Below are 72,089 nucleotides of genomic sequence, written 5' to 3'. Positions count from 1 at the left end.
AGAAAAGGATCCAAATGAAATCAACATCTAGACTTAGGGTTTTATCTGACAGAATTCCACGAGTTTTGGTGTTTGTCTATTTCTGTAGGGGGTTATCAGGAAATACGGAAGAAAGGCCCACACGTCGGGATTACATAGAGATATTAACGTGCCGCGCAATTATCTTACATCTAGAAGACTCCAGAAGCCACGAGACCGAAGCGCAGGCGAAACGGGGCCAGACCCTGGGCGCCCGCCCAGTTGGTCAGGGCGCCCGCCCTGCCTCTGAGTCCAATCAGGACTCTGCTTTGCGGGAGATTTCCACCGACCTAAAGGATGAATCTAAACCATACAATCTATGTCGGTTTGATCCAACGGCCCATATTCACTTGAAGGGACTATAAAACCAGACCCCCTGGCCCCTAGAGGAGAGAGCCTCTCAACCCTAATTCATTGTTCCATCAAGGGAGAAGAAGCCTCTGATCAAGATTAGAGCCACCACATCAATTAGATATCTAGATTAGCATAGCTACATAGGATTAGAACTAGAAGGAGTCAATCTTCGATTGGTTTCCGGATCTGTCAGGAGGATTCTTGGTAATTCTCTAATTGTGCTTCTAATTACTTTCTAATTATCTTTGTTCTTCAATATTATGAATATGACTTTGTTCTACTTCAATATATTGCTTATGACTTTGCTCTACTTGCTTATATTCAAGATTATATTGTTCTTAGTTTATCATAGTTATGTACTTGGCTTAGTTAGATTCGATCTATATACATGCTTAGGATCGTATAGCGTTTATCCATCGGATCCATGGGTAAATGATAGATATTGTGTAGGCGTGGTGTTTATACCGTATTTATCTACGATTGTACCCAATATGCCAGATCGTGGGGTGGTTCGTGATAGTGACAGCTTCATTGATTCTTATATAGTCCCCCTCTCGTGTATTGGGCTAGCAGAGCAACATTATTACAGGGGAGTGATTGCTATGTTTCTCATATTCCTTGCTAATATCACTATGCATGGGCGTAGTCTTGTCTCACAATGATTGCTAAGTATGCTTGCACTAACTATGATAATGCTAGACTATATGGTTGAGAATAACTTAGGGAATATTCTTGTAGTTCGTTCTAATACCATGCTAATGACTTTCTAGAGTATCTAATTGAGGTGCTTATCATATTTAATATGTGGCTAGATCAGATTAGTTATCCTTGTCACTATTATTATTTCATATATCTTTTATGTGACACTTATCCCTGTATGAAGACTTAGATATAATGTTCTCAATTATATATGCAATGATAGATGCTCAATCTCATATTCTATTCTGTAATCAATAGTGATGATTGTTAATCCCTTTCCAGTGGTAAAAATATAAATAACGATACCTGGAATACTTCCCGGTTAAAATGCTGCATCGGTATTAATCTGTGCGCTTGCAGATCCCATTTATTATTTATTTAGAAGAGCAATTGCATATTTCAATACCGCGTCTCTTATATCATGCTGGGGATGACAACTTGGCTTAAGTGGTGTGAGGGATAGGTTTGGCATTTTTGGCACCGTTACTAGATTTAGAGAACTTAGTCTACTTTTGGTAATGATGTTAAGAATACCCAACAGAGGTGTAGATTGGAGGAAGCCCGGCCTGTCGGTGTCTACTCCAAGCTTGTACCTGCGGGATCAAGTTCTCCTAACCCGAAGCTTGCTCCTAGGATTCTTCAGTATTTCGACTTCTAAATTCTAGTAAGTTCTTGTTTTATTGTTCTTATGGTTTATGAGTTTACTTTAATCTCTTCGCGTAGAGTTTAGAGTAATCATTGCTGGCGTAAACGTGGTGTTTAGGCTGGGGTACTCATAGATATTTCCTGACTAGCTGGACCGTGGTAGTAGTGAGGAACGTGACAATTCCGAGTTACCTTTGCAGATCACATCTCGTTAGCAGGAAGGATAGGGTTTATAGGTGCGGGTCGAACATCCTTTGTGTTGTCTAGATTCCGTTAGCCTCCCCATTAGAACAGTAGATCATCCTTACCAAGGTTAGAAGGAGACTACGGTTGCAGTCTTCTCTATTTATCACTCACATCGAAAGACATTCTTTGTGCCTAAAGGGATAGTAGCACTAGATTTGGTTAGTCAGATGCACCCTTTATCCCAGTGGTAAAAATATAAATACGATAACTCTGGATATCCTTCTGGGTGAAATGTTCACCGATATCCGTGCGCTTGCGGATCGTTTCCTTATTGCGTTACCAAATATCAACAAGCATTTCTGGCGCCGTTGCCGGGGAGAAAGACGGTTGCTGAGATAACCTGAGTCTTACTATTAGCTTGTATCTATACTTTTATCTTTTCTTATCTTTTATATTCTTTATTTATTTACTCTTACCTTATGGAAAACAAAAATTCTAAATCGATCCATGAGTCTGCAATCCCTTTAGCAACTGACCTTTTACCATGGGAGTCATCACAGCCTATCCAAACATCCCAGTATAAGTTAAGTTCTAGGTTGATTGCCATGATTCAAAACCTATCTTTTTCGGGAAAGGAAGACGAAAACCCTTACCTTCATATTAGAGATTTTGAGCAAACATGTGATTGTCTTCGCATTGAAGGCATTTCTGATAAAACTTTACGTTGGAAGCTTTTTCCTTTTTCCTTAAGGGGAGAAGCTAGACAATGGTACAGCCAGAAGGTAAGTCAACAACAAGGTGAATGGGGAGTTTTACGAGCTAACTTCTGTCTAGATTTCTATTCCCTTGACCGTATAGCCGACCTTAGACTCGAAGTCCTATCTTTTAAACAAAAAGATAATGAAACTTTGGGAAAATCCTGGAAACGTTTTTCTGATCTTTTAGAATCTGGTCCAAACCTTAATCTTGAAGACCCTGTTCTTTTATTTCACTTTTTTCGAGGTCTTCATAAAAATCACAAACAAATGCTTCACACAATGTCTAGAGGTTCTTTCTTTCGCATCCCTGCTGATGAAGCTAGAGTGATCCTAGATAGAATCCTAGAAGCTGAGATGGATAATACCCTTCATGATGAAACCTACGAAGCCAAAGTAGACACTCTGCCAAATTCTTCATCTACTTTAGCTATCCCAAGTTCTGAGCCACAAGAGGAAGAAATTCCACCACCGGACTTCATGCAGGATATAGAATCCGATCTTTTTGCCGATTTTGGAAATATTTCAAACTACCATTCTATTGACAAACCCCAAAACGGCCAGTTTAGCATTTATTTGCCAAGTGAATATCAATTGAGAGAGCTTATCTCAGTAATGAGTAGCGAATGGTTGGAGGAATTAGAACTTTCCTCTGATGTGATCCGTTTGGACACACCCTCTATAACTATACGCTGTGCTTATAATTCTGATCGATTTAATGCTCTCTATAATCCTGTTGTGGGGATCAACATCATGTCTGAATCTTTTGCACTTAAACTATTTAAAAATCTTGTCTTAACCCCCACAACAAAGGTCATAAAGGAATCTTCAGGACGATTAGTCCCCAGTCTTGGAATTATTAATGTCCTACCTCTTACGGTAGAAGGCTCCATGGTTCATTTGAACTTCTATATCTTTGATACATGGGACTTCGACCTGTTAATAGGACAACCTTTTAGAAGACTCCTTTATGAAGGTCATACTGGAAAGCTACACATTTCTTTTGGAAAAACTTTTAAATTCCCAATAATAATTTCACACTCCTTAAACAATAAGAAGACGAAACTCCTTTCTTCACAGAAGAAGACGAACCTAGACCCCCTATAAAGCTTAAAACTTTACCACCCGGTCTTACCTATGCTTTCCTAAACAATAATCCAGAGTTCCCTTTGCAGATCACATCTCGGTAGCAGGAAGGATAGGGTTTATAGGTGCGGGTCGAACATCCTTTGTGTTGTCTAGATTCCGTTAGCCTCCCCATTAGAACAGTAGATCATCCTTACCAAGGTTAGAAGGAGACTACGGTTGCAGTCTTCTCTATTTATCACTCACATCGAAAGACATTCTTTGTGCCTAAAGGGATAGTAGCACTAGATTTGGTTAGTCAGATGCACCCTTTCTCCTAGTGGTAAAAATATAAATACGATAACTCTGGATAACCTCCCGGGTGAAATGCTCACCGATATCTGTGCGCTTGCGGATCGTTTCCTTATTGTGTTACCAAATATCAACAGGGACTAGCTGTGGGGTATAAACCCCTATACCCTTATGGCTAGACTTGGGTCAGGAGGCTTGGCCCATCACGAGAACAGTTCGAAGCTTGATCCAACTGCTAGAGTTTTGCACAAGGAAATAGGACGTGGAGATCAAGCTGGATTCTAGTCAGTTAGAATAGGAATTGATATCATGCTATCTATGGCAATTGTAACCGACTAGGATTAGTTTCCAGATCTGTAACCCTGCCCTCCGGACTATATAATGAGAGGCAAGGGACCCCCCTTAGGACACATTATTCTCTCAACACAAATCAATACAATAAGACGCAGGACATAGGTATTACGCCCACACTGCGGCCGAACCTGGTTAAAAAGCTTGTCCCTGTCTTGCGTCACCATCGAGTTTGTAGCTTGCGCACCGTCTACCGATAAACTACCACTGTGGGTATACCCCAAGGTAGACTGCCGACCAGCTTTCGTCGACAAATAGGTAGACAACAATAAAATTGTTGTCTATCTAGACTACGCATGATGCCCGAATACAACTCAAAGACTAGGAGCTACCTAAGAAAACACTAAATTTATGCACTATTAAGCAAACATGCAGTGCAAAAGATAAAAAGAAAAGAAAGGTAAAAGAAGGATAACTCGGATGACTTGGTTCTAAGTTAGATCAGCTACCATTCCCCGGCAATAGCACCAGAAAGCTTGTTGGCATTTCATAGCATCATCACAAAAGATAGACTAAAAGTCCATCCCTGCAATAGCGCCAGAAAGCCTGTTGACTCCAAAAGTGGCAAACAGAAATACCACAAGCATACGGTAGTCAATATAGCTTTCACCGGGAGTATTCCACGTATCATATTTTCCATGGGGAATGTGAAGTGAACTAACTAGGCTCAAGGTCATCTAAAGGGTCAAGGATAGGTAAGGATAGGTAAGTGATCTCACACAGATCCTAATCTAAAGATAAATGGTAGAGAGCTAGCTAAGTGGGAGGACAACGAGTGAGAAAAGACTCATATGACTCTAACTTTACTCCTGTGAACCAATCTAATCTAGTAGCGGACACACACTAACGTCACTAAACTTAACTGCTTGTTTGTTGGAAGTCGACTGCAATAGGAGGATGAAACTCCTATCCAAGCGGACTCGTTTCTTATGGGTGCCTACAGACCGTACCCGTCGTGAATACAACCTACTGGGAAGTAGAGGCCTGTCACGCTTCGCCGCCGCCCGCTATCACGTTTGATATTGTGGTATTCAAGGGTAGGCTTTAGTCTAACCACCACGCTTATGCTAAGACCTACTACTCAGACTAAGTAAACGACCTAGTCCAAGCACCGTGTTACCGGCAGAGAAAACAACCCAAGCACTTAAGACTAACTTAGCTAGTATATAACCACTATAAGATAGACTAGCACACTACAATAGAATATTGCACTAAGTAAATACTAAAAGTAAATACTTAGAAAAGTAAAGGAAATGTAAACATATTAAATAGTCAAAGTCTTACAAGAGAAATGGTAAAGAGGAATACCAGACTCTCCACAAGACGACTCCGGAGACTTCGAGCTTCGCTCAACTCAACTCTAACTCCCACACTAGACTAACACTACTACCCTACATTATAACAAGTGGATCTTGAAGTGTGAGATATCATATGAGATGAAGGCCTACAGGGGGTATTTATAGTAGGAGGTGGAGTAGGGGCTACTCCACTACCATATCAGCAATCCGCGTGACCTCCAGCATGCACCATTGGATAATCCGACCTTCCCACTGCCATAGATCAAGGGTGGAGGTATTTCCACACATGTTTGCCATGTGTAAGGTCGGCAGAGGTAAACCGACCTTGGGGGCCCACATGTCAGGGTCGACCGACCGACCTATTGCTTCCATGTGGGCCCCACCAAGCTTCTAGAAGGTGCTGAGGTTGGTGGGAGTGTGGGCCAGGTGGGACCACACCAAAGGTGGGTCGGCCGACCTACCCTTTGGGGGTTGGCCCACAACCTTGCTCCACATGTTGTCCCCACTTGTCGTTTTCAATCTTTTGTTGATCTGCGGTGGTTTTGGTTCCTGATCATCTTTGCTTCATTTGAGCTTGATCAGGCTTGATTAGTGGTTGTTTGCACCTGCATCCAAATAATGACATGTACATGTGGAACCAAGTGAATTGTACCTATGTTACTACTTAGTTGCATGGTGTTATCCCCAAAACTTAACCATTGTTGATGGTTTTAGTGGTCGAAAATCATAGTGAAAATATCGTCAACACTTCCCCAAGGTCAAAAACTGTCTCCTAATCCTCAAGGCATGCGCAGCTTGCCTCACCGCAAGTCAAAGGAAGCGCGAGATCTGAGAGGTCTACGCGGTTAACACAGTCGTGCCATCTTACCTCAAGTGGTCAGAGAACACCATCACCTTCGATCAACGAGACCACCCACACCGGATCCTGAACCCCGGGAGCTATCCGCTCATCGTCGACCCGTGGCCTCAACATTCTTTATGCCAAGACCCTGGCCCTCATGGGGATCAATAAGTCTCGGCTAAGGAACAATGCAGCACCATTCCATGGAGTGGTGCCCGAGCACCGAGCCCACCCCCTTAGGCAGATGGACTTGCCCGTCTACTTCGGGACCCCAATAACTTCATTCGAGAGATCCTCACCTTCGACGTGGTTGGGTTCCCTGGGACCTACCACGCGATTCTGGGAAGGCCATGTTATGCCAAGTTCATGGCCATCCCCAACTACACCTACCTCAAGCTCAAGATGCTGGGACCAAATAGCGTCATCACCGTTAGCACGACAAGCCAGCACACCTATCAATGCGACATCGAGTGCACCGAGTAGGCCGACGCTATAGTCGAGATGGTGTCCCTCATCACCAACCTCAGCGGTGTCGACCAGGACGTCCCTGACTCCAAGCGTCATGCCGGGAGCTTTGAACCAGCGGAGGAGACCAAGGTCATCTTCCTCAACCCCGAGGCCTCCGAGGGCAAGGCGTTGAGGATCAATTCGAGCCTCGACCCCAAATAGGAAGCAGTGCTCATCGACTTTCTCTACGTAAACGCCGATATATTTGCGTGGAGTCCTTCAGACATGCCGGGCATACCGAGGGAAGTCGCCGAGCACTCCTTGGACATCCGAGCCGGCTCCAAGCTTGTGAAGCAGTGCCTGCACCAATTCGATGAAGAGAAGCGATGGGCCATCGGGAAGGAGATCCAGATGATACTGGTGGCTGGATTCATCAAGGAGGTATTCTATCCTGAGTGGTTAGCTAACCCTATATTAGTCAAGAAGAAAAATGGGAAATGGAGGATGTGTGTAGATTATACTAGTTTAAATAAAGCATGTCCTAAGAATCCTTTTCCATTACATCGTATCAATGAGATAGTTGACTCTACCGCGGGATGCGAAACCTTATCATTTCTTGATGCATACTCCGGTTACCATCAAATCAAAATGAAAGAGTCTGACCAGCTCATGACTTCTTTCATTACACCTTTCAAAATGTTTTGCTGTGTAACCATGCCGTTCGGCATGAAAAACGCAGGGGCTACATACCAGCAATGTATGCTCCAGGTCTTTGGGGACCTCATAGGTAGAACGGTAGAGGCATACATAGACAACATCGTAGTCAAGTCTAGAAAGGCTAGTGGCCTTGTAGCCGACCTAGACGAAACCTTCTGAATCCTCAGAGGCAAAGGAATCAGGCTGAAGCCCGAGAAATGTGTTTTCGGGGTTATCTGAGGCATGCTCCTCGGATTCATAGTCTTTGAGTGGGGGATCGAGGCCAACCCAGAGAAGGTCTTGGTCATCACTGTTGGTGCAAAACTGATCTGCAAACACAAAGGGCTAATACCCGATTCAAACATTAAGGCGTGCCAGCCGATTTGACCTTACAATCGACAAAGGTGGTAACTCGATCACTTTGGTCCCGACAACAGCGATGCGCCTGGATGTCACGGCCAAGAGGTGATCACGCGGAACTTGAGAACGCGCTGAGTTTGACTCGACGAATTCCGAAGAACTCGTAGTAAAAAGAAAATATGACGAAGTCGTTGAAAAAGTAGATGCTGGAATATGAGTAAAAACTTGTGTTTGATTGATTGATCGATTGTCTCATTACATTGCTCTAGGGTCTACATTTATACCCTGTCCGAAGAGCTACAACCAGACACGACTAGGACTCGAATTCCAAACTAAACGGAACCCGTACACAAAACGAATTCTAATAACTATGGAAAACATAAAACTACCCCCTTGTAGCCGACTAGAGCACCGCCACAGATCAATCGGCAACCTCCACATTTTCCTTTAGAGACATCGACAGACCTCCTGTTGTAGCCATCGGCAAACATTGATACTGGTCATCGGCACGAACACGTCACCACCTCTGGACTTAGTCACATTCAGTTGTTTCCTCATCAGCAACCACCTTCATCGGCAACTTCCCTGTAGACTATTTACCGTTGCTTCATCTGTCGATCTATACTTTACTATCCCTAGATACGCGTCAAAAGATATGTGTCCAAAAATGATGTCAACAATCCGCAACCTAAAGGGGGTATAGAGAGTCATGGGATGCCTCGCGTCTCTGAGCCGATTTATCTCTCGCCTCAGGGAGAAAGGGCTGCCTCTGTATAGGTTGCTTAGAAAATCCGAGCACTTTTCCTAGACCACCGAGGCTCAGGAAGCACTTGAAAAGCTCAAAGATTTGCTCACTAACCCCCTATCTTAGTACCCCCACAAAGGGGGAGCCACTTCTCCTTTACGTCGCAGCCACCGACTAGGTGGCCAGCGCAGCCATCGTGGTCGAAAGGAAGCAAGAGGGGCATGCCCTGCCGGTCTAGAGGCCGGTATACTTCATTAGTGAGGTACTTTCTAACACTAAGACACGATACCCCCAAATCCAAAAACTACTCTACGCAGTAGTCCTAGCCCAACGCAAACTCTGCCATTACTTTGAGTCTCATGCAGTCTTGGTGGTCATATCTTTCCCTTTGGGTGATCGAGAACCGAGAAGCTAATGGCAGAATCGTGAAATGGGCTATAGAAATTATGGGTGATGGGATCACCTACGAGCTTTGGAAGGCCATAAAATCTCAAGTCTTGGCTGATTTCGTGGCTGAGTGGATGGGAACCTAGCTCCATCCACCACAGATCTAGTTAGAATGCTGGACCTTGTACTTCAATGGGTCTTTGATGAAGACCGGGGCTAGCACAGGCCTCATCTTCATCTCACCCCTCAGAGTAAGAATGCGATATGCTATCCAATTCCACTTCCCGGCCTCGAACAACATGGCAGAATACGAACCCCTTGTCAATGGCCTGCACATTGTGATCAAGCGGTTCGACGTTCGAGGTGACTCGAGGCTCAGCGTTGACCAAGTCATGAAAGAGTCGAGTTGTTACAACCCCAAAATGGATGCGTATTGCAAGGTAGTTTGACAAGTGGAAGAAAAGTTCGACGGCCTTGAGCTCAACCATGTGTTGAGAAAATACAACAAAGCCGTCGATGCACTTGCAAAGATGGCATCCGAGCATGCTATAGTCCCCTCGGACGTCTTTGTCAGTGACCTCCACAGGCCCTCTATCAACTACAAAGAAGACAGAGGCTTCGGCCACTCCTAGTTGAGCCCGACTTTGGTTCCGAGGCCTCTGCGATCCCAAGCCAGAGGCCATGGATATAGAGCCCGAGGAAGCTGCGCCTGACGACCAGCCAGACTGTCGCTTTCCATTCCTACAGCGTCTCATCAATGGGACTCTCCCCTCGGACTAGGCCGAGGCACGACGACTCGCTCGCCATGCCAAAGATTTTGTTCTCATCAATGGAGAGATGTACTGTAACACCCTAGGTGTTAAGCATGCACTAAAGTCTCATAAGCATTCTCATCAAGCATAGCATCACATGAGCATAACATTAATTTAAGTATGATTTTATGTGCTTATTTTATGTGAGTTAAATATGATAAAAATAGTATGCTTGCTTCCAAATTTCTTGTGTTGACCAAAATAGGTTGAAATATGTTTTAGAAGAATTAAGAACAATTTTGTGAAATTTTTGGAGCTATAGAATTTGAGAAATGGACTTTATACAAAAAGCCCCAAAATGAATTTATTCAAAACCTAGAACTAGTTTTGAGTTGCATTTCAAATTCTATTTGGAGTTTGGAATTTCAACTTAAACCAAAGTTGTAGTACTTTTTATTTGTGACCACTTTTGTTTTGGGGGCCAAGGTTGAAAAAGGTTTTAAATTTGTCAAAATGAGTTTGGAAAATTGTTGGAGAAAAGAAATTCAAAAAAAAGAAAAGGGGGTTGGCGCTGCTGGGCCAACCCGCCTCCCTTTTGGCCCATCCAGCCGTGCGGCCCAGCCTCCCCTCCCCTCACCCGTGCGAGGACGCGCCCGCCTCGCTCTACCCGGCGCCGGCCATGCGGCGGCCGTACGCCGGCGTCGTCGACGCGGCCGCCCGGCCGACCGGCTTATCCCGGTCGGGACGCCACCCCGCGCCCCCAGAACGCCCCACTCTGTCCCCCTCCCCACTCCTTCTTCTTCCCCGCTTGCGTGCAGCAGCGGCCGTGGCGGTGCTCCGCCGTGCGCCATTGGCGTCGCAGCCCAGCTCCCCACTCCGACCACCCGCGTTCGATTAAACCCACCCCAAGTCTCTAGGGCGGGCGCCCTGGGCCAGGCCCCGTTCTGCCTCCGCTTCGTCTCCGTGGCTTCTAGAGTCTTCTAGATGATAGAAAATTGCGCGGCACGTTAATATCTCTATGTAAACCCGACATGTGGGCCTTTCCTCCGTATTTCCTGATAACCCCCTGCAGAAATAGAAAAACACCAAAACTCGTGGAATTCTGTCAGATAAAACCCTAAGTCTGGGTGTTAGTTGCATTTGGATCCTTTTCCATGATTAGTTGATGGTTAACTGTGAGCATTAAGGACCGTCAACAAGCTCCCCCAAGCTTAACCTTTGCTCGTCCCTGAGCAAAGATGAACTCAAGAGTTTCTGCAGTGGTTTCATGCCTTAAAGATACGCATGCGTTCAAACAAGATCTCATCTCTGGGTTAGGGTAAACTGTTAAGATTTAAACTTACTCATTTTACCTTCCACCATGGGGCTTGCAACCGTCACTTGTGTCTCGAGTAGTTAAAAGATAGAACGGTCTAGTCAAGCGCCATGTCTCTTATTCTTCGATTAACTATAGCTCTGGAGTTTTTGTAGATTTTCCAATAAAACTCAGAGATTCCTTGTATGACTCTCTCTAGTCTCTCTTTTGTGTTATTTCTGGATCCTTACCAAGGCAGTAATGGTGTATGCTTTCTCTCAAAGTATTGGTATTTTTGGTATGAGGCATAGTGGTATTGCCTTCTTTCTCACCCTACTCTAATAAGGTTTTGATATCTGGAGCTCATAGGTGGGAGACAGCTAATACATACTTACAAGACACTTATTTCATAGTCAAACCATGGATCCAGAAGAACAAGTCAATAAGTCAAATAAAGATGTGCATGTGTGGCGAATGAATGGTGATAATGGTGAAAGTCTAATTCTACTTTTGCTCTTTTGAGGGGGTACATACCTTCCTTGCACTTGAGGCTTTTGAGGGGAATGAGATGCTCTATATTTTATTTTTCTTTTCTCTCAGGTGGGTATCTTGTACCCCTAATTCTACTGTCGGACACTTGTCCATTTTTACCTCTCGTCTCACTTTTTCTTTTTTCTTTTTTTTCGAGGTTTCGGGCACTTGCCCCTTTTTATTTCCTCGTATTCACTTTTTTAGAGCACTCACCCACCAGGAATAATGTAGCAAGTGGTAGTAACCAAAATATCTCGAGCATTTATTTCATGGGGAATAACAGAGAAAGCATAATGTTTCTGGCTATTCCCTCCTAGATAGGAGTAGAATAATTTTGGGTGAATGTGGATATGGAAATGAGTGGATGTATGCGGATGCGTACTTCCGGAGTAGAAGCAGCATGTATGAGTGAACGTGCAAGTGAATCTTGATTTTAACCACATGACAAGCTCCTAAGGGTCTACACAGCTTGACCACACTCAATGCTCATAAGCAGTAAAAAGTAAATATGTGGCTCAAAGTCTAGCAAGCATGTATATATGGTTGTGGTAGGAATTTAAACTCTCATCATACAGGAACTCATCATGCAACATTTTAAAGATTTTCAAAGATAAAATTCTCCAGAATTCTAGCATCTCTAGGAACAGATAAACAGCAGCTCAACCTTCCCATATCGTATCCGTTAACGACTTAGACTTTAGATCAAGTACTCTTCCCACAAGTTCAGGTTTAGAGCAAATCTTAATTAATAACAGTCATGCCTAAACTTGAGAGAGATTTCAATTTTGAGAACTAGTCATCGCAGAGCAACTATTCATCATTTCCATGTGAGAGCTTATCATGAGGGTTCATAGCAAACTTTATTTATTTATTTATTTAGCAAACTAAGCAAAGATATATATATATATAAGCACAAAATCTTTAGTTGGGTTTATATGGTTATGCATCTTTTTATTATTAGAGTAAAGTATAAATGTAAGTAGAATACTTAGCTGGATAATTGGGGGTGCTCTCCCCCAAGCTGGATTTTGACGTAATTTCTTCTGTAGTAGCTAGCAGGTGGTGGAGGTGTATTTGAAAGTCGGCAACACCCTGACAGCGATTAGGATGTCCTCCGTCTGCTAGTCTTCTTTGATCCTTGAATTTTGTGGAGCTCAAATAGACAACAAAGCTTTGTGGAACTGGTTAAGTGTTAGCATAAATATCTAGCCTTTATCATGTTGAGCCCGCTCAATAAATGTTACACTCTTTGGTAGGATCATAAATTTATTTTTATATTTTCATTTTTATAGGACAGGAATATATTTATTTTATTTTTATGCCACCACAGTGAATGTACTTATGGTTTTTATGCCATGAGCATACTCACATGTGGCTTACTATTTTTTAACATTTTTATTTTTTTTCAAGCTGATATGAACCTGATTAACTAAGCAAACTATTTTAAAATAATTGAAAGGAAAAAGGATAACTACCACGTTTACCTCTTGGCAAGGCGTTCGGTGTTTTTAAGTCCTCCGAACGGGACTCTCCGTTTTCTCAGTCGTCCTGGGATTCACTGGATGGCGTAGTCGGTGGTTCCGGCGGCGCCTGCTCTTCATGTATAACTATCTTCTCTCTCCACATCTGACTCGGTGCTATGGTCTCCTCAGGACAGTTCTGTTCAAATTATATGTCTTCAGACCTTATCACTTCTCCTTCATAGTCTGCCCATCCGTCCTTGATGATTTGCCTCCTCTGGTTGCGGTTGTGTCGTCTTCTTCTTGTCCTGACCTGCTTAGAGTCTTCAACTATATAGTTAGGGTCAGTAAAATAGTGGCGTACCTTCTCAGAGGGGAAGTGCATGTGGACTTCTCCGATTCCAATGTAGATGATTGCTTTAACGGTGCTGAGGAACGGTCTTCCAAGGATGACGGGTGGATCGAATTCGTCATCTCTCATGTCAATAACCTTCAACCTTTCGGATTGTCTGATCTGCCATCTGGAGCTGGGTCGTCCTTTTTGACCTCCATGAACTGCAGTGACCATCTTAGCTGACTCGGTCCACACTTGCTTGTTCCTATTCCTCCTGTTGGTCTGCTTCCTTGGTTCATATCGAGATTGATCTGGGATTTGTGTAGTCTTGTTCTTGAAGGAAAATGTCTCCTTCTTCCCTTTGATGTAGAAACTGATCTTGGTAGCACCAGCGTAGATGACAGCTCCCGAGGTGTTTAAGAATGGCCTCCCTAAGATGATGGGTGCCCTCTCATCAGTACCAGTCTCTATCACCACGAAGTCTACTAGAGCGTATAAGGTACCATCTCGGACGTAGAGGTTCTTCAATATTCCCTTTGGGAACTTAGTGTCCGATCTACAAGCTGCAAATACATGGTTGTTTCTAGTAAAGGAAGTGTAAAGATTTTTTCATAGAGTACCCTGGGCATAATGTTGACGCTAGAGCCAAAGTCGCAGAGTGCTTCTGGGAAGTCCACCATGCCGATGGAGATCGGGATGACGGGGCGTCCTGGATCGCCTCTCTTGACCGGCAGAAGGTCAGTAATTACTTCCACAATAGGGTTACTCCAGTAGTTACGTCCTCAAGCATCTTATGGCAGTGATTGCCTGAGTGTCTAGTATCTCAAGTGTGTTTGTTGTTGATATTTGGGAACGCAATAAGGAATTGATCCGCAAGCGCACGGATATCGGTGAGCATTTCACCCGGGAGGTTTTCCAGAGTATCGTATTTATATTTTTACCACTGGGAGAAAGGGTGCATCTGACTAACCAAATCTATTGCTACTATCCCTTTAGGCACAAAGAATGTCTTTCGATGTGAGTGATAAATAGAGAAGACTGCAACCGTAGTCTCCTTCTAACATTGGTAAGGATGATCTACTGTTCTAATGGGGAGGCTAACGGAATCTAGACACCACAAAGGATGTTCAACCCGCACCTATAAACCCTATCCTTCCTGCTAACGAGATGTGATCTACAAAGGTAGCTCGGAATTGTCACGTTCCTCACTACTACCACGGTCCAGCTAGTCAGGGAATATCTATGAGTACCCCAGCCTAAACACCACGTTTACGCCAGCAATGATTACTCTAAACTCTACGCGAAGAGATTAAAGTAAACTCATAAACCATAAGAACAATAAAACAAGAACTTACTAGAATTTAGAAGTCGAATTACTGAAGAATCCTAGGAGCAAGCTTCGGGTTAGGAGAACTTGATCCCGCAGGTACAAGCTTGGAGTAGACACCGACAGGCCGGGCTTCCTCCACTCTATACCTCCACTCTATCTCTCTCAATCTAGTAGAAACTAGAAGATCTATTTCTACCTTACATTGATTGCTAAGCCTAAAAAGAAATATTAATTAGAGAAGAGGTTTTCCTTCGAGGGCACCCCTCAGTCTCTATGATAATTTCTTCATGTCCTCCAGGGGCCAGGGGGGCCTCGCTTATATAGTCCTCCCCTTCTATGCGTTTTTGGGTCAATAGCCGAGGTGGTACTATGTTTTTCTTGATCCAATAGGTCGGTGGAATATCCCGAGCGAAGGAGTCTTTAATTGGCTCCAATAGGGGGGTGGGCGCCCAGGCTACCAGGGCGGGCGCCCTGGGCCTGGCCCAGCTTTGCCTCCGCTTCGGTCTCGTGGCTTCTGGAGTCTTCTAGATGATGTAAAATTACGCGGTGCGTTGATATCTCTATGTAATCCCGACATGTGGGCCTTTCTTCCTTATTTCCTGATAACCCTCTGCAGAAACAGATAAACAACAAAACTCGTGGAATTCTGTCAGATCAAACCCTAATTCTAGGTGATGGTTGCATATTGGTCCTTTCTCATGTTTATTTGATAATTAAAATTGATACTTAAGAACCGTCAACATTTGTGCTCGTAGATCTAGGTTCTTCACTTGGTGGTGTCTAGGAGTTGTAAAACTCCTTCATATTTTGCTCGAAGTGTACCTGCTCATAGAGACAAGGCAGAGGTCAAGTGCATGGGCCCTGTTGGTAGAAAACACCAACAGAACCAAAAGTGTGTTTGTTCTTCTCTAACCTTAAGCATAGTGAGCAAGACAAAGTTGATGGATAATAAGATCATGAGTGAAGCATTTAAAACATTTGTCAGATGAGATCACTCAACCTAATGGAAAGATAATCTATCTATAGTTATCTTTTTTATATATCTTCCAAAGATTGCGTGTGCAACATTTTAGCTTATATGATTAGGAGTGTAGGATCACAAACGTAGTACTATAAACAAAGATTAAAGGACTAAACATGCTGAATCAGTTGGGTTGGTTAATTTGGAGTTATAAATCATACATGTTTGTCTCTTTATTTATGTGAACGCCAGAACCAAGGAGAAACTTATAGAAGTGATAGTCAAGTACCTTAAGATGTTACCTTACTTGAAGAGTGATGGTACAGTATCACCTTATGGAAGCTTTCCTTTCTTAGCGGTTGTGCATCGTGTTTGTGGCACCCTCCATGGATCATCTCTTATGAGCTATGCCTTCCTTGTGTAAATTGTTGAACTTCATGTGTCTCTCTCTTTATCTCCAATGTGAGTTTATCTCAGGACTTCCCAGGTCGATATTGAAAGTTTTCCTGCAGGGGTTAGTCCAACAAAATATCCAATATCTACTATAGCATACTATCGGCTCAAAAATCAACCTAGACACCATGTCTAATTTGATTTAGGAGGGCATTTTAACCTAAGCATCATGCTTAATTTAAAATCTCTTGGAAGTAAGATCATCATTCCTAAACTAAGCACCATGCTTAATTAAGAGATAAATGAAACTACTCCAAACTTAGACATATACTAAATCAAATAAAGGTAGCATGAGAGCATTTATAGAGATCTACTCAAGTGGAGATGAAGTAGTGTGATTAGTATTTAACAAATTGAGCATGTCTCAAAGGTAGGGACAATCAACATAGCAACATGGCAAAGGATGTTTTTATGTAAAGTACTCCCCCAAGCTTGAATTTTGCAAAATTCAAGTTTGGATGAATTTAATTCAATGTTGTATGATGATTGGTTGGACATACCTTGTGCTTGTCATTCATTCGATCTTTTTGCTCCAATCCTGGAAAGGTTAGTGACAAGAATACCTGAAGGAATTTTTTTACAATTATCCTTATATGCTCAATACACAAGGTAATGTTGCAAATAATTAAAAGCTCATGTTACGATCTGATCAGTGCTTATTTTAGGACACTAAGCTTGTCCTTGGGAAACCATCAATTTATGTCGGCGACGTGGTTTCTCCTCCAACGCTGACCTATATCAAGATCAACTCAACGAGATCTGCAATATTTATTATAGACATATGTATCGACAACCGCCCTTTTAGAGTTTTTATAAATAGAAAGGATGAGGGGGTTGGAGATCTCGAATGTGGTGATGTTGGAGAGACCAGTAGATTTGGAAGATGTTGCATTTGAGCATGGAGTAAATGAAGTGGCTATGAAATAAATTCCATGCTCATTAATGCTTAGAGTGAAATCCATGTGGTGTGGTGAAAATGGTAAGGTGAGTGTGGTAAAAAAGGAAAAGAAAAAGGATACATGGACAACTTGGTTCGAAACTAGCACAGCTATCGTTCCCCGGCAACGGCGCCAGAAAGCTTGTTGGGTATTTTAAATGCAAACAGAAAAATCCGCAAGCGCACGGATACCGATGTAGCTTTCACCCGGGAGTATTCCAGAGTATCGATTTTCCACAGAGAACGTGAGTGTACTAATTAAGATTCAAGATCGCCCAAGGATAACTATATAATTATTTTTGGTGAGAAGAGAGGAAGTTTCCTGAGAGTTCTCTAGTTGATCTAAGAATCAAGAATTACTTCAAGATTATCTATTTCGGGACATCAGAACACTAACCACAGAAAGAGATGAGAAGGGGGCTAGGAAGCTCTGACTACAGTCCTACAAACACCGACCCGAACGAGGTAGAATACGTCGACCGTTAGGGCTGTCACTACCCCAGGGCTACCACAACAATCCGCAGGATTGGATGCAATTCCAGGTAATTGCAAGACTAAACACCATGTCTAATCTATTAATTACTACTCTAGCGTTATAAAGACTAGAGCACTTGATGCAAGCGGGAATCCAATAAATAACTTAAATGTAAATAAAAGTAATTAAAGAACTCAGGAATTATGAATTGAAGAACCTGGAGAACGATGTAGAACGAACCAGTTGCTGCAAAAGTATAATGTTCAGGAAGATCTGAGAAATCTGGCTCCTCCTCCGCTCTCCTCTTCTCTCTCCCTATTTTCTAGATTACAACTAGAATGAACTAGAACTAGAACTAGAGGAACTAGAACTAGATGAACTAGAACTAGAGGAACTTGAACTAGAACTAGATGAACTAGAGGGATCCTCTCTACTTGGATGAAGAATTGAAACCCTAGCATTGATTCTGTAGAAGAGGTATGATCTCCAGGGGCCAGGGGCCTTTCTTATATAGTCTTTTCAGATGAATGTGGGCCGTCGGATCAAACCAACATTAATCGCACGGTTTTCCTTGATCCTTTAGGTCGGTGGAGCATGATCCATGAAACGTGTCCTGATTGGACTCTGGAAGTGGACGGGCGCCCTAGTCTCTAGGACGAGCGCCCTGGGCCAGGCCCCGTTCTGCCTCCGCTTCGTCTCCGTGGCTTCTGGAGTCTTCTAGATGATAGAAAATTGTGCGGCACGTTAATATCTCTATGTAAACCCGACGTGTGGGCCTTTCCTCCGTATTTCCTGATAACACCCTGCAGAAATAGACAAACACCAAAACTCGTGGAATTCTGTCAGATAAAACCCTAAGTCTGGGTGTTGGTTGCATTTGGATCCTTTTCCATGATTAGTTGATGGTTAAATGTGAGCATTAAGGACCGTCAACAGTAAGCCGCGACTTCCGTTAGTGTTCGCCACCCGAGCGCTCGTGCCATGGCCGCCGTCGCCAGCACGCCCAAAGCATCACCTTGCACTCTTCTCGCACGCACACCGCACACTCGCACGCAGCACACACCCGGGTCGGGAGCAAGGCCCGGCCTTTGCTGAGCCACCGCGAAAGCCGAAGTGGAAGCGCCTATGCGCGTTCTCCGCGGACACGCCCTGGTCGCCGGCACGAGCGTGCCCTGGGGGAGAGCCAAAAGCGCCGCCTTTCACGTACCACGCGCTCGCCCCGCACCCACGCTGCTTATGCGCTCAACGCGACGCGACGAACGTGCCCGAACCGGCCCGCTCGCGGCCGCGAACACCATGGACACGCGCTTTCATGGGACGCACTCCGTTCCGGCCGCTGCGCACCACTAGAGAGTGCCAAACCTCCTCTCGAGCTTTCGCCTTGCTCTAGAACGCACCGTGCGCGCGCTGTTATCAAGGAAGAAGCGTGGGAACGCCGAGGACGAGGCACGACCGCGCGTCCGGCATGGCCGGCCCCCGCCACAACACGAAGCACCCTAAGTCGCTGCAGTCGGCAAGGAGAGGGAAGTTGATGCCGTGCGAATCGAGCAGAAGAAAGCGGAGTCGGTGCGCTGCTTAGTGTGGAAAGAAGGAGGTGCTGGGCGAGAAGGATGATCGCCGGAGCGCCGCCCGGGCGCTGCGTTGCCCTGGGCACCGTGGGAGAGAGGGAGCAGGGAGGGAAAGGGGGAGAGAACTACCTGGGTGCAATCGGTGCACCGTGAGCCGAAGAGAGCAGGGGAGAGAGAGAGTGGTCTAGGCCCATCAACCCCACCGCGAGCCGCGGCCAGCAGTGCACGAGTGCCCCTCCCCGCTTCCTCGCTGCTGGGCCGAGCCCAGCACCAGCCGAGGCCTAGGAGCACCAGCCCCGCAGCGAGCAGGCCTCCGCCACCAGGCCGTCCTGGGCCGATTTCGCGAGAAGCAAGCCCGCGCTCTTTTCTCCCTGGCCGCCGCGTTGGGCCGGAATGAGGCCCAAGTGGCAGATCTGATCCTCTACCCTTTTTCTTTTCTTTTTCCCAAAACCTATAACCTGCATAAATCATTTAAAACCCCAGATGATTTCTGAAAAATACGAACCAAGAGTCCAAATTCTTCTAAAAACAAGCTCTACGTCTTAGGCTTATTTATGGGTGCATTTGGTTCTTTCGGTTCTTCTCTTTGATTTTTGTGATATCTATAGGAGTCGCTTATTGCGACCATATGTCTCGTTTGACAGACCCGAAGGAGCCGACGACTGAGGAGTACGACCCCGACTACACTGAGGAGCTCGAGGACGACTTAACAGGTGCCACGTCCCACCCAACCTCGTAGAATCCTATTAGCCATGCCATGAATGTAGAAGATAGCTCTTTACTTTTATGCAATAATCTGGGATAGGATGCATGGTAGAAATGCTTGTGAGCCATTACCTTGTCGCAACCTACTACCCGGCTTACCCATAGTTAGGATAGAAGCTCGCATCTTATTACTGGTATTCTACTCTGCATTATATCTGTGATGTGATGCTTGGTGGAGAGTTGTTGGTTGGGATAAGGAATGTGATGCCGAAAACTTAATAACAGATTTGGGGAGATCTCGGCGTGCATTTCGGGTGTGTGGTGAGGGTTAAGTCGACCGAGCAGGAATGTACAACGAGTCTCGGGACGAGTCTTGCCGGGGAATGCTACCTGGGCGTTCCCCAAGAGAGATGCCTGTGGCGGGCACATGTGACAGGGAGAGGTCTCGGAGTGGAGTGTCTTCGTGGGACGAAGCGCTGGGATGGGAGGTGCTGTTTAGCACGGGGTGACCAGATGTCCCGTTGAGCGGGGCATCGGCCGGCCCCACGTGAAGTTGCCCTGTTCGGTCACTTAAGGACTGATATGTTCTGTGGACCGGGTCTTAAGAATCCTTGCATTCCCACTCGCCTTCACCATGGAACGGGACGGATGTACGACCACCTAGGGCGGTGCCACTACTACTAGGTTGTTAGCGGAAAGTGTAGGGAGGTACGGGCATGGGACCCACACCCTCCTAAGACAGCGTAGTGACCCTGGGGGCCCGGTACTATGTCTCATAGTCTCCGCATGTCGGTGGTACTCCGGCATGGCCCCAGTTCTGAGTGGTAGGGTGGCACCGTGTTTAGTTGGAAGGCAGCCCGACATCAGCCTAGACGATGTACAGCATCAATCATGGTGATCTTGTGGGTAGTGCAAACCTCTGTAGAGTTCTGGTTGATCGATCGATACATATGCCGTTCGCGGCTATGGACCTTTCCTAAGTACAGCTTCACTTGACTAGTGAGAGGAGTCCTTTCTACCTTCCCCTGGGTTTATGTTGGATCTGGCGATGGCCGCTGAGGCAAGGCACGAGCGGGAGTCGTCCTTGACGCCTAGAGAGTGAGAGTGTGGTGAGAAGTGTGTTGGGATGGGAGAATGTGTGAGAGGAGTTGGATTAAAAGTTGACTTATTATTATAAAATTTGGACTTATCGCATAGGAAGCAACAGCCATAAATTAGGTCCTTTGATACATCCCCTTGCATTCCACCTACCACAAAGCTTCACAAAAAGCATAGGGTGGGAGCCAGTGGCCAGTACAAATCGTACTGATACTTTGGCAGCAGGTTCTGAGCCTGAGTACGACTACGCGGGCGACGATTGGGAGGAGTAGCTGTCTCATCCTACGCTCAAGTTTGGAGGATCCGAAGTTCGCGCCTTCGCTATCTACCCGATGCTGTTCCGCATGTTGTGTGTGTCAGTGTGATTCCACCAAGTGGCGATGTAATAATGAGTAAACCCCTCTTGTACTCTCTTTTGTTCGTGTATGACTTGTATAACAGCTGAAATTCGGGTATTTTGAATTGACTCCTTCGCGCGTCAATCGCTTTACAATTCGAATCTGGGGATCTCCCATCGTAGAAATCTAGATCGTTTCAGTTGGTATCAGAGCCATACTTGACCCTAGGACGACCAAATCAGGAATGAGTCTTGTCTTTTTCGGCCTATATTCGCCGGCCTTGCATCTTTTATGCATGGCTTAACTTTACATTTATTCTTTCCCCACCTAAATCCCACTAAATTCCTTTCTGTCACACCCTGGCTTTTAAAATAAGACCAGAGTCGTCATATGTGTGCCCAGGAAGTCCACACATACAACAAAGAATAGAAATATCAGAAACAATGTTATATATAGCGGAAAACATATTTATATTAACACTTACAAACATCAGAGTACGCGGAAACAGTAGCTAGAACTTCTTAGGCTCCATTCTTCTCAGGGACGGTTGACTGGGGGCTCCGTACGCCAAGCACTTCTCATAAGCTTCTAGAAAACTCCATAGCATCTCTATCCTTCTTCTGAGCAGCACTCTACTACACACTGGGGGTGTGGGGGAAATAGCAAGGGTGAGTTCATGTCGAACTCAGCAAGCACAGACGGAAAGTAATGACATGCAAGGCTTAAAACAAGGTAAAGCTGACTTGGTTTGACTACGGTAGCATTTTAGTTGATCACTTTTAATTATGACTATTATTAGAACAACCTACTACTAATTATGAGTAGCATAAACCCAACCCTTTATTAGTGTAAGTAGTGATTAGCATCTTTTAAATGACTATCCTAATACTTATAGTAGTCCAGGGATTAACCCCAAATATTAACACAGGATAGCAATCCTGCCAACACGGAATAGCCATTCCGCCAAAGCACGAGGTAGCAACCTCAACTAAGTTTCGCCTCCAAGTATCCAGTGAATCCAATTTGCTCATCAAGTGAGGGTCTGGGCCGCTCGTGACCGTGAGCACGGCTGATATATCAATTTTACACTCTGCAGAGGTGTGCACGTTCACTCCAAGTCGTGATTCCCATTTGCCCGGGGTCATGACTCCCCAAAACACTACTAAGGTGAGCAGGCAGGGTCTCACTACGAGACCTTTCACAGGGTCCAACTAATAAGATGCCACTCGCAAGTTTTCGCTGGGGCGCTCGACAGTCGATACCCATGGCCATGGCGTACCGATCAACCGACAACTTAATATTCATTACCCAAGTTACTTCCTAGTGGAGGTCCTGCTAATTAGTCAAGCCAGAGCCATATAGCTTGGAGCTGCACTGTATGTCCCAGGGGGCTGCTCCCTGACTAAGTCCTTACGAAGAGCAGAGACGGGTACGCCCGGCAAACCGGACCACCAACAGTACCCGCTCCCCCTGTCACCACCATCATCACGTGCTCGTAAGCATCCAACATCGCCATCACCGTAGTGACCAAAGGTTCAGCACAGTTTAAGCATGAAGTTAAGTAGAGAGTAATTCTTGTTTAAGCATGTGTATAAGATGAGTAGAGCAGCTAAGAAAACCTAGTATAGCCTTGTCTACCCATATACATAACCCCAGGTGAACAAGGAATAGTAAGTAAAGCTAGTCATGTCCTTAGGGTTTGCATTCATTGGACACATGCATGTAAAGCAAATGACATTAATGAGTAGGTTCAAAATGATCAAACGGTGTCTGCACTTGCCTTTATTCCCAGTGTATATCTGCTCAGAATTCTTTGGCTTCTTTCTTCTAATCTTCAACTTCTGCTTCGACTGTCGGTCCTTAGCTCCTGGTCTTCACTATTGACGAACCACGCTTCTTCTACTCGCAGCAACCAAGCAACACAAACAGACAAACAACAATCACAACTAAGAACAAACATCAATCAAAAGAAAAGCTTTGAAAAAGAAGAGCGCAATAAACGACACGGCTTATTGTTATAATCGTGACAACACAAGAACGATTGAGAACGGAGCTATCGTTAAACGGACACAACTATTGGGGCTTGCAACAAAACAGAGAGAAGACAGACTATACGTTGGTCGTATTTTATTAGATGAAATAATATGACAGACATTTAATAGAACTATCCTAATTAGATTAACCAAATTATGTTGAATTATAAAAGCCGGAGTTAAATTTTAGTTATATTTTAATTGTAGATGGTTATATATCATTTAAGCCATTTACGCCTTTGTAATTTTAGAAAACATAAAGCAAGTAAGAGCAGCTAATCAAATCCTAACATGCGTCGCATTTATATTAAACAAGTTATAACTAATAAAGAACCATTTAAGTTGATATTAATAATGTTAACATTTATTTATTTATAAAAGATCTAAATTATAAACATAGGTTACTTTTAATCAAAAAGACATTAAATAAATATTAAACAAATTAATTATATACTTTATGTCTAACTAAAAGAATTATAATTAAGAAATATTTAAGTTAACTTCAATCAAGTTAATATTAGATTATAAAAAAATAGCGAAGTGTAAACCTAAATTGTTTTTTTTATTAATAAAAAATGACACTCAATAAAAATTAATTAAACTAATTATATTTATAAACATGGGACATGGAAAACAGTATCGCTAACAAGTCATTTACGTTGCCATGGTCATAAAACAATAGAAATCATGATTATAACTCTATATTGCTTTTAATTATAGATTTAGGTGCATATATTAATTAATCTAATATTCAACTAAATATATAAAAAAATATATGACATAATAAAAGTTAGCACTACTGCGTAGAGCGCGACGTTACGAAACTAACGCAATTGAAAGGGAATGAATGTTAGAACGATTAAATGGCAAAGGATTAATGACCAGTGGCAAACTTGTAATTACTTTCATCTTCTACCTTGAGCTTTCGTAGGAACGAAACCAGGGCTGCCTGCTGCTGTTTCGTGCATGAAGGGAAGGGCCCCGGCCAAGGCAAGGGCGGCTCGACTGGCCCCATGGCGCGGCGCGGCGCGCTGGACTCGCCTAGGCACGCGGTGGCTAAGGCAGGGGAGGGGTGTCCTCCTTGACCTGATGGCTGCTTGTGCCCTGCACGGCAGGGGCGCGAGAGGGCCTCGACCGAGAGGTCCAGAGGCGCCTGAGACCGCAGGCAGCCAGCGCGAGGCGTGCAGGGCGGCGCCAGAATGGCTTCAGGGGCGGGATGGCCAGAGACAAACGAAAAAAAAAGAAACCAAAGTCAGTCATGGTGGTTCGTCGCAGATGGAGAAGAAAGGATGGGAACGTGACTAAATGAACATGGATTCTCAAAACAAAAGACGTGCCGGTGTAGAGGACGACGAGGCGAACCTCGGGACGGTTACGGTTTTCGCAGGGGATGACTGAGGCGGCCGAAAAAGCTCGCCGAACTTTCACCGGAGAAGTTCGCCGGAAGTGAGATCCAAAACTTCGGCGATGGATCTCCGGGGCTACGAGTGGCGGCTTGAAAAAGAGATCGTACTTCTGAAATCAGCGCGTCGAGGGCTACGCCGGCATATATATAGGTCTAGGGTTTGGAAAAGTTTCAGAATTTCTTAATTTCGGGATTTTAAATAAATCATTTTCAGTTCCAAAATAATTCCAGAAAAAGCTGAAATCATTTTAAATCCCTGAAAAATATTTCCAAAATTCTAAAAATTAAAGGAAAACTTTTAGAGATATATTGTGAGTTGATCAATCGAAATAAGGTTTTTGGTGTCTATAAAAAAAATATTTTAGAGTGTCAAAAATTATATTTTGCCATAGGAAAATGGGAAAAGTCACGAAAAAGTCAAGAAAATTCTCGAGAAGGATCAAACGACATCTAAACGTGTTTTTAAAATCTTAGCACACACAAAAATAATAATCTCAAGCAAGAGACAAGCATCACATCAACAAAAGTCTGTCTAATTAATTCAAAAACATTTGAAAAGCACCACTTTTCTTCGATAAAAATATATGAAAATCTAAACTATTGTTGGCAAATTTTATCCAAATATTAAAACCATTCATTTTATTTAGTGTTTTCAAATAACAACCCAAAATAAGAATTTTGGGGTGTTATAGATCTACCCCACTTAACATGTATCTCGTCCCGAGATTGGAAGAAACTAGAGAGAAAGATAAAGTAGATCATCAAAGTTGTTTCGAGACTTTCAAGACATGATCAAAGGATTAAAGATAGACTTAAAGGGTTAAGAGTATGATAAAGATTGATGGCAAGGAAAAATAAACGTATGAGATAGGAATTGATCTTTGGATCGTGAATTATGATAAGGTGCAAGGGCAAGAAGCCAGTATTAGGAGGAGATGATACATAGGAGATAGAGATAGATATTACAGTGCTCACAATTTTCTTGATTCCAGATTTATGAGATAGAAGATGAAAGGATAAAGAATTAGCAAAACTTGACAAGGACTGAGATTTTTTTTTAAGTCTTCACGCTTAATCATTTGTAGTCCTATGATACGTAGGATCAAAGATCACAGGTTGGCAAAAATGATAAGGGTTTGTCGCAAGAACGATAAGGATCAAAATATAGTTCTCCATGTCTTTCTGATTAGAGATTTCCGAGAGTGATGATCGTAGCGGACGCTTCCCCACTTTAACCAAGTGTTTGCTCATCTTCAAAACTCTCGTTTACGAACTTCATCTTGCCAGATTAGAATGATCTTTAGAGATTTCCTTCAAAGATTACCAGTCTAATAACACACTACACTTCTTGAGATTCTGAGAAACATGGAGAGAAACAACGTAACGATTGAAAAGGATAGATTAAGACCATCTTAATTTTCTCAGCGATGGTGTGAGACTTAAGCTAAGAGACAAAAGGTTTATCTAGGAGAAAATTCTTGAACACCACTTGAGAAAGCAATCCAAGGGGTCTGTTAAGATTGACCATATATCGGTATGGTTTTACATCTGACTTTTAGGTTCTGCATTTTGTCACGTGATAGTCCAGCACATATTCCAGGTGAAAAATAAGTCTTATCTTAGGACCTCAGTTTCCTATTGCCTTGCTTTGATAGGTCAACAGGCATGACACTTTCTAGGTCACTTGGTGCACCTTTGTGGTCTCCATAGATGGATCCTAAGCAAACTTGACCTACTACTTGCAGTGTCGGGAGAATATTGTGCGGGAGAACTACACAAAGGATCTTGAGTCATTCTGTATGAAATACTAAGACTGCTTCACTGGCAATCACTACCACTTGATGTTGGGACAACACTAGATGCTTCGCCCAAGGTTCCTTCAATTACCACAAATAGACTAAACATCTTGTCAAACGACTCATAACTCACATTAGGAGATTAAGAATGATAAGATCCAATGAAAAAGACATCTCTTTTTACAAAGAAGATTACAAATGACTTGAATGAAAAACCTTATTAGCTAAAAGGCATCGTTGACTCCATATATTGCCAGAAATGTTGCATACTTTCTTGACTGGTTCAAATTGATCTAGATCTCCTAATACAATCTACTCCACATCTGATGTTTTGAGAAAAATATTGCCACTCTACAAGGTCCACGTTTCTTTTGAACTGCCTCATTGTCGATACAATCATTCCATTAGTCCTTTAACCTTGGGGTGAGGTCGAGTGCCGTCATACACAAACCTGTCTCCTGATGGGATGGTTAGGGATACTGAGTGTTGGGTACAGTCAATCTTTCCATGACAAGCGGTTAACCATCCTCTTCCAAGAACGACATCAATATCCACTGATTCTAGGACTATAAAATTTACCTCAAAATTTACACCTTTTATGTCAAGACTAACTTTTGGGCACATACGAGTTGCTTTTATCTTTCCTCTTGGTGATTTGACCAGTATGGGTTTCCTCATTTCCAACTTAAGCATCTTATGATCGGCAACACATTTACTCGAGATAAAGGAATGTGAAGAACTTGAGTCAAACAAAATGGTGGCAGGAGTTGAGTTGACTAGAATTGATCCAAACACCACATTTTGTGCTTCGCGAGCAGTACACAGATCCACATGGTTCAATCTACCATTAACATAGTCACAAACTGGGTACTTCTTTGGACAATGCTTCTTGTGATGTCCCTCTTCGTGACACTGGTAACAAGCACTGCTAACAGTTTTACCGTAGGTGCTATCCTGACGTTGAGCTCCTTGAATTGTTATGCCAGGAGTAACTAAAGTGCTACTAACTTGTTGGTTTTGAGGGTTCACCTTCAACGGAGTCTCTTCATCATTTCGCTTCTTAGCTTGATTACTCTTTCGAGGCTGAAACTCTGTATAGGTGATGGTCCATCCATCTAGGCATATCTCTGGCATAGCAAGTGTAGCTGAAGGGGCATCTAACTCTTCAAGATATGAATGTGTCTGATGAGAGTTTGGAGCTAAATCTAACTACAATGTAGAACTTAGATTTGGCTCAACACTTAATAGTGGTTCTAGGGAGATTGCCTTCCTTTTCTTGTTACCTTCAGTCTATTGATCCTGGGCTATCTCAATCATTCCTTCACTTGACTTGTTCTGAAGACAAGGTAAACCATAGTGTCTATAACACTGACACGGTTCCTGAATCCCAAGTGCCTCATTAATACCATCTTTCCTAGCTTCCATGTTCCTCAGGCTTCTACTACTTGTCGCTTCATTGCTTCTACTTGAGTTTCGGTCATGGTCTCCTCTGAATATAGCTGATAAACTTTATGTGGTTCCACTCCACTTAATACTTGGTCCGATGTATACATGGGCTTCTCCTTGTTTATTGGGGACAAGGGTAGCATAGCTAAGTCTTCCTGACTTTTGATGTAAGCTTCTTTAATGTCACCTTGGAGAAGTGAAGATTGTACTGTCAAAAGATTCTGGAGTCTAGCCATCTGATCAGCTGCCATCTCTAGGATCTGAGCTTGCCAGACTATCATCCGTTCACTGCTTAGTTGTATGGTATAAGTCATTTGTTGACTTTGATCACTAGTATTCTTTCCTTTGACATCATCACTGGTGTCGACCATGTGACATTAGGCAATAGTAGAATGGGCTAGAGTAGTATGGACAAAGAGCATGATATGAAGTGAGAGAAAAATAGGTGGAGAGGATCAAGATTGACAATAGATGGATAGGATAAGAGAGATCACTACCCCACTTAACAAAGGTCAAACTAATCCCCAAACGACTTCTTCCAGACCTCCTTCAAACACTAGAACAGAGACAACACACAAAACAACAAACCAAGCAAGACAAGCACACATCACATCAACGATACTACACGTACTTCTTCAATAGGGGTGGTCATCCTAAAAGGTAAGTCTGAGATGATGAAGGGCCATCGAATTTGGAATAAAGCAAATTTTTGAAATCTTAAGTGAAACAACTAAACAAAAGCCAAGGAGATAAATAGAAATAGCTCAAAGGAAGCTATTCAAGGAGAGGATACAACATGACAAGGATGAGGAAATAGTGAGAATCAAAGAGCCAAGGGATAAGAAAATAGTTTTATAGCAAAATAAGCTTTAGAAATCGACCAGTGCTATCTAGGCATACGTTCTACAGTCAACATTGCTTTGATACCATTCCTGTCACACCCTGGCTTTTAAAATAAGACCAGAGTCGTCATATGTGTGCCCAGGAAGTCCACACATACAACAAAGAATAGAAATATCAGAAACAATGTTATATATAGCGGAAAACATATTTATATTAACACTTACAAACATCAGAGTACGCGGAAACAGTAGCTAGAACTTCTTAGGCTCCATTCTTCTCAGGGACGGTTGACTGGGGGCTCCGTACGCCAAGCACTTCTCATAAGCTTCTAGAAAACTCCATAGCATCTCTATCCTTCTTCTGAGCAGCACTCTACTACACACTGGGGGTGTGGGGGAAATAGCAAGGGTGAGTTCATGTCGAACTCAGCAAGCACAGACGGAAAGTAATGACATGCAAGGCTTAAAACAAGGTAAAGCTGACTTGGTTTGACTGCGGTAGCATTTTAGTTGATCACTTTTAATTATGACTATTATTAGAACAACCTACTACTAATTATGAGTAGCATAAACCCAACCCTTTATTAGTGTAAGTAGTGATTAGCATCTTTTAAATGACTATCCTAATACTTATAGTAGTCCAGGGATTAACCCCAAATATTAACACAGGATAGCAATCCTGCCAACACGGAATAGCCATTCCGCCAAAGCACGAGGTAGCAACCTCAACTAAGTTTCGCCTCCAAGTATCCAGTGAATCCAATTTGCTCATCAAGTGAGGGTCTGGGCCGCTCGTGACCGTGAGCACGGCTGATATATCAATTTTACACTCTGCAGAGGTGTGCACGTTCACTCCAAGTCGTGATTCCCATTTGTCCGGGGTCATGACTCCCCAAAACACTACCAAGGTGAGCAGGCAGGGTCTCACTACGAGACCTTTCACAGGGTCCAACTAATAAGATGCCACTCGCAAGTTTTCGCCGGGGCGCTCGACAGTCGATACCCATGGCCATGGCGTACCGATCAACCGACAACTTAATATTCATTACCCAAGTTACTTCCTCACGCCTACCCGGAAAGTAACACCCTACTAGTGGAGGTCCTGCTAATTAGTCAAGCCAGAGCCATATAGCTTGGAGCTGCACTGTATGTCCCAGGGGGCCGCTCCCTGACTAAGTCCTTACGAAGAGCAGAGACGGGTACGCCCGGCAAACCGGACCACCAACAGTACCCGCTCCCCCTGTCACCACCATCATCACGTGCTCGTAAGCATCCAACATCGCCATCACCGTAGTGACCAAAGGTTCAGCACAGTTTAAGCATCAAGTTAAGTAGAGAGTAATTCTTGTTTAAGCATGTGTATAAGATGAGTAGAGCAGCTAAGCAAACCTAGTATAGCCTTGTCTACCCATATACATAACCCCAGGTGAACAAGGAATAGTAAGTAAAGCTAGTCATGTCCTTAGGGTTTGCATTCATTGGACACATGCATGTAAAGCAAATGACATTAATGAGTAGGTTCAAAATGATCAAACGGTGTCTGCACTTGCCTTTATTCCCAGTGTATATCTGCTCAGAATTCTTTGGCTTCTTTCTTCTAATCTTCAACTTCTGCTTCGACTGTCGGTCCTTAGCTCCTGGTCTTCACTATTGACGAACCACGCTTCTTCTACTCGCAGCAACCAAGCAACACAAACAGACAAACAACAATCACAACTAAGAACAAGCATCAATCAAAAGAAAAGCTTTGAAAAAGAAGAGCGCAATAAACGACACGGCTTATTGTTATAATCGTGACAACACAAGAACGATTGAGAACGGAGCTATCGTTAAACGGACACAACTATTGGGGCTTGCAACAAAATAGAGAGAAGACAGACTATACGTTGGTCGTATTTTATTAGATGAAATAATATGACAGACATTTAATAGAACTATCCTAATTAGATTAACCAAATTTTGTTGAATTATAAAAGCCGGAGTTAAATTTTAGTTATATTTTAATTGTAGATGGTTATATATCATTTAAGCCATTTACGCCTTTGTAATTTTAGAAAACATAAAGCGAGTAAGAGCAGCTAATCAAATCCTAACATGCGTCGCATTTATATTAAACAAGTTATAACTAATAAAGAACCATTTAAGTTGATATTAATAATGTTAACATTTATTTATTTATAAAAGATCTAAATTATAAACATAGGTTACTTTTAATCAAAAAGACATTAAATAAATATTAAACAAATTAATTATATACTTTATGTCTAACTAAAAGAATTATAATTAATAAATATTTAAGTTAACTTCAATCAAGTTAATATTAGATTATAAAAAAATAGCGAAGTGTAAACCTAAATTGTTTTTTTTATTAATAAAAAATGACACTCAATAAAAATTAATTAAACTAATTATATTTATAAACATGGGACATGGAAAACAGTATCGCTAACAAGTCATTTACGTTGCCATGGTCGTAAAACAATAGAAATCATGATTATAACTCTATATTGCTTTTAATTATAGATTTAGGTGCATATATTAATTAATCTAATATTCAACTAAATATATAAAAAAATATATGACATAACAAAAGTTAGCACTACTGCGTAGAGCGCGACGTTACGAAACTAACGCAATTGAAAGGGAATGAATGTTAGAACGATTAAATGGCAAAGGATTAATGACCAGTGGCAAACTTGTAATTACTTTCATCTTCTACCTTGAGCTTTCGTAGGAACGAAACCAGGGCTGCCTGCTGCTGTTTCGTGCATGACGGGAAGGGCCCCGGCCAAGGCAAGGGCGGCTCGACTGGCCCCATGGCGCGGCGCGGCGCGCTGGACTCGCCTAGGCACGCGATGGCTAAGGCAGGGGAGGGGTGTCCTCCTTGACCTGATGGCTGCTTGTGCCCTGCACGGCAGGGGCGCGAGAGGGCCTCGACCGAGAGGTCCAGAGGCGCCTGAGACCGCAGGCAGCCAGCGCGAGGCGTGCAGGGCGGCGCCAGAATGGCTTCAGGGGCGGGATGGCCAGAGACAAACGAAAAAAAAAGAAACCAAAGTCAGTCATGGTGGTTCGTCGGAGATGGAGAAGAAAGGATGGGAACGTGACTAAATGAACATGGATTCTCAAAACAAAAGACGTGCCGGTGTAGAGGACGACGAGGCGAACCTCGGGACGGTTACGGTTTTCGCAGGGGATGACTGAGGCGGCCGAAAAAGCTCGCCGAACTTTCACCGGAGAAGTTCGCCGGAAGTGAGATCCAAAACTTCGGCGATGGATCTGCGGGGCTACGAGTGGCGGCTTGAAAAAGAGATCGTACTTCTGCAATCAGCGCGTCGAGGGCTACGCCGGCATATATATAGGTCTAGGGTTTGGAAAAGTTTCAGAATTTCTTAATTTCGGGATTTTAAATAAATCATTTTCAGTTCCAAAATAATTCCGGAAAAAGTTGAAATCATTTTAAATCCCTGAAAAATATTTCCAAAATTCTAAAAATTAAAGGAAAACTTTTAGAGATATATTGTGAGTTGATCAATCGAAATAAAGTTTTTGGTGTCTATAAAAAAAATATTTTAGAGTGTCAAAAATTATATTTTGCCATAGGAAAATGGGAAAAGTCACGAAAAAGTCAAGAAAATTCTCGAGAAGGATCAGACGACATCTAAACGTGTTTTTAAAATCTTAGCACACACAAAAATAATAATCTCAAGCAAGAGACAAGCATCACATCAACAAAAGTCTGTCTAATTAATTCAAAAACATTTGAAAAGCACCACTTTTCTTCGATAAAAATATATGAAAATCTAAACTATTGTTGGCAAATTTTATCCAAATATTAAAACCATTCATTTTATTTAGTGTTTTCAAATAACAACCCAAAATAAGAATTTTGGGGTGTTATACTTTCTAACTCCATTCTTTGGGTAAATGCAGAGCACCATGTTGATCATTGAAATGGTCGTGGATGCCCAGCAGTATGGTGGCTTTGTGCCCATGCTGTACGACGTGCTGACTGAGCTCGGAGTACCCACCGAGCCGATCCGTTACGTCTGTCGTGGAGAGGCGGGACCGGACGGACAACTTCAGGGTCACATTGTGATCAACCTCACCGTCCCCGCCAGCGCGACGCTTCCTGAAGTGGCAGCTTTCCAGGAGCTGTCGATCGAGACCTCGGTCGTCAACTGCGTCCAGGCTGTGACTCGCCAGGCCCTCTGCCACATGGTTCAGGACACGTGGGAACATATCCAGGGAGGCTGGTTCCGTCTACTTCCTCACGTCCTGGACCTCACCTATGTCGAGGGAGCCACCGTCCGAGTGTTGGCTGCGGATCAGCTTGACCAGGGGGAGACGGACCCATGTCTTAGGTTTTCGGGTCGGTACATCTTGGCCCAGGATCGCTACATCACGGCGGTCGAGACTGAGAACAAGGGCTACCGAGACCTGATGTTCACAGCCGACCACGTCCTCGATATGGAGCAGAGGAAGAAAAAGATACTGAGGGACGCTATCCTGACAGAGCGCCACAGCCGCGACCGCCTGGAGGACTTCAACCGAGCTCGCGAGGTCGCCTTCAGGCAAGAGATTCAGGAATGGCAGAACAAGGCTAGGGACTACGAGCTCCAAGGCGACCACTTGGACGCCAAGGTGCTTGAGCTGGAGGACCGACTTGAGCGCCAGCGCGTGCTCTTGAGTGAGTTCCATCAGAAGGAGAAGGAGAAGATCTTCAGCAAGCTGTGCTTGGAGACCCGCTACGAGCGTCTGTCACAGAAGAACGAGATGGTGAGGGCTGAGTCCACCCACAACACTCGTCACCTAGCTAAGCTCATCAAGACCACAGAATACTTCAGGGACAAGGCCCAGAGGACCCGCCAGGCTTGGATCGCTTCTGACAGCAAGCGTGTCAAGGAGATCGCCCGTGTCCAGGAGCCCCTTCCTCCAAAGATGCGCAAGGAAGCGCGCAACCACTCTTTCCGTCCTGCACCCACTACACTCAACCTCACTGCTTTCCCTTCTGAGCACTACCCCAAGACACCGAGGACCATACAGCTCGAGGCCGCAGAGGAGTATGCTGGTTGACTCTACCGCACTGACGCCAAGCTCCAAGCTATGGATAGGGACTCTGAGGAGCAGTTCCCTAGCTCTAGCCCCGCCACACCACCTTACGTCCCTACCCAGTAGAGTAGAGTAGTCGTCCTGATGATGTGCCCTGCGTGGCGAATAATGCGACATGTAACTCACTATCTGTAGTAGAGCAGAATGTCCTGTTCTTTTGGAGCCTACCTGCGTGTAGAGCGATTCTCGTGAGCCCTCTGGTTTAGTTGCCCAAGGCATCGCTATGTAATGAACTCATGTAATGGATGTTTGGATCTTAATGCATTTTATCGATGTTATTGCTTCTTTGTATGAGTGTTGGATAGAGTGTTTTATAAATTAAGTTGCCTAATTATCTAAACACCGTCTTAACACATAAAAATCATGACCTCATCCAAGCAGAGAGATGGCGTGCCGCTGTTCTGAACGCCTCAACGTTCGTTCCCCTTCCCCTGTGATGGAGTACCACGGTCGTGGGCGCAGGCGTGGTCGAGGAGCTACCTCTCCTGCCCCCAGACTCGAACTAGAGGGGGAGGAGCCTGCCCCAGGAGAGCCTGCCCTAGAGGAGCCCAACAGGAGAGCTAGGTCCCCTCAGCTCGGTGGCAATGATGCACCACCACCACTGCCACCGTCTCTGTCTGAGGTGATGGATTGCCAGACCCGCCTTCTGGAGGCACTGGCGGTTGGCATATTGCGTCGTCCTGGAGGAGGTCCACCCAATGACTTCCAAAGGAAGCTAGAAGGCTTCCTCAAGCTGAGGCCTCCTACGTTTGACTGTGCTGATGATGACCCTATCGCCGCTGAGGACTGGCTGCGTGAGATCGAGAAGAAGCTGGACCTCACCACTTGCACTGATGAGGAGTGTGTGGGAGTCGCCACTCACCAGCTCACCGGCGCTGCACGCGCATGGTGGGACAGCTACAGTGACGCTCATGACAATCCCGGGGGCATAACCTGGGCCGAGTTCACTGAGGCGTTCCGTGAGCAGCATGTGCCTGAGGGTGTCATGGACGCCAAGGTGGAGGAGTTCCGCAACATCTCCCAGGGCACTCAGAAGGTACAGGAGTATGCCACTCGCTTCACTCGCACCATGAGGTATGCTCTAGATGAGTCCAACACTGAGAAGAAGATGTACTTCTTCAAGAAGGGTCTGAGTACGTGCCTCAAGGTGGCCCTTTCAGGACACACCTGCTACACCCTCCGGGAGATCGTCAACGAGGCCCTGGAGATGGAGAGGGACCGCCTGGAGGCCGACGCTCAGTACAAGGAGAAGAAGCGCTGGTTCGAGAGTTCTTCTCGTGGCCCGGCACCCCAGAGGCCACGTGCTCACGTGCCCCCTCCGTCGCGCCCCCGCACTGCTCAGGGTGGTGCACCGGCTCCGAGTCGAGGAGGTGGTACCTACACCGCCAACTACCACCGCCCCACTCAGAGCCGCCCCGTGCACAGTACCAGCATGTGGAAGGCCACTGCACCTACCTCCACTGGCAGTGTGCCTTTCGCTTGCTTCAACGGTGGTCAGCCAGGCCACAAGGCTGCCCACTGCCCTGCGAAGACTGCTCCACCACCTACCCCAGCTTCGACCAGGCAGGCACCTGCTCAGGGCACACTTCGCAAGCCAGCTGTGGGAGCCACCTGCGGCCGTCTCACACACCTGACAGCACAGGACGCGCAGGACGCCCCCGACACGGCGTACGGTATGTTTTTGGTACAGGGAGTTATGGCATCAGTTCTATTCGATTCTGGTGCAACTTGCTCATATATATCCTCTAGATTTGCACGAGAGCACAACCTACCCGTGTCGCCACGGAAGGTACCCAAAGACACCATATCCCCTATAGGCAACCTCAGATGCACCCAAAAATGTCAGGGAGTGAGTATCACCATTGAGGGTTACCCTTTTCTAGCCGACCTCACCTTACTTCCATCAGATGGACTGGATGTCATCTTAGGGATGGAATGGCTGACCCGACACAAGGGAGTGATATCTTGTTCACCGAGGTATGTGGAGATAACGCACCCGAGTGGTCGTGTGCTTCGATGTGAGCCTAACCATGAGAAGAAGGCACCCATGATATGTGCCTTAGAAGCCAAGTCTGTTGAGAAGGTGTCTGTGGTGAGTGAGTATCCCAACGTGTTTCCCGAGGAGTTGCCGGGTATGCCACCTGACAGGGATGTTGAGTTCGTGATTGACCTTTTGCCGGGAACGGGTCCCATTGCTAAGAGGCCCTACCGCATCTCAGTCGATGAGCTGGAAGAGCTCAAGAAACAACTCAAGGATTTGTCAGATAAGGGGTACATTAGACCCAGTGCTTCACCATGGGGTTCCCCTGTCTTGTTCGTGAAGAAGAAGGATGGTTCCATGAGGATGTGTATTGACTACCGGAACTTAAATGCTGTGACTGTCAAGAACAAGTACCCTCTCCCACAGATCGATGACCTATTGGATCAGTTGAAGGATGCCAAGTTCTTCTCAAAAATTGATCTTCAATCCGGGTACCATTAGATGAAGATCAGACCGGAGGATATACCTAAGACAACCTTTGTCACGAGGTATGGGCAATATGAGTTCACCGTTGTGTCCTTCGGACTCACAAATGCCTCAGCCTACTTCATGAATATGATGAACAAGGTGTTCATGGAAGAACTGGATAAGTTTGTTGTAGTATTCATTGATGATATTCTTGTCTATTCAACCTCTGCCGAAGAACATGAGCAGCACTTGAGAGTAGTTCTGGAGAAGTTGAGGCAGAACCAGCTCTATGCCAAGTTCAGTAAGTGCGAGTTCTGGCTTGAAGAAGTCGCCTTCCTTGGGAATGTTCTCACAGCTGAGGGAGTTGTAGTCGACCCAGCCAAAATAGAGGCCGTGAAGGAATGGGAGCAACCCCGCAATGTGACTGATATCCGCAGTTTTCTGGGTTTGGCCGGGTACTATCGCTGTTTCATCGAGAACTTCTCTAAGATCGCCAAGCCAATGACCAACCTCCGCAAGAAGACCAATGAGTTTGAGTGGACACCTGAGTGTGAACAGAGCTTCCAGACCTTGAAACAGAAGCTTACCACCACCCGTGTGCTAGCCTTGCCTAACATTCAGAAAGACTTTGTGGTCTATTAAGATGCCTCGAGACAGGGACTCAGATGTGTTCTGATGCAGATTGGAAAGGTCATAGCATATGCGTCACGACAGCTAAAATACCATGAGCAATGCTACCCCACCCATGACCTTGAGCTAGCGGCTGTGGTGCATGCCATGAAGATGTGGAGACACTACTTGATCGGCAACAAGTGTGATATATACACTGATCACAAGAGCCTGAAGTACTTTTTCACTCAAGAGGATCTGAACATGAGGCAACGAAGGTGGTTAGAACTCATAAAGGACTACAACCTGGAGATCCACTACCACCCAGGAAAAGCAAATGTAGTTGCTAACGCCCTGAGCCGCAAGAGCTATTGCCACAGTTTGTCCATGGAAGCCAAACCGTCGGAGCTGTGTCGGGAGATGGAAGATCTACAGCTAGAAATCGTACGAAAGGCTTGCTCAGTGAATTGCAGATACGCTATGATCTTAAGGAACGGATACGGGAGGCCCAAAAGAGTTGTCTCGTGATCCAAAAACTCCGTAGGATCATGGAAAGGGGTACGTCCCCTTGGTTTCACGAGGACGAACAAGGGACCTGCTGGTGCAAGGATAGAATTTGCGTACCTCACGACAAGGCCTTGCGTGAGGTGATCTTAACTGAGGCACACGACTCCAAGTACAGTATACACCCTGGTAGCACTAAGATGTACGCTGACTTGAGGAAGATCTTCTGGTGGAAGAACATGAAGAAAGACATCGCCGAGAATGTGGCTCGGTGTGACACTTGCAATAGGGTCAAGGCAGAGCACCAAAGGCCAGCTGGGTTGTTAAAACCCCTAGACATACCACATTGGAAATGGGACAACATGACCATGGACTTTATTGTAGGATTACACTGATCCTCGCAAGGCCATGACTCCATCTGGGTGATAGTTGATCGAGTCACCAAGGTAGCCCACTTCGTGCCAGTCAAGACGGACTACCGAGCCGACAAATTGGTAGACTTCTACGTACATCACATCCTCAGGCTTCACGGGGCACCTGCTAGCATAGTATCAGACCATGGCCCCCAATGGGTATCCAAGTTTTGGCAGAGCCTGCACAAGGCAATCGGCACTCGCTTAGACTATAGCACCGCATACCACCCGCAGACTGATGGGCAGACTGAGAGGGTGAATCAGGTCCTGGAGGACATGCTCAGAGCTTGTGTACTGAAATATGGGTCAGATTGGGAAAAAAGCCTACCCCATGCAGAGTTCTCCTACAACAACAGTTATCAGGCCAGCATTCAGATGTCACCTTTCGAAGCCTTATATGGAAGGAAATGTAGAACCCCGCTGATGTGGTCACAGGTAGGAGAGAGAGCGTTCTTTGGCCCTGATAAAATTAAAAAGGCCGAAGGAGTCGTCCATGTGTGGGAGAACTTGAAGATCGCTTAGAGCCGACAGAAGAGTTATGCGGATAACCGTCGGAGGGATCTCGAGTTCAAGGTTGGAGACCATGTCTATCTCAAGGTCTCCCCGCTACGTGGGACTTTCAGATTCCATGTGAAAGGGAAGCTGGCACCCAGGTTTGTTGGCCCCTACCGGATCGTTTCTAGAATTGGCAAGTTGGCATACAAATTAGATTTACCAGAGGAGCTAGACAAAGTGCATCCAGTGTTCCACGTATCGCAGTTGCGCAAATGATTGAAACTGCCAGAGACACAAGTACCCGTTGAGTCGCTAGACCTGCAGGAGACACTAGAGTACCGGGAGTACCCAGTCCAAATCCTAGACAGAGCCACCAAGGAAACTAGAAGCTCTACCATTCCCATGTGCAAGGTTCTGTGGAGCAACCACACAGAAAGAGAAGCCACTTGGGAGAAAGAGTCTAAGCTGCAGTTACGTTACCCCTACCTCTTCGAAAGGTACGTCACACCTTAAATCTCGGGACGAGATTCCAATGAGGGGGAAGGACTGTAACGACCTAGAAATTTTCACAAAATACCAAAATTACCATCTGAAATTTTTTTCCAAAAATAACCCTTGCTTGGTGAATTCATGCTAGGAAGACACCCTGTAGATGCACAAGTAGAGCCTATTTAATTTTTGAGCATATGCATATTTAATTCAACATGTGATTTGGCTCTTATTGATTTTATGTGATGATTAATAAAATCAACGACCTTTATTTAATTAAAGATTTATCTTCTGAAGCCAACCCTTGGTTTGTGCCCTTGAGAACCCTAGACCCCTAGAGGACCCCCTTTAAGGGTGTGTACAAGTTGGCAACTTGTATATGCAAATAGGGATCAAGGTGTAGATAGTAGAATGATCAGAAATAAGAAAAAGACTTAAGTTAGGCTGGGAAATGAGAAATGGCTTCCTGCCCAAGCTCGGCTTGCGGCCCAGCCTGCAATACCCAGCCCGTGCTCGCGTTAGCCAGTGGCCTAGACGCAACCACGGCCCAGCACCGCACCCAGCCCAATAGACAGCCGAGCGGCGCGGCCGCGCCCAACACCCCCACCCCGCGTGGCTGACAGGCGGCCCCCGCCTGTCATCCCCCACCTTGCCCCCCCTCTTCTCTGCTTTTCCCCGACACGCCCTGCCATGGTGACGCCATTCGATCCCTCCCCTTGATCGGACGAGAGCGAATTGGAGGGCACCCAGGTGCTCGCAACCACTCCCGCACCCCAAGCCCTAGCCTCGCGGACGCGGACGCCCTACACGTGTCCTGATGTCGCCCCCGCCGTCCGCCGCGAGCCATGATCGAGAATGGCTATAAAAGACAATTCCCCGAACCCTAGTGCCTCCCATCCATTCAGCCGCCACGCTTCGGCACAGCCCCGCGCAGCGAGAGCAGCAGGCAGAGGGAGCAGCGAGAAGGAGGAAGAGAGAGACCGCGCCGTCGGAGCAGTTCGGGACGCCGAGGAGGAGGAGACCACCGCCGCCGTCTTCTTCCCCTTCCTCGCGACGGGCTTCACGGCACTGCGAACCCCCTGCACGGCACCAAGTCACCGCTGCACCGCCATCCTTCGACCCCACCACCGCCGGTAAGTCGCAACTTCCGTTAGCGTTCGCCACCCGAGCGCTCGTGCCATGGCCGCCGTCGCCAGCACGCCCAAAGCATCACCTTGCGCTCTTCTCGCACGCACACCGCACACTCGCACGCAGCACACACCCGGGTCGGGAGCAAGGCCCGGCCTTTGCTGAGCCACCGCGAAAGCTGCAGCGGAAGCGCCTATGCGCGTTCTCCGCGGACATGCCCTGGTCGCCGGCACGAGCGCACCCGGGGGGAGAGCCAAAAGCACCGCTCTTCACGTACCACACGCTCGCCCCGCACCCACGCTGCTTATGCACTCAACGCGACGCGACGAACGCGCCCGAACCGTCCCGCTCGCGGCCGCGAACACGATGGACACACGCGTTCATGGGACGCACTCCGTTTCGGCCGCTGCGCACCACTAGAGAGTCCCAAACTTCCTCTAGAGCTTTCGCCTTGCTCTAGAACGCACCGTGCGCACGCTGTTATCAAGGAAGAAGCGCGGGAACGCCGAGGACGAGGCACGGCCGCGCGTCCGCCATGGCCGGCCCCCACCACAACACGAAGCACCCCGAGTCGCTGCAGTCGGGAAGGAGAGGGAAGTTGACGCCGCGCGAATCGAGCAGAAGAAAGCGGAGTCGGTGGCTGCCTAGTGTGGAAAGATGGAGGTGCTGGGCGAGAAGGATGATCGCCGGAGCGCCGCCCGGTCGCTGCGTTGCCCTAGGCACCGTGGGAGAGAGGGAGCAGGGAGGGAAAGGGGAGAGAACTACCTGGGTGCACTCGGTGCACCGTGAGCCGAAGAGAGAAGGGGGAGAGAGAGTGGTCCAGGCCCATCAACCCCACCGCGAGCCGCGGCCAGCAGTGCACCAGCGCCCCTCCCCGCTTCCCGGCCGCTGGGTCGAGCCCAGCACCAGCCGAGGCCCAGGAGCACCAGCCCAGCAGCGAGCAGGCCTCCACCACCAGGCTGTCCTAGGCCGATTTCGCCAGAAGCAAGCCCGCACTCTTTTCTCCCTGGCCGCCGCGTTGGGCCGGAATGAGGCCCAAGTGGCAATCTGATCCTCTGCCCTTTTTCTTTTCTTTTTCCCAAAACCTATAACCTGCATAAATCATTTAAAATCCCAAATGATTTCCGAAAAATACGAACCAAGAGTCCAAATTCTTCTAAAAACAAGCTCTACGTCTTAGGCTTATTTATGGGTGCATTTGGTTCTTTCGGTTCTTCTATTTGCTTTTTGTGATATCTATAGGAGTCCCTTATCACGACCATATGTCTCGTTTGACAGACCCGAAGGAGCCGACGACTGAGGAGTACGACCCCGACTACACTGAGGAGCTCGAGGACGACTTACCAGGTGCCACGTCCCATCCAACCTCGTAGAATCCTATTAGCCATGCCATGAATGTAGAATCTAGCGCTTTACTTTTATGCAATAATCTGGGATAGGATGCATGGTAGAAATGCTTGTGAGCCATTACCTTGTCACAACCTACTACCCGGCTTACCCGCAGTTAGGATAGAAGCTCGCATCTTATTACTGGTATTCTACTCTGCATTATATCTGTGATGTGATGCTTGGTGGATAGTTGTTGGTTGGGATAAGGCATGTGATGCCGAAAACTTAATAACGGATTTGGGGAGATCTCGGCGTGCGTTTCGGGTGTGTGGTGAGGGTTGAGTCGACCGAGCAGGAATGTACGACGAGTCTCGGGACGAGTCTTGCCGGGGAATGCTACCTGGGCGTTCCGCAAGAGAGATGCCCGTGGCGAGCACATGTGATAGGGAGAGGTCTCGGAGTGGAGTGTCTTCGTGGGACGAAGCACTGGGATGGGAGGTGTTGTTTAGCACGGGGTGACCGGATGTCCCGTTGAGCGGGGCATCGGCCGGCCCCACGTGAAGTTGCCCTATTCGGTCACTTAAGGACTCATATGTTCTGTGGACCGGGTCTTAGGAATCCTTGCATTCCCACTCACCTTAGCCATGGAACGGGACGGATGTACGACCAGTTAGGGCGGTGCCACTACTACTAGGTTGTTAGTAGAAAGTGTAGGGAGGTACGGGCATGGGACCCACAGCCTCCTAAGACAGCGTAGTGACCCTGGGGGCTCGGTACTACGTCTCACAGTCTCAGCATGTCGGTGGTACTCCGGCATGGCCCCAGTTCTGAGTGGTAGGGTGGCATCGTGATTAGTTGGAAGGCAGCCCGGCATCAGCCTAGACGATGTACAGCGTCAATGATGGTGATCTTGTGGGTAGTGCAAACCTCTACAGAGTTCTGGTTGAACGATCAATACATATGCCGTTCGCGGCTATGTACCTTTCCTAAGTACAGCTTCACTTGACTAGTGAGAGGAGTCCTTTCTACCTTCCCCTGGGTTTGTGTTGGATCCGGCGATGGCCGCTGAGGCAAGGCACGAGCGGGAGTCGTCCTAGCCGCCTAGAGAGTGAGAGTGTGGTGAGAAGTGTGTTGGGATGGGAGAATGTGTGAGAGGAGTTGGATTAAAAGTTGACTTATTATAATAAAATTTGGACTTATTCGCATAGGAAGCTACAACCATAAATTAGGTCCTTTGATACATCCCCTTGCATTCCACCTACCATAAAGCTTCGCAAAAAGCATAGGGTGGGAGCCAGTGGCCAGTACAAATCGTACTGATACTTTGGCAGCAGGTTCTAAGCCTGAGTACGACTACGTGGGTGACGTTTGGGAGGGGTAGCTGTCTCATCCTACGCTCAAGTTTGGAGGATCCAGAGTTCGCGCCTTCGCTATCTACCCGATGCTGTTCCGCATGTTGTGTGTGTGAGTGTGATTCCGCCAAGTGGTGATGTAATAATGAGTAAACCCCTCTTGTACTCTCTTTTGTTCGTGTATGACTTGTATAACAGCTGAAATTCGGGTATTTCGAATTGACTCCTTCGCGCGTCAATCGCTTTACAATTCGAATCTGGGGATTTCCCATCGTGGAAATCTAGATCGTTTCAAGAGTGACCATTGCCCTTGGTTTAGTCATCACCCATCGCTGGGTACAAGCAGTGAATGCAATAACCATAATACATCTGCCCATCTGCAAAACAACATGGGAATAGAACCCTGAGTACGAGAATATACTCAGCTAGACTTACCCATCATAAACCAAAAATAAAAGACTCTGCAAGGACCATGAAGGTTGTATAGTGGGGTGGCTGAGACCTTTTGCATAAAAGCGCTACTCAACTACAAGTATATCTGAGCCTTACCCTTCTTCTTTAATTAGCTCAGGTTAGGTATTATTACCTATCATCTAACAAGTGTCGTGATATGATAGTACCTTATCATAGCATTCACCAAACATTACTTATCATAACCCAAGTGTTTCATAGTCCTTACTACGAGGACTGGGCTCATGTCAAGTGCTCACTATCCAGGAGCGATGGCGATTCGAATCGATTTCTAACCAGCTGGCGAGTTATTCCCCACACAAACCACACTCACTGATCAAGTGAGCTACAGATCACCATATTACACTATCCAGGACCAAATCACGGGTTCGGCAGGCACCGCCAGTACCCGAGGACCGTTCCGGCGACCGAGGTATCCAAGGTATACCAAGGTTGCGCGCCGTGCCCTCGTCGTTCTCCTCAACCATCACCAATACAGCGCATGGCGGCTTGACTCCCGACCCGGATAGTGTTCAGGCTTCGCGGTCGGAACGACTTATCCTTCCAGCTAAGTGTGGGGCATGCGTTCAACATGACAAGAGGGCCGTCAACGATCGGTCCTTAATCAACACAGGTAGGGGCACTACGGTCAACACCACCATAAGACCCTGCCCGGTCTCAAGTTCATTCCCACACTTGGTTACTTTTCATCATAGCATTGACAGCTAATCATTTAGGTGTCCAGCTATATCTCGCAGGTGACAGGAAATCACCAGACTTCTACCGTACTAAGCAAGCTAAGCATAGACTCCGAGCCTATCTACATAGGACAAGGTAGATAAACAGGTGGTGACATCAAGGAGTAAATATGCATCAATGGTATCAAGAAATTCCTATCACTTAAACTAGTATAATGCCCGTGCTAACGCTACGGTTTTATCTCGGGGATACACATGAAAACAACTAATGATTTTGTTCCGTATGTTAAGTTTTACACAATTGTATTTGAACATGTATACAATCTAAAAACACTTTTGCATAATTATGTATGGTAAAGTTATTTCTCTTATTAACCCTCTAAGTTACATTCTGTCTAAATCTTTAATCATTAATCATGACTTAGAGATCTTCAGGGAAGTTGTCAAAACATTGATTTGAATGGGTCTTCAAAATGTCTACCAAGAATTCCATCCTCAGTGTAGTTGAAAGCTGTGTATGGCAAATAATAAATTAAGTTATTAATTTTCTATGTACTCTATAGACTATAGTTAGAGAATATATATGCATCCAAGGGAACAAAGACACAATCTTTTAAAAGACCAAAAGAAACTCTTGGTACACAACAGTAAATCTGTTCTATACAAAATATAGAGAGTTAGTTTTGTAAGTGTAACAGTGGGGACTTCTCTATGTGACATGAATAATCATTATTTGCTAAACTGAGTTGTGGCCTTGCTCAGTTGTTGATAGAGAAGGTGGTTATATTTATAGGGTCTAATCATATCAATAGTTTCCAAAAAATAATTGCTAAATCAATGAGTTTTCCAAGTGGCTAAAAAAAGTTAAGAGCGTTGGTTTGGACATATATAATCAATAAGTCATCGCGAATAGTGTTGCATACCTGAACATCGATGTTGAAGCGAACATACCTATGATATTGGTGATATCACCTAGCTCCTCGCGTGTATCTCTCGATGTAGACATTGTCTACTATATATCTGTGACAAAAATTATCATTCTTGCTGAATTTTTTTTAAGAAACAAACAAACTGCTAGTGTAATGCGAACTGAAATGCATGTCATCCTCAGTCAATTAGATTCAGAAGTCTTGAACACATTGGAAATCGAAGATTCCATATGTGTGCATGGCTGAGTGTCAAACTGATCTGCTCGCTTTTTATAGGATGATCATATATTAAGAACTTTAAAAGTTGCTAATAATATAGTGTCAAATGTCAAGTTTCACTGCGCACCTGGACAAGAATGAGACAGTTCTGTATTTCTGAAGAGTGGCGAAGAGTGGCCTGTACAAATTAAATAATGAAGATTACATTAACTGAATGGGTGCTTGCACGCTGCTTGTCGGCGTCTAGCTCTAGGATCATGAGCACGGCCGTGGCACCGTTGCCGGCGATGGGCTATGGTTACATCCCATGGTTTCTAGCCGCAGGACAATCAGGATTGTTAATGCACTCTCCACCAAACCAAAGCGGACGATTTAAAAAACAGCCCATTAAAACCATTTAACACCAAACCTTGGGATTTCAGGCGATTAATTAAATTCATAAGTCTCCAACCCTTCCTCTGTTGTGTTTGTCAACAGCTAAACAACTGAAAATTAAGAACAAATCACCTGATGACATATGAAGTGCAAAATCGTAGTCTTCCAAGCAGTTTCTGAGTTTACACTCATGGCAAACATTTAGCAATCTCTATGTGCTTCATATTTACCGACTCTACATATTCATGCCATCCTCAAGCAACTAAATTCATAAGTTTGAAATCCATGCGTGTGCAAGGATCGAAATTAAAAGCTAGAAGGTGACCCAACCTGGAACTGGATGATTGTTGCACTAAGCGAGACTTGTGGTGGCTTCACGTGACGATGAAGACAGTGCTAGATGGCTTCACGAGACGTGTGGTTGAAAGTGACGGCAGCGATGCGGAGGTTGTGCTCGCTCTAGACCCAGTTTGAAGTCGGGATCGAGTGCTGACATCGCTGCCGCCGAGGACGCCACAATCGCGGGCGCGGGGCTTGGCTGTGATCGTCATGGTGCCTGCGATGTGGCTCTAGACACGATTCCCGATGGCGCAGCGGAGGCAGTGCTCGCTAGAGGCCCGGTGGCCCCGACGCCGCAATCGCGGGCGTATAGGCTTTGGGTTGCGATCGTCACAGTGCCTGTGATGTGGCTCTGGACATGATTCCGGCCAGCACGGCGGAGTCAATGCTCGCTAGAGGCCTGGTGGCTGCGACGTGGCTACGGCGCGATTATGGCTACGTCGGGGATGACCGGCAACGGAGGCAGCAGCCGAGGAAGTCGAGGGCACGGAGTATGTGGCCTGCGTGCAAAGATCGTGGGAGATCGTGGTATCGCCATGTTTAGCGGCCAGTGTCCTCGGTATTTTTTTTGGTTCGTAGATTTTTTTTCTTCGTAGATGGATGGCTACGGTGTTTTTTTTTTCGGCGCTCCTAGGTATCGAACGCGGCTCCTTTTGGTTTGACCACGATGAAGCCTGTGCGGCGTGTGCGTTGAAGCCTCGTCGTTGTTGATACAATCAATCGTGGCCGTAGGATTGTGATGAAGCCCTGTGAGGTGTGGGTTTTAGCCATTGATTTTAATAGAAGTGATTTCTTGTGTACAATTTTCTAGGTGCAATATGGTTGGACTCTCTCAGTAGGGGACACAACCTTGGGTGGATATAGTATTGTTTTGATTGGTCCATTATAGTAGAGATAAATGCAGCATAGTAGAACAACCATGATATAACAACTAAGTTAGCGAGAATAGGGACTAAGTTAGCGAGAATAGGGAGACTTACAATGCTCCGGGGCTTGCCTTTCTCAAATATGCTAGGCCTGTGGTCCGGGCACTCCTGCAGCTCTCCTTCCGGCTCTGGTCCTCCTAGAAGTTCCTGGTCCTGGGTCTCCTCCTGCTACTCGGGTCCCACCTCGTTCTCCTGCGAGCCTGTATGATGCATGTGTGCTCATGAGTGGAGTGCGACATGCCCGGGGTGCAATGCTTATGCAAGTGGATAACAGATGACCATGACATGGTGCATAGATGACCTAGGTGATTATTTCTTCAAGGTAGTCAACATCATCCAAGGACTTGCAAACAAAATAAGCATCTATTGCATTCTCTTCTATAAGTTATTTTCATGGTTAACCAGCAAGCTATCATGATGCTTCAAAGATACACCAAACACCCTTTAATCCATTTATCTCATGCACAACAGGGTATAATTTATTTAATTATTATTGGGCCTACAACAGTAACATATACTTCTGGTCATCAATAAATCCCACAAAAATTACAGTAGGTCACTGATCAATCATGAAGTCTACCACAAATTTTTCATAATATTTGGGCACTTAGTTTGGCCTACAAAAATTACAAGATTACTCAATATAATTAAGTATAAATACCCTACTGTTGACCAAGTGTCAAACAACAGATTCATATTTTTATAAATTACTTACTATCATAAGAAACACCCACAAAAATTTCCAGATTAATTGCATGATCCAATTATTTATTAAAAATCATAAACCACTGCCATGCAAGCAATTAAATCATCATAAATTACTTTATTCAGTAAATATTGTGTGACATATTTTTCCGAGAAACTAAACATCCATGCACAGCTAACAAAACAAGTTTCATATTTTCTGAGTCATATTCTACTTACTATGCATTTTCTAAATATTAGCAAAAACATAGATTAAATATATTTGTACAGAAAAGTTGTTCAAACCTGACATGCAATTACATCAATCTGTAGATCTAGATTTATGGAACACACCAAAACTTATTTCATCATTTTTAGAGCTATAAATCTCAAGATACGAATTTTACAAGGTTAAAAACATTTCTGAGAAATCATTTTCTGAATTTCTTTTCAAATCCACCCCAGAACCCAGCTAGGTGCACCCGGTGCAGTGCACCCGCGGTCGCTGACGAGCGGGACCCGCCTGCCAGCCGGGCCCGCTGGCCAGAGCGCCGAGAGGGGAAAGGTCCCCGTCGACGGCTTGCCGCCGATGAGGCCTCCCGGCCGAAACCAAGGGTACCAACGCGTTCGTCTCCCCCTTGCGACTCGATTCCACCCCACCACTCGCCCTAAGACCAAGCACAGCGAGCTGGCCACCGGCAATGGCGGACCAGCGGCGCTGCCGCGCGGTGCCGGTCACCACACGCCGGTAGAGCGTGCTAGAGCGACCTCTCGCGACTTAGGGAGTCACATCGACCATGGTGCGCGCGTTAGCGAAGCAAGGGAAGGCCGAGAAAGGGAGAGCCAGGGACACCGACGCCGCGGAGAGCTCTAGCGAGGCCGCACACTCTCCGGCGAGCGACTCGGCCCCCTGGGAAGGCTCACCTGCGCGAAGAAAGCACGTCCGAGCACGCGGAAGCCAATGCGGAGCTCGGAGAGGTGGAAGGAGACGCTGGGAGGCGGAGAGGCGTCGGGAACAAGGCGGAGGGAGCTCGGAGAGCTCCTATGGCGGGCGGCGGTGCGGTGCTCGCGGAGCGGAGGCGAGAGAGTGAAAGATAAAGCGGGAGGGCGCGCACGGGGTGGAGGCGAGAATGGCGAGCGCGCTGGTGCTGTCTACAGGCGGAGGGGGAGGTCGTGGCGTCGGCGAGCGCACATGCCGACCACGCGGCGTCGCTAGCCTGACAAGGTCGGCCGCGCGCGGCGCGGCGTTGTTCGTGCGCGGGGAGGGAGGTGGACGCGGGCGTGGGGAGGCCGGGCCGGCTTCGCTGGCTGGGCCGGTTGGTTGGCGCCGGCCCGCCAGTGAACAGCCCCCTCTCCCATTTTTTTTAAATTATTTTCCCAAAGAGCTTAAATGACATTTTTGAAGCTTTTGCAAACTTTTTCAGGTGTTGAAGTAAAAAGAAGAAATGTTCCCCACAAAATCCTCTACAACTTTGCTTTAAGATGCAAAAATCACAAATCAAAACTAGTTCTGGGTTTTTAAATAAATTCTTTTTTGGGATTTTTGTATAAAATCCATTTCTCAATTTCTATAGCTCCAAAATTTTCACCAAATTACTCTTAATTCTCCTAAAACATATCTCAACCTATTTTGGTCATCACAAGAATTTTGGAAGCAAACATACTATTTTTATCATATTTATCTCACATGAATTAAGCACATAAAATCACACTTGAAATACTACTATGCTCATGTGATGCTATGCTTATGCTATGCTTGATGAGAATGCTTATGACAGGGTTCATGAGACTAAGTGCATGCTTAACACCTAGGGTGTTACACGCACCCGCACTTTTGCCCCTACCCTGGAAGCCTCCAAGGCTCAAGATGTTATATTGATGTTGCGGTGGTTCCAGACAATCAGAACATAAACACTAACAATGCAGGCCTATGCATTTTTATTCTCAATTTTCAGGTTCAGCCACTTCAAACCATCTATGTCAAGGCGCAACTGCACAATTGTCACACTGTACTCATGGGCGAAGCAGCAGCCCTCGCCCTTGGAGCGACTATTGTCAAAGCCCTTCGAATACAATCCTGCACCTTTCTTCCAGATTCTCAGCAGCTGGTGCACTCCCTTCATCAGGAGCAACAATAGAACCCGCCCTAGTGGAGAATCAAACCTTTTACGCAGGTTTACTCCAACACCGCAGCCAGTTTTCAGGCCCAGCTCTTCAAGATTAACAAAAGACAAAACACAACAACAGACACTTTGGCTAAACAGGCCCAAAATTCCACGCTCACAACACAAAATTGTAATTGTATTAGGCCTCTTTGTAGACCCATTTGTTCTTTGTTTCACGCTCTACTTCAAGTAGACATCAACTCTGTCTCCATTATAGTTGCTTTTTGCTACGGGTAATAAATTTTATTGCATGTTGTCAAAAAAAAGAACTTTTGATAATTTTTTTCTTCCATTGTAATGCACAAGTTTATGAATACATGTGATAGTTTTTTCTCTCATTACAACACATGGGCATGTTTTACTAGTCATATAATAAACACAGAAAATAGAAAAATTTTGCCTTGTTCCAAAAAGAACTTTACTAGTGACATATGGGACACTTAAATTAGTTTACTGTATATTCTTTACTAGTGACATATGGGACACTTAAATTAGTTTACTGTATATTCTATTATTTTAACTAAAATTAGAATTGCACACAGCTGATTTGTACTAGTAGAAGTTAAAATAGTACAAAATAAATTCTATTAGCAAAGTATATTATTTAGGCCTTGTTTAGTTCCCAAAAAATTTCAAAATTTCTCATCACATCGAATCTTGCGGCACATGTATGGTGTATTGAATATATATGAAAACAAAAAACTAATTGTACAGTTCATCTGTAAATCGCGAGACGAATCTTTTAAGCTTAGTTACTCTATGATTGGACAATGTTTGTCAAATAAAACCGAAAGTGCTACAATGTCAAAAACCAAAAATATTTGCGAACTAAACAATGCCTTAATTGGTGGAAAGGAATGGTAGAAACCAGTTCTAGCGTCTCTACACGAATTACAATTGCAACGGAAATCCACAAATCCAGTGCTCGAAAGTCAAATCCATGCTAGGGATTGCTGGAGTAGGGATCTCACCTGCTGTTGCGGGCTGAGTCTGAGTGGGGAGCGCCGGGGCCTGGGGTGGCCGACGCTTCGAATTCCCGGATCCAAAGTCCAAAATTTCAGCACCGCCGCCGGCGCTTGTTGGCGGGAGAATAGCGCGGGCACGCGCGCGTGGTCGGGATACTGCTCCTCCCAATCCCAGATACTTCTTTTATAAATATGCAAAGCATCACACACCTACGGCCTACCCCTGGTGTCACCCATCTCCACCATGGCACCAACCATCCCCTTCTCCCTTTCCCCACGCGGCAACTGCGCGGCCGCCGCCATCAGCATCTCCTCCTCTGAATCCGATCCTTCGTTTACCAACACCCTCATCGTCCTGTCCTCGGCGACCTACTCCACCAGCTCCGTCGTCATCGTTCGTGACTCATCCGCCAGCCGAGGCGGCGACGAGGCCAGGCGCGGGCAGAGGAGCGCGCTGCCGCACCGGCGTCCGCCCTCGCTGGCGCCCTCCGCCCTGCCCGTCCGTTCGTCAACCGTCGTCACCGCAGCTTCATCCGCCAACGGAAGCGGACATGCAGCCACGACGGCGGCGGCGCCGCACCAGTGCCCGTCGCCGTGCTCTGTCTTCTCCGTCCGCGCACCAGGCGGCGTCGTCCCAACCCCTCCCTCCAGCGGCGGCCGCGGCGGCGACGACGATGACGAGGCTACCAGCCGGCTCAAGAGGAAGGCGCAGTACCGAAAGTGGCGAGTCGAAGATGAGCTCAAGATCCTCTCCACCCTAGCCAAGCTCCGCAAGGACAACTTGGGCGTGCCCCCCCAGGCCTCGGTGCTTCTCAAGAAGATCTGCGAGGATGGCGGGCTCCTTCGCCGTGGCGTGGATGCCACGGAGCTTTCCGATAAGGTGTTCAAGCTGAAGAAAAAGTTCATGAAGGCCGCTGCCAAGGTTGCTGCCAGCAACGGCAGGCACCTTCGCAAATACCGCAACCGGGTGCTCTACAAGACATCCATGGAGGCGTGGCCGGATCTGCTGCCTGTCGACGCCGCGGCTGCTGTTCAGGGCCTCTGATCATCGTCTGATGGACATCACGTTCACGACAGGAGGTTGAGCTCTTTTTGTGCACTGCTGCCTCTACTTCAAATCAAATCTATGAGCACCATCACCATTAGGTGTGGTGTGACCTACTATACATATAACATATGCACGACCAATCTAGCTAGAAATTGGCTAGTGCTCATGCTGCTGTATTGTATCTAGTCTTCCTGATGTGGAATTAAGTAGCAACCGTGTCTATATGATCTACTAGTGTCTTTTAGGTATGAACAATCATGTCTACTATCCTGTAGTGTGCTTTGTGCTTTTGTGTTGGATATAAGTATCTAGTCTCTGATGCATCAATTATCAAGTATGAAGTTATATGAACCCACAATCATCTTGGTTATCAGGAATGATATTCTGTCTCTGGTTTATCTTCTGTTACTCAATGCACTTGTTGTGTTACTGTTGATCCCTGTGTCACAAGTTTGAATGACCTCTCCTAAGGGGAACCGAATCTTGCAATATGCCTTGATGCAATGCTGTCGCAGTGCCTCCAGAAACACCACCGCTATTTTTCTCATATACTGCTATCTGTGTATGGCTGTGGCCCACTGGCCTTGGCTTTGGATTGGTGAATTCTATGGTTGGTTTGCTTGAACAGACAGACAGAAATCAAACACTGAATGCTATGTTTGGATTAGTGACGACTGATATGCTAAATCAGACAGGCAGATTGGATAGGTGAATGCTATGGTTGGATTAGGGAGTATCCATCCGCTAAACAGAGATGTGTTCTTGTGTTTTGTTTTTTAACTGATTTTCTATACCTACAGAAACAGATATTTGTAGTACGGTACTTGTCTCAATATTGGGCTAGATTTGGTGTTGTGGAGGGATTTTCTAGTTGAGCCTTCTTTCGTTTTTGCGCATGCTCTTGTCATTCTCAATTCTTGTCATGATTAATTGTTTATTATAGGATGTTGTTGACTTTTGAGGAACAAACTATGGTTTGACTGCATATGCTAGTTCAGGTCTTCCTTGTCTTGCTCTTCCCTCCATCTCTGTAGATTGTCCAGTACCATTTATTTTCCTTTCCGTCTTTCAGATATTCGTGTTGTTCAAAGCTTCAAGCTATGCCATGCTTATGTCTGTTGGTCTGTTGCTGCACGTTTCCATCATCAGGAACTATCCTTCCCCAATAGTATTTTCTAAACAATAGGCAAATTCTGTAGTTTGGTTGATATTGCGTCATTTATGAATTGTCAATTATTGGCAACCTCAAGGGTCAGTGTTTGTTATGTCTTCAGCGAGCTGGTATAGTTCCATTCAGTTCATTTTCTTTGGCACACTGAGTTTGTTTTTTTCCCTGAAAATTGAATGGCCTGCAAAATCTTAAGGTATCTCAAATAGATGATCTTTGCTGATCCAAAAGCTCAACTAACATAAAGGCATCTGAATGTTGCAGTCATGAGATTAGGTGTTATATATCTAGGTTAACTATTTCTTTTTCTGAAAACTGAATGGGAAATTGTGCAAGTTCTATGTGGTCTGTGCATCTTTGCCTATTTGAAAATGGCTGCTTGTGTTCAGCAACTAAAAATGCCAAAGTGTATGTATGAATGTGTTCCAGAACTGGCTGAAGTGTTTTTCATGTTGTTGTGGTGAACATGTTTCTGTGACCTGCGAGTGCCTTTTTCTGTGCACTTAATTTTAACTTGTGTATACTATGAGCTGGTATGAACTCGAACATGCTTGATCCATTTTCTATCAAATAGGAACACAATGGTGCAGCAGTTCAATTTCAGTTTCTTTTCGCGGTTATACTCTGTGATCTTTGTGTTGGGGTCAATGCGTTCCAATTTCTACAAGTAGTTAATTGCTCATCGTCAGTCATTTGTGACATGCCAATGAAAATTTTGTGATCTGCCATTTTATTTTGATCAAATTGTACAACACTGCGGACTTACAGAGATGATGCAATAATTGTAGTTCCCAGTGGAACACAGTTTGTGGAACATTGCCTATTGATAGATAGAGTCATAGAGATGTGACGAAGCAATATTTTTTGACATTTGATCTGTAGTTTTACCAGAAAAATCGTTCTTGGTGTATTGCCCATTGATAGATAGAGTCATAGAGTCCTTTTTAGTGTATTGTATTTCACTTCGTTCTTGGTCAAACTTAGTAGCCTGAAATCAGAAATTGTATCCAATAGCAACTGTAGGCTCAACTCTTAGACATACTCCTATATAATCCATTTGAATCAGTCCAACATAGCAGTTGTGCTTTCCTTCTCTCCTGTCACTGTAACTAATAGAAACAGAGAAAGTGAGTTATTTAGCCCCATACCCACAAATTGCGCAACTAGATGAAACAAGACCAATTTTTCCCTAGTACCTTTGATAAATTCCAAGCCAACATGTTTTCGTCCATCTTTTCTGCTAGCATGGCTACTTCTTCTGCATCCATTGACTGCATGTGTATGGCAAACGAATCAAGGGTTAGCTACATTCAGTTTCAGTTATATTTTGAGCTTCCTTCAATCTGGATGCTGACATCTCTGAACTGATCTGCTACATCTAGACTTAGAGAGAAAAGTCCATTGTTCAACGTTCAATGGCACTTATTTGTCTTTGAAAAAAATAAATATACACTAATCCTTGCTATACCATGTTATGATCGGCAAAACCTATTGCAGACGCAGCCGTGGCTAATAAGCCAATTATTTATTAATTTTGGGATTTACTTTATATTATTATCTATTAGCTTGAGGGGTTATTTAGCAAAATAGAATTAGCAATATATATACTCTGTAATCAGAATTATTGAGATTAAGCAGAACAATTATATTGTTCCGGCTTCGCTTGGGAGCTGGGAGTCCTAAACCCTAGTCGCCAGCCCTGTTCTTCCCCACATCCACACAACCGCACCTCGCCGCCGTTCCTCCTTCAAGCCACGACCAGCAATCAACCTCCGTTCACGCGTAGGCATAATCCCGGCGCATAACAATCCGGTATTAGAGATGTCAGGTTCCCAATGATCCTTTGCTGCCATGGTGTCTTCTTCGGCATCCGCTGCGATGACGCTGGAACAGTTGACCGCGGTGATCCTCGAGCTCCAGTCTTTTATTGCCGAGATCCAATCATATCTAGCCGCCTTGCTGTAACAGCAGCAGCAGCCGGTGTCACAGGTTTTCTTGCACAGGATGCTTGGTTATGGGACGGCGTCGTTTTCGTTCCATGGCATGCATCCATCTGCCTCGGCTCCCGTCCAACAGCCATGGATGCCGCCCCCTCTATCGATTTCGTCTTATGCTCTAGCATCGACGATGGGGCTGGTGCACACGATGCCAAGCACCCTGGCGGCCACGACGACGATCACTCCAGCACCCTCCACCGGCGCTGTTGTCCTTCCCGGTGTACAAACCATCCAGCACTCATTCACTGATGGGATCTTCTATAGGGGTGCCAGCTACCAGCAGGTCCGAGATGAGAATGAGATGCCACAGCAGACCGAGCAGGCGATGGCGACGGAGCTGACGAGGAAGATGCTTCGCTGCCACGTGTCGGCAGCAGTGTGGCTGCAAGCTGCTGCGTGTGGCCTATTTGCAGCTCCACTGTGTGGAGGACTACGATCTCATCCGCTGCGTCAGGGATTTTCAAAATGCGGTTGCGTCCACGGGCAGCGTGCATGTTGTTTTCCCCGTGGGTGGTGGACTCAGAGTCGACAGTTGGAAGCCCTATGCTCTTCTATGTGCCGTGTAGACTAGCAGCCATCCAGCGGAGAGAAGGCATGGTGTCATAGGTGGGAGCGCACTGCCTAGCGCCGCCAGATTCCACCACCGACCACTGCGAGGGTGCCTTCGATGGTCACTGTTGCGACCACTTCTTAGAGGCCATACACAAGCACATCTTTCATTCAGATGGTCTCTATGGGATCCAGGTGGATGGTGTCCACCTTATGTGTAAGGGTTAAAATTAAAGAGTCCCAATCCATTTCTAGTTGAGAATAATAAAACAAGTCGAGATGTAAAAGGCTTATTTTTAGGTGTTAAGTTTGTGACGTGTGGAGTCATTGTTAGTGCCGACGTTAAGTTGCAGCTCGAGGACGAGCTGCATGTCCAGGTGGAGTGTAGTGTTAGAAGAGTCAAGGGCCTATTGGGCCTTAGCCCATTATGCTTAATTAGTCGCTTGCTTAGGGGTTAAGTAAACTTCTCTATATAATAAGAGGAGATGTATCAATCTAAAATCAAGCAAGAGATTAGAAGAAAATCTCTTTTCTCTTACCAGCCGTGGGCAGAGCCCCGCGGCTGGCGTTCCTAGTTCCCAAAACCCTAGCCTCCTCTCTCGCTCCCACAGCCGCCTCCCTGTGAACAGTATCCGCGGGTATTGTTCACGCCTTCAGCCGGCGTTCCCTCAATCCCAATCAATCTCCCTCAATCCCAGCAGCCACATAACAATCAGTGTTAGAAGAGTCAAGGGCCTATTGGGCCTTAGCCCATTAGGCTTAATTAGTCTCTTGCTTAGGGGTTAAGTAAACCTCTCTATATAATAAGAGGAGATGTATCAATCTAAAATCAAGCAAGAATTTAGAAGAAAATCCCTTCTCTCTTGCCAGCCGTGGGCAGAGCCCCGCGGCTGCCGTTCCTAGTGCCCAAAACCCTAGCTTCCTCTCTCGCTCTCACAGCCGCCTCCCTATGAACAGTACCCACGGGTATTGTTCACGCCTTCAGACGCCGCTCCCTCAATCCCAATCAATCTCCCTCAATCCCAGCAGCCACATAACAATCAGTGTTATAAGAGTCAAGGGCCTATTGGGCCTTAGCCCATTAGAGTTAATTAGTCACTTGCTTAGGTGTTAAGTAAACCTCTCTATATAATGAGAGGAGATGTATCAATCTAAAATCAAGCAAGAGATTAGAAGGAAATCCCTTCTCTCTTGTCAGCCGTGGGCAGAGCCCCGCGGTTGGCATTCATAGCGCGCAAAACCCTAGCCTCCTCTCTCGCTCTCACAACCGCCTCCCTATGAACAGTACCCATGGGTACTGTTCACGCCTTCAGCCGCCGCTCCCTCAATCCCAGTAGCCACCCACCTCCACAACGGCGCCATCGGCCGCCACCTCCACGCCGACCCCATCACAGCCGATCCTCCCCTCAAGCACGCAGCCGACCCTTTTGGGCTCGGCAGCGAGTGCGTCCCCCTCTGCCCACGGCGTCATGTCGAACGTGGAGCTAACAGCGGATGTCCTCGACCTCGGCAAGATGATGGCCGGGATTCACTTGTTCTTTCTTAGACCGCAGCCGAACCTGCCACCACCGCCCTCAATGCAGTTACAGCACATGGGCCTCGTCTTCACCGCCCCGCACGCTCATGGCCTCTTCCTCAAGCGGTCGAAATGCTCAACGGGGTGTCCTCCATCACCTACCTCGGCCACATCATCTCCGCTGGGTCACCATGAACGGCGACAAGGTGGCCGCCGTCACCTCCTGGTCGATATCGCTCTCCTCGTGAGGTGTACGTGGCTTCCTGGGGCACGTCGGCTACTATAGAAAGTTCATTTGTGACTTCGCCTCCATCACAACGCCGCTCACATGTCTCCTTCGGAAGGAGGTGTTCATTTGGTCAGTGGAGGCGGACGAGGCCTTTGCTGCTCTCAAACGACGCTGTCATCAGCTCCGGTCCTACAGATGTCGTACTTCGAGTGGCCCTTCTTCGTCGACTGTGACACGTCGGGCGCGGGCTTTGGCACCGTTCTCCACAAGGGGGCTGGACCCTTGGCCTTCTTCAGTCAGCCTTTGACTACCCCCATGTCAAGCTGGCGACATACGAGTGCGAACTGATTGGGCTGGTGCAAGCCGTTCGACGTTGGCACCCATACTTGTGGGGGCACCGCTTTCTCCGCACCGACCACTATAGCCTAAAGTTCCTCCTGGACCAGTGGCTCTCCACGGTGCCCCCAACAATAGTGGATTAGCAAGCTATTCAGGTTCGACTTCACCGTGGAGTTTCGCCTAGGGCAGCTCAACTCCGCCGTCAATGCGCTGTCCCGCCTTGACGAGGGCAGGCCAACGCTGTGCCCCATGTCTGGGCCATCTTTGACCTCCTCGCTGACATTCGACGTGCCACGACGATCGATCTGGCCGCCCAGGACCTCACCGCGTCGTGGGCCACCAGTGATGACCTCCTCCACGGCAAGCGTATCTTTGTGCCGGATGTGGGAGACCTGCGCCACCAAGTGGTGGCATTGGCACACACGATAGGCCATGAGGGGGTTTTGAAAACCCTTGTGCTCCTCTGTGGTGACTTCTACATGCCCGGCGACCGTCAGCTTGTGCAGGACTTCGTCTGTTCCTATGGTGTCTGTTAGCGGAACAAGACGCCCACCACATAGCTGGCTGGTGTCCTCCAGCCCCTCGATGTGTCGTCACAAATGTGGTCTGACATCGCCACAGACTTCATTGAAGGGCTTCCTAAGGTGCACGGCAAGTTTGTGTTCTTGATGGTGGTGGACCGCTTTTTGAAGTACGCTCACTTAATCCCCCTCAGCCACCCCTACACTGCCACCTCGGTTGTCTGCGCCTTCTTTGAGGGGGTTGTATGAGTACACAGCTTCCCCACCTCCATCGTCAGTGACCGTGACCCTGTCTTCACCAGCAACCTCTTGTGTGACCTTTTTCGGCTTGCAGTGTCAAGCTTCGCTTGAGTACAGCATTTCACCCCAGACTGATGACCAATCTGAGGTGGTCAACAAGGTGACTGCCATGTACTTGCGGTGCGCGACTTGTGGCCACCCGCACACATGGGTGGACTAGTTGTCGTGGGCGGAATACTGCTACAACACCTCCTTCCACACCTCGCTGCGGGCAACACCATTCGAGGTCGTCTATGGGCGTGCCCGCCTCCTATTCTACCGCTCTAGGAGGGGGCGGCCTAGACTGAGGCGGTCGATGCTATGTTGCATGATCGAGATGCGTTCCTGGTGGAGGTTCGCGAGTGCCTTCTCTAAGCGCAGCAGTACGCCAAGCGCTACGCCGGACCGTTCCAGATCATCGAGCACGTTGGGCCGGTTGCTTACCGCTTGCAACTACCGCCTGAGGTGCGCCTGCATTGCTTCTTCCATGTGGGACTACTGAAACCATACCATGGCGATCTTCTCGCCGCCCCAGCGGCCTTGCCTCCTATCTAGGATGGGCGTCTACTGCATTCTCCAGAGCGCGTTTTGCGTGCACAGCTGAGTCATGGCGACTGGAGGCTACTTGTCAAGTGGCAGGGCCTCACCGATGAAGAAGCGGCTTGGGAGTCCCTCTAGACCTTCAAGGATCACTACCCCGATGTCTAGCTCGAGGATGATGAAAGCCCAAGTTTGGTTTTGGTAATTAATGACACCTAGTTGCTAATGCTTTGTGCTTAAGTGAATTAAGATAGGCATAGCAACACATGTGATGAAGGAGCAAGGTGGCAAGGATAGGTGGCCACATGACTACCAAGAGATAAAGCATGATGTGGAGATCATGACGATAGACAAGAAAGAAAGTGAACAAGGCAAAGGTATAAACATAGGGTTTTGCTTTTTGCCGGTCCAAGTTGAGTAGAGAAGTGATTGACTGGGTTTAGGATAGATGGAAATCATGGTCATCTCTCGAATCAAGTGCTACTAGGTCCATATCTTGAGCATATACATTAAGATCTAGCAAAGTGCTAACTTGAATCGTTGATAAAATTGTTTGTGAAAAGCTAGCACACAAGCACAAGTGTTATTACACTCTTGTGTTGGCACTTGGAAGCAAGGGTCTGAGTTAAAAAAAATATGATGAAGTTCAGCTGCAAAATCTACCTTTGGAGGTTTTCTGTGAGGCACTGGACTCAGGAACAGTAACCTCTTGGAGTTCGGTGTAAACAGTTCGGTGAGAACGCAGTCGCAGAGAGTTTCTAAGTTTGCGTCCGGTGCTACACCGGACGCGTCCGATGTGACATCGGACGCGTCCGAGTTGAGCGTCCAGTGCGAGCTCAGTTTTAGGGCTCTCTGTGTTTTAGTCTGGTGTACACCGGACGCCTCCGGTGTGACACCGGTCGCATCTGAGTTCACCATCCGGTGCTGTGTCACTTTGCGAAGCTCTCTGAGTTTTCATCCGGTCCCTCCCGAGACCGTCCGGTGTGTTCTAAGTTAAGAGGCTATTGTCGTGTCTTGGTTGGCGGCAATGGTTAGTTTTCAAAACGGTCGAGAGCACCGGACGCTGTCCAGGTTCATACCGGACACGTCCGGAGTGAACTAGGATGCGTCCGGTGTGGTCGACTGCAGCCCATTGAAAGTGGCCAACGGCTAGTTCTTTCAGGGGGCTTATAAATAGTTGGTGGCTGGCTTTGGGGGTGGGCACTTGCACATTTGAATACTTGAGACATACTTTGAGCTAGAGAACACTCCCTCCACTCATATCCTTGCTTGATTGCTAATCCTAGTGAGATTGAGTGAGATTCAAGTTCATTGCTTTGAGAGTTGCATCTAGTGGCACTTGATTCTTGAGTTTGCTGTTGATTTTTTGTTACTCTTAGGTGTTTCCCGACGCCCTAGACGGCTTGGAGCAGCGGTGGTGTTGAGCTCGTGATTGGAGATTGTTTCGAGCCTCACCAAGTGATTTGTGAGGGGTTCTTGAGCCTTGCCCACGGGAGATCGCAATTAGCTACTCTAGTGAATTGCTCGTGGCTTGGAGGATCCCCATCTTGTGAGTGGATGAGCAGCACCCGCTGAGGGTTTAGCTTTGAATTGCCAATTAGCTTGTGATCCATCAAGTGGGTGTATCGCCACAACGAGGACTAGCTTGCCGAGAAGCAAGTGAACCTCGGTAAAAATCTTGTGTCATCTCTTGCTGAGGATTATCTATTGTGATTGTGATTGTGAGTGATTGGTTGGATATATCTCTACTCTACAACGTTGGTATAACAATCACTCTCCACTCCCTTACTTGTATACCTTGCTAGTTGTTTAGCTTGTTTAGTATAGTCTTCTTATTTAGGAGTGTAGCTAGCCTTCTCTTGATGTTGTGTTTTAGTGTTTAGCCTTGTACTAGTTTGTTTAGGTGGCTTGCATAGCTTATTCGAGCTAGTGCTAGAATTGCTTCGCCATTTGTTTTACTAACTCTCTTGCTTAGTGAATTTTGTAGAAATTTTAAATAGGCTATTCACCCCCTCTAGCCATTTGGACCTTTCAAGTGGTATCGGAGCCGAGGCACCGTTTATTTTAGGCTTAACAATCTACGATGAAGAAATGGCTCTTAGTTTGCATATCAACAACACCAAGAAGACACCTTTCTTTGACGGCACCAATTATGCATATTGGAAGGTCAAAATGACCGCACATCTTAAGTCAATCAATAGGGAGGTTTGGAAAGTGACCGAAACAAAGTTTGAGGTTGCAAATGAGAATGCACCAACACCGGTTGAAGAGAAGAAGCTTCAATGCAATAACATTGCAATTAGTGCTCTTCATGAAGCTCTTGATGACAAGACCTTTGAGCAAATCAAGAACATTGAGATTGCTCATGATGCATGGGCAAAGCTAGAAGAAACATTTGAGGGCACCAAGGGAACCAAGACCACCAAGGTATACATCCTCCAAGAAAAGTTCTCAAGCTTCAAGATGCAAGTAGATGAAAGTGTGCCGGAGATGTTTCACTGGTTGCAAGTCATTGTGAATGAGCTCAAGGCACTTGGGGAAGAAGTGAAGGATAGTCAATTCTCTATGAAGTTCTTGAGAAGCTTGCCCAAGAGATTTGACACATTGATCACCGTGCTAGTGAAGACAACACTTAGTGAATCAACTCCCCAACAAGTGTTCCAAGAAGTGGTGACCGATGATGCTTATAGAGAAGATGATGTGAAGGATGAGTTGAACAAGAAAAAGAAGAAGGATGGTGAGAAGAAGGATGATGAGAAGAAGAAAAGTGTGGCATTCAAGGCCTCCTCATCCAAGGGCAAAGGCAAGCTAGAATCATCAAGTGAGGAAGAAGCAAGCTCTTGTGATAGTGATGAAGATGAGGAGATGGCTCTTCTTGTCAAGAGATTTGGGAAATTCATGAAGAACAAGGGCTATCAGGCAAGAAGGAAGAAAAGCTCCTCCAAGAAGAATGACCACTCAATGAGGTGCTTTGGATGTCGTAGCAAGGATCATCTCATCGCCAAGTGTCCCTATGATAGTGATGATGAAGATGCTATCAAGAAGGAAAGAAAGAAGCAAAAGAAGAAGCAAGAAAAGAAGGAAGGCTCAAACAAGAAGAAGGGTGATGCCCATGTTGCAACTTGGGATAGTGATGACTCCTCAAGTGATGATGAGAGCACCAAGAAGAAGGGGCATGCTAGCATTGCTAAGCTCCATCTTCAACACTCCATCATGCTTCATGGCTAAGGCCACTAATATATCATCCGATGATGAGAGTGACCATGCTAGTGATAGTGATAGTGATGATGATGAACCAACTAAAGATGAACTAATCACTATGCTAGAGGATTGCACACAACACTTCAAAAAATCTAAAAAGGAATGCAAGGCCTTGCTTAAGGATAAGAAAACCCTTGAGCAAGAACTTGATGAGCTTAGAGCTTCTTATGAGAATCTAAAGGAAGACCATAAGAAGCTACAAAAGGCTCACACTAAGCTTGAAGAAGCTCATTCCTCTCTAGTTGACAAATGTGAATCCATACCAACTAAAGTTAAAAAAGCTAAAACTTGCAACATAGGCATAGCATGTGATGGTTTCACTTGTGACACCACACTAAAGATTGAGAATGAAATTCTCAAGAAGGAGGTGAAAGAGCTCAATCACACCTTAGCTAAGGCTTATGGTGGTGAGGACCGCTTGCTTATGTGCTTGGGTAGCCGAAGAGCTTCTCTCTATAAAGAGGGATTGGGCTATAACCCCAAGAAAGGCAAGGCCACTTTTGCTCCTCATAAGACACGTTTTGTGAAGAACAATGGCTGGTATTGCAAAGCTTGCAATCAAGTTGGTCACTTAGAGCAACAATGTATGAACAAGAAACCCAAAGCTAATGTATCCTCAATTAAGCTTAGTTCTTTCTATGTGCTTACCAAGGATACAAAAGGTGTTCATGCTAAGTTCATTGGTGCACCATGGATGGGCTCAAAGAAGAAAGCCATTTGGGTACCAAAGAGCTTAGTTGCTAACCTTGGAGGACCCAATCAAGTATGGGTACCTAAAAATAATTGATCTTGTCTTGTAGGTCAATTACAAAGCCGGAGGAAGGCATTGGGTGCTTGATAGTGGGTGCACTCAACATATGACCAGAGAGTCTTGTATGTTCAAATCAATTGATACTAGTCAAAATGTGGCTTTGATTCAATCACTTTCGACAACAACAAGAAAGGCAAGGTCAAGGGGCTTGGTAAAATTGCTATCTCAAATGACATGAGCATATCAAATGTGTTGCTAGTTGAAAGCCTTGATTTAAATCTCTTGTCAATTGCTCAACTTTGTGACCTTGGTTTCAAGTGCATCTTTGGTAGTGATGATGTTGAGGTGGTTAGTGTTGATGGATCAAACTTGATATTCAAAGGATTTAGGCATGGCAGCTTATACTTGGTTCATTTCAATAATAGTGATGCTCAATTGACATCTTGCCTAATTAGCGAATCAAGTTTGGGTTGGTTGTGGCATAGAAGGCTTGGTCATGTTGGAATGAAACAATTGAACAAACTATTGAGGCATGACTTAGTTAGAGGTTTGAAGGATGTCACCTTTGAGAAGGATAAACCATGTAGTGCTTGTCAAGACGGAAGTAAGTTGGGAATGCACATCATAAGAAAAGTGAAATGAGTGTTGGGTATTCTTAACATCATTACCAAAAGTAGATAAGTTCTATAATTCTAGTAACGGTGCCAAAAATGCCAAACCTATCCCTCATACCACTTAAGCCAAGTTGTCATCCCCAGCATGACATGAGAGACGCGGTATTGAAATATGCAATTGCTCTTCTAAATAAATAATGAATGGGATCTGCAAACGTACAGATTAATACCGATGCAGCATTTTAACCGGAAAGTATTCCAGGTATCGTTATTTATATTTTTACCACTGGGAAGGGATTAGCAATCATCACTATTGATTACAGAATAGAATATGAGATTGAGCATCTATCATTGCATGTATAATTGAGAACATTTATCTAACTCTTCATACAGGGATAAGTGTCACATAAAAGATATATGAAATAATAATAGTGACAAGGATAACTAATCTGATCTAGCCACATAATAAATATGATAAGCACCTCAATTAGATACTCTAGAAAGTCATTAGCATGGTATTAGAACGAACTACAAGAATATTCCCTAAGTTATTCTCAACTATATAGTCTAGCATATCATAGTTAGTGCAAGCATACTTAGCAATCATTGCAAGACAAGACTACGCCCATGCATAGTGATATTAGCAAGGTAAATGAGAAACATAGCAATCACTCCCCTGTAATAATATTGCTCTGCCAGCCCAATACACGAGAGGGGGACTATATAAGAATCAATGAAGCTGTCACTATCACGAACTACCCCACGATCTGGCATATTGGGTACAATCGCAGATAAATACGGTATAAGCACCACGCCTACACAATATCTATCATTTACCCATGGATCCGATGGATAAACGCTATACGATCCTAAGCATGTATATAGATCGAATCTAACTAAGCCAAGTACATAACTATGATAAACTAAGAACAATATAATCTTGAATATAAGCAAGTAGAGCAAAGTCATAAGCAATATATTGAAGTAGAACAAAGTCATATTCATAATATTGAAGAACAAAGATAATTAGAAAGCAATTAGAAGCACAATTAGAGAATTACCAAGAATCCTCCTGACAGATCCGGAAACCAATCGAAGATTGACTCCTTCTGGTTCTAATCCTATGTAGCTATGCTAATCTAGATATCTAATTGATGTGGTGGCTCTAATCTTGATCAGAGGCTTCTTCTCCCTTGAGGAATAATGAATTAGGGTTGAGAGGCTCTCTCCTCCAGGGGCCAGGGGGTCTGGTTTTATAGTCCCTTCAAGTGAATATGGGCCGTTGTATCAAACCGACATAGATTGTATGGTTTAGATTCATCCTTTAGGTCGGTGGAGATCTCCCGCGAAGCAGAGTCCTGATTGGACTCCTAGAGGGGGCGGGCGCCCAGGGCAGGAGGGCGGGCGCCCTGCCTCTGGCCCTGTTTCGCCTCCGCTTCGGTCTCGTGGCTTCTGGAGACTTCTAGATGTAAGATAATTGCGCGGCACGTTAATATCTCTATGTAATCCCGACGTGTGGGCCTTTCTTCTGTATTTCCTGATAACCCCCTGTAGAAATAGACAAACACCAAAACTCGTGGAATTCTGTCAGATAAAACCCTAAGTCTAGATCTTGATTTCATTTGGATCCTTTTCTTTATTTATTTGATAATTAAATTTGATACTTAAGGACCGTCAACAAACTCCCCCAAGCTTACCACTTGCTCGTCCCTGAGCAAGGATAGACTCAGCTATGGATCATAAGTTGTTACAATATTTAAAAATTGACGGTACACATGCTTTTTAAATAAGATCTCATCTCTGAGTTAGAGTAAACTGTCAAGACTTAAAACTTACTTACTTTACCTTTACCATGGGACTTGTAACTGTCACTTCTGTCTTGAGTGGTTAAAAGATAGAACAGTCTAGCCAAGTGCCATGTCTCTTATTCTTGATCAGCTATAGCTCTGGGGTTTTTGCAGATTTTCAAATAAAACTCAGAGATTCCTTGTATGACTCTCTCAAATAAAATGAACAGGCCGCGGGAGTACATCCCGGTAGGGTTATCGACCAACCACGCCGGCAGGGACTCCCAGTGGTTTTACCTACTGAACGACGACAACCTCCTACCTTCCTACTCGGGCCGTCTGATCATGGAGCGTCCAGCGGACTGGACATACGGCGTCGTCCAAGCTCATCAATCTCGGCTCGACCCCCTCCTCGACGCCCTGAAGAAGCTTCGCCAGGAGGGTCTGACCGCCGCTCTCGTCCTCTCGGCCGTCCATCACCAGAGAGTTCTCCCATTGATGTCTCGACCGTTGAGGATGGACGAGATGGGACCTGGCGTCTCATCTCGGGACCTCAAGGCGTGTCGGATGTCCAACGAGGCTCCGGCGGACGACGAAGTCGCGGCCCGAGTCAGGGCTGCAATTGCCGGTGATTTTCAGCCGGAGCATGTTAACGGCTTCCCCATGAGGCCAGATGCAGGCTCAATCGATCTGGTACGCTTTCTTCTTGCGCGCAGCCTCGATTCTGGGTTTCCTTTCTTCCCCCTTTTTTTCTAAGTCTGCCTTTGTTTTGGCAGGGACGGATTGATGTCTGGTTCTCGAGGCCTCCGGTAAAGGAGGACGAGGTCGATCGCGACAAATGGTGCCAATCTGCAGAAAAGCTAAAGTCCGCCAAGGACTCTGCAAAGAAGGGGGAGAAGAAGAAGAACCTCGACCGCCAAGCATTAGAGGCGCGTCGAGCCAAATCCAGGCAGAGGGGGGAGCCTGAGGAAGAATCCCCCAACGACGACGATGATGACGACGAGGACAGCGATGACTCTGAGGGGATGGCGTCGCGCCTTCACCGAATCCTCGAGGGTCCGCCTCGAGGCGACGTCGACGCCCCCCCGGACGGAGACTCCAAAGGAGGGTCCGGGCGGATCTCACCGCCCTCGGGCCGACACCCCTCCTGCGCCCAAGGCTGGTCAAGTCGCGCCGCGCCCTCCCCCGGCGCCTAGGGAGAGCGGTCATGCTAGGCCCCAGGCGACGGGGCCACTGACTCGCGGTCGCGCCGCGGCCTCTGAGAAGGGAGAGGCCGGCCGCAGGAGCGCCAGTCCCGGCGCCCGCCAGGAGGGAACTGCCGTGCCAACGCCAGCGCCTGCCTCTGAGGGGCCTGGGGCCCTGACGCGGGGTGGCTCGAGGCCCGCCGGCCGGGGCGGCGGGAGGCGAGCTGTTCTCCCTGTGGGGTAAGCCTTTTCGATATTGTGGCTTTTGTCTTCCTGCTCCTATGCACTTTCTCATATGCCGATCCTCTCCGGCGCTCATCCCTTTCTTTTCTCAGGCTAAAGCGGACCCTCGAGCAGGCCCAGCCGTCCATGGCAAAGAGGCTCAAAGCGGGAGCCGCCTCCAAGGAGCCAGGTTTGTGGTTTACTTTTGGGATTTGTGACGTTCTTGCGCTAGCCATCGTAGTCACCGGCCTTTATTCTTTGTTTTGCAGGCTCCTCCGACTCCCAACCTCCAGCCAGCGTCGAGAGCGCTCTGCCTCATCCCGTGCCTACCCCGTCGCCGCCGACGTGTGGTGAGGCGCCCCAGACGCAAGTGCCAGAGGGAGCCCCCGAGCCTCCTCGATTGGGGGTCGAGGGGGAACCCATCACCATCAGCGATACGTCTGATGGTAACGAAGCGTCTGGGGTGCCCGCCCTATGGAGGAGGAAACGTCGACCTCCCACGTCGCGGGATGGACTCCCTGCCTGGCCTGTTGGTCTTCGAGCCCTTGAAGAGCACAGGGAGAAGGAGAAGGAGGAGGAGGAGTGGGAACATGGGGCAACGCGGCAGCCTCAGGAGGAGCAGCGGCAGCTACAGCAGATGCTCGAGGGGCAGCAGCAGCAGTAGGAGCAGCAACAGCAAACGTTCGAGGGGCAGCAGCAGCAACAGCAGCAGGGGGGTCAAGAGGAAAGGCCGCTCGAGCCCCCGCCTCAAGGTCTGGCTTAACCGGTACTACCGGCGCCGCAGGAGCCCGGCGAGCAGGAGGAAAATTTGCCGGTGTATGGCCCTCCAACCCCAGCGTGGCTCCTCCCGGGGGCGCCTGCTGCAATCCGGGCAGAGTCGGGGCGAGCGGACGGAGTGGTGGCGCTCGCCTATATGATGCGCACCCCCATCGACCCCGAGTCCGAGATCAAGAGGACGATCTACGGCATGGACGGGATCGCGCCTGAGTTCCTCCGGGAGCGTCGGGCGTGGGAGGACCGTTTTCCCTCCGAGGAGTATGAGATTGGGTCGTCAGGGAGCAAGGACGGTACTTGGAAGACGGTGGATGACGACGGGCGGTTCCCTTGCCTCGTCGACCTGTTCTTGCGCCACGGGGGTTCCCTCGAGACCGTCGAGAACCTTATCCGCGGCGTCAAGGCGCGGGCTGATCGGGAGATGGAGAACTGGTGCCCTGTTCGGATTCGTATCTGGGCTTCCACCGATCCGTCCGAGCCCAACATCTTCCTCGATGACAAGAAGGAGGCCGAGAAGTGGGAGCATGTCGAGGAGCTCCGCCTTTGGATGAAGCACGTGGTGGGGCTCCTGTCTGACATCATCAACAACGGACTCGGGCCTGCTTATTTTGTAAGTGTCTTTCGGTCTTTGATCTCCATGGAGCCTTTTGGTTTCGTGCTCTGACTGTTCGTCCGCCGGCTCGCAAGATATGAAAGAGACCTCCCGCATCAAGTCGAGCTTCATCCACGCCACACGAGGCGGCTGGGAGCAGCTCCCCGTCCTCAAGGATTAACTCCTCGAGTCGCAGGAGAAACTCCTTAAGGCCTATAAAGATCTCATAGCGCTCGAGGAGGAGAAGAAGGCTAGGGAGGCTGCCTTGGCGGAGGCTCGAGAGGCCTCGAAGAAGGTGGAGGAGGAGACGACGCTGCTGCGGGAGCGGGCTCTGACGGTCGAGGAGGCTGCATCCAGAGCCCGGGAGGAGGCCCTGTCCTACAAGAGCGTTATTGCGGACCTGGACAAGGAGAAGGGCCTTCTCAAGACCGACTTGGACTCCCTCCGAGAGTCCTTCCAGAAGATGAAGGTGGAGCACGTGAACGGCGAGATCGCCAGGAGCGCTGCGGAGGAAGCCAAGAGGAAGGCCCTCGAAGATCTCGAGGCGGAGCGGGCTCAATCCCGCCGGCTTTCTGACGACGTCGAACGTCTGAAGGGAGAACTGTTGGAGAAGAGCGGGGCCATTGCTCAGGCTGGCAAGGTGATCGAGGATCTCCGCGTTGCTAATACTGAGCTGGCGCGTTCCAACAGAGAGATCGAGAGGGCCAACACCAGATTGGTCAGTGAGAACACGGCCCTGGAGGAGAGCGTTCGAGGTATGTTTCCTTTGTCGGGTTACTTTTTCGAGATGTGCTTGGTTTTTTCCTAAAGCTTCTTGTATTGGCGTTTATAGGGCTTAAGGACGAACTCCTAGCCGCCCAAGTCGAGGCCCGTAATGCTAAGGCCCAGCTCGAGGCGGAGGTCGCTTTGAACTGTCGCGTGCGGGCGGCGATAAGCGACCTCTCGACCTCTTGGGAGGTTGAGCCTATGGACGAGTCGAGGGAGGGAGCTCGAGGCGACGCACTGGTCGACCAGCTGTGCTATATAGGCACGACGCTGCGAGATCGGGTGCGGGATTCCCTCCACATCGGGGTGAAGCGGGCGATGGCGGTTGTCTCCTCGGGTTTCTCCTATGACATGGAGGTAGTATCCCACGGCTTCGTCACCGACATCTCCAAGACCGACGCGGAGAACGAAGAGAGGCTCCACGCCTTGATCAACGATGCGGAGGCTCTTGGAGAGAGATTGGCCAAGCTATTCGAGCCTGAGGTGCTTCCTCCGGAGACTAGTTCGGGCGGAGGCGAGGGTAGTGAGGACCATACCATGGACTGAGGCCTGCGAGCCTGCTCAGGGTGCCCGGGGCCCCTTGTATAATACTTTGTTAACTCCGTTTTTAAGCGACACAGTATCTTTTTGTAATTGTTAAATGCTTATTTGTCTTTCCGCTCGAGGTTCTTTTTTTCTCTTTGTTCCTACGTTTGTATTCCTTGTCCGATCTTTCGTCAAAAACAACCTCGATCACCTCAAGGGTGAGGAAGTGAGTAGAGTTTCCCTAGCCCGGGGGCGTAGGGGTTCTCAGGCTCGTTGTTCCTCGGCCTTTGAGGGGCTCGAGGTACTGGGGCACCGCCATTCTTGCCGTGAAGACCTCACGGCGTTCCCTTTTGCGCTGCCTCGTGGTCAACTGTGTCGAAGGCCCACCATAGATCATGTAGCAGTCGTGGACCGCGGGGAAGCCGTCGTCGTCCTTGCTGACCTCTTTGTCACCGCCTTTCTCCTTCTTCGAGTCGTCACGCTCATCCCTTTTGAACCCCAGACCGTCGAAATGTCTTTTCAGCATTCGACAGTCCTTGAGCTTGTGGTTGGCGCCTCCCTTATGGTAAGGGCATGGTTCTTCGAGCATCTTGTCGAAAATACCTCCGTCTGGGGGCCTCTAGGCTTCTTCCGTTCCACGGCTGCGACAAGATCGTCGTCGAAGTTCTCCTGCTTGTACTGCCGCACTTTCTGCTTCTTCTTGTTCTTCTTGAGCCCTCGACTGGGGGTTCCGTCTTCATCGGCAGGCCGCTTGCCTTTCCCGTCTTCACAGCTGAAGAAGGCGTCGACTGCCTCCTCCCCTGCCGCGTAGTTTGCCACTACGTCCATCAGCTCATCGACGGTCTGAGGGCGATTTCGGCCCAGTTCCCGCACTAAGTCTCGACTGGTGGTACCAGAGACGAAAGCCAGGATGACGTCATGGTCGGGGATGTGCGGCAGCTCAGTGCGCTGCTTCGAGAAGCGTCGAGCATACTCTCAAAGAGTTTCTCCTGACTTCTGCTTGCACTTGCTGAGGTCCCACGAATTCCCAGGCCGTATGTAAGTCCCTTTGAAATTTCCCTTGAAGACTTTAACCAAATCGACCCAGTCGTGGATTTGATTCGCTGGAAGTTCCTCGAGCCATCGACGGGCGGTGTCAGAGAGGAAGAGTGGTAGCTGTCTGATGATGGCCCGATCATCCCCTCGAGCGCCACCTAGCTGGCAGGCCAGCCTAAAATCAGCCAGCCATAATTCTGGTTTGGTCTCACCATTGTACTTTGCGATGCTGGTCGGGGATCGGAACGGACTGGGCAGGGGCGTGCTGCGGATCACCCTGCTGAACACCCGTGGGCCCGGTGGCTCGGGGGCCACCCGATCTTTGTCGCTGTCGTACCTCCCACCGCGATGTGCGCTGTAACCGCGCTCTTCCGCGTCTCCGTGCCGGCGGTGTCGATTCTCTTCGATGTCATGCCGCGCGTCGTGTCGACGCTGATTGTCGACGGGGAGAACGAGAGCGGTCTTTCTGCCTCGAGGAGGAGGCTGTTGATGGACTGACACCTCCTTTTCATTTTGAGGCTGCTCGTCGCGCTTTTCAGTGGCAGCTCCTCGTCGTCGAGAAGCTGAGCTTTCGGCTTGTTGAACTGCCGCCACCTAGAGCAGGGTCTGTACCTCGTCTCGAATGCGTCGAGCCTGGGAGTTCGACGGCTCTGGCATGTTGCGCAGCAGCATCGTCGCCGCCACTACGTTTTGGCCTGCTCGAGGGAAGCGGCTGACGGGCTGCTCTGGCTCTGCGTCTCCGACGATTTGTCGATGTACCTCTCGAGCACGTCTACGGACACTTCCGCCTGGCGGGTATGGCAAGTCTTGCTCAAGGATTTGCTCAAGCAGGACGAGGCGCTCTCGGTCTTCGTCGAGCTTCATCTTGAGCTCTCGCAGCTGCGCTAGCTGTGCAGCCTTGTCTTCTTGTGGAGGGGGGTTGACCTGTCCGTCGTTCCCAGGCGTCCTGGGGTCTTCTCGTGCCGCGGGGGCTCGACCGCCCGCGGCGGCATCCCGCGTCTCGTCGGTAGCTTCTACTGCCCCGTCGACGTGATAGCACTCCCTCGTAGGGTCGTAGCTATCAGTCTCGGAGTCGGGGTCCGGCTCGGTGGCATAGAAGCATCCACATCCCTCCTCCAGCAGCCGTTGCCTAAGTGAGGTGATTGTGTATCGCCCAGGGCCTAGGCGGCGGAGGCCTCGCACCTGGGAGAAATCCGGCAGTTCGGACGTCGGCCGTAATGTCTCGGAGTCGCGTGGGAGGACCATTGGTCTCTCCACGTTCATCTGAGCATTTGGGCATATTGCTCTGGCGAGCAACGCCGCGGCGTTGTCCAATCCAAATGGCAGTGCCCTTCTTGGAGTGGACAACCCGCGTGGAAGTAGTTTAGTAGCGGTGGGGGAGGGCGCGCGAGACGCATCCCCTCCCGTCGTCGTGCGATGTTGAGCCATCGTGCCTGCGGTTCCGGCGCATGGTGTTGCCGGCTCGCGGCCCACCTCCTGCCTCGCACGAGTTGCCGGTCGCGACGAGACAGAGGGGCGGCGGTGGTGCTGTCCGCGCCTCTTCTTGGGCGGGGAGGCGTGGTGGCGAGGGCGCCTCGGGGCCCTCAACCGCGCTGGCGCAACACGGGCTCCTCCCGGTCCTTTGACTGAGAGTAAGATCATGTCGTAGCCGGAGCCCGTAGACATGAACTCGAGACTCCCAAACCAAATCACCGTGGAGCGCGGAATCGGCGAGGCAAGAGCTGCCATCTGGAAAGGAGTGGGAAACCGATGAAAAACACGCAGGACCCCTACCTGGCGCGCCAACTGTCGGTGTTTTCCCCACGGGGGGTCACACCAACGAGTAAATTTGTATGCGTGCTCCCTTTTC

General features: G+C 47.1%; 3 protein-coding genes across 3 annotated transcripts; all 3 read left to right on the top strand.

The window, feature by feature from the left end:
• On the top strand, positions 34,412–36,508 carry LOC110431902. Its single transcript, XM_021451682.1, has one exon. It carries the CDS (start codon positions 34,412–34,414, stop codon positions 36,506–36,508), a length of 2,097 nt encoding a protein of 698 aa, XP_021307357.1.
• LOC110431900 (uncharacterized mitochondrial protein AtMg00860-like) lies at positions 36,558–38,014 on the top strand. The gene is made up of 4 exons (XM_021451675.1): positions 36,558–36,561; positions 36,711–37,072; positions 37,157–37,528; positions 37,973–38,014. The coding sequence occupies exons 1-4, from the start codon at positions 36,558–36,560 to the stop codon at positions 38,012–38,014; spliced, it is 780 nt and encodes a 259-aa protein (XP_021307350.1).
• Positions 50,568–51,990, top strand: LOC8155666. The gene has a single exon (XM_021462569.1). It carries the CDS (start codon positions 50,789–50,791, stop codon positions 51,587–51,589), a length of 801 nt encoding a protein of 266 aa, XP_021318244.1. The 5' UTR covers positions 50,568–50,788; the 3' UTR covers positions 51,590–51,990.

Source organism: Sorghum bicolor, chromosome 1 (assembly GCF_000003195.3).
Source record: "Sorghum bicolor cultivar BTx623 chromosome 1, Sorghum_bicolor_NCBIv3, whole genome shotgun sequence".
NCBI classification, from domain to species: domain Eukaryota; kingdom Viridiplantae; phylum Streptophyta; class Magnoliopsida; order Poales; family Poaceae; genus Sorghum; species Sorghum bicolor.
The sequence above is the reverse complement of the archived record's forward strand: the minus strand, read 5'-3'. Positions and strand labels throughout refer to the sequence as shown.

Bases quoted from the DNA above. Each gene is read 5' to 3' on its own strand.
- LOC110431902 (XM_021451682.1), top strand. From the start codon at position 34,412: ATGGCGTGCCGCTGTTCTGAACGCCTCAACGTTCGTTCCCCTTCCCCT.
- LOC8155666 (XM_021462569.1), top strand. From the start codon at position 50,789: ATGGCACCAACCATCCCCTTCTCCCTTTCCCCACGCGGCAACTGCGCG.
- LOC110431900 (XM_021451675.1), top strand. The intron at 37,073-37,156 runs GTGCTAGCCTTG...GTTCTGATGCAG, and splicing joins AGAAGCTTACCACCACCCGT to ATTGGAAAGGTCATAGCATA. The intron at 37,529-37,972 runs GTACGAAAGGCT...ACTTTATTGTAG, and splicing joins AAGATCTACAGCTAGAAATC to GATTACACTGATCCTCGCAA.